This window comes from Ascidiella aspersa, chromosome 2, assembly GCF_963924565.1.
Source record: "Ascidiella aspersa chromosome 2, kaAscAspe10.2, whole genome shotgun sequence".
NCBI lineage: Eukaryota > Metazoa > Chordata > Ascidiacea > Phlebobranchia > Ascidiidae > Ascidiella > Ascidiella aspersa.
This window is the reverse complement of record NC_139448.1, coordinates 2,967,358-3,027,023: the sequence shown is the minus strand read 5'-3', so window position 1 is coordinate 3,027,023 and position 59,666 is coordinate 2,967,358. Positions and strand designations below refer to the sequence as shown.

General features: G+C 35.7%; 4 protein-coding genes and 1 long non-coding RNA gene across 6 annotated transcripts; 3 read left to right on the top strand and 2 right to left on the bottom strand.

The window, feature by feature from the left end:
• Positions 1-126: 126 nt before the first annotated feature.
• On the top strand, positions 127-10,036 carry LOC146163146 (inner nuclear membrane protein Man1-like). Of its 2 annotated transcripts, none has more exons than XM_083382163.1 (13): positions 127-285; positions 1,320-1,476; positions 1,963-2,765; positions 3,049-3,103; positions 3,352-3,422; positions 4,515-4,621; positions 4,847-4,956; positions 5,410-5,511; positions 5,758-5,860; positions 7,199-7,319; positions 7,868-8,007; positions 8,828-8,933; positions 9,483-10,036. In XM_083382163.1, exons 1-13 carry the CDS (start codon positions 157-159, stop codon positions 9,726-9,728), a joined length of 2,250 nt encoding a protein of 749 aa, XP_083238289.1. In that variant the 5' UTR covers positions 127-156; the 3' UTR covers positions 9,729-10,036. The 2 variants fall into 2 exon arrangements, with proteins under 2 accessions (XP_083238289.1, XP_083238290.1); XM_083382164.1 differs by having other exon boundaries at positions 1,963-2,774.
• A 2,771-nt stretch (positions 10,037-12,807) lies between these two features.
• Positions 12,808-16,908, top strand: LOC146163145 (inner nuclear membrane protein Man1-like). The gene is made up of 5 exons (XM_083382924.1): positions 12,808-12,811; positions 13,092-13,165; positions 13,649-13,788; positions 14,614-14,719; positions 15,269-16,908. Exons 1-5 carry the CDS (start codon positions 12,808-12,810, stop codon positions 15,512-15,514), a joined length of 570 nt encoding a protein of 189 aa, XP_083239050.1. The 3' UTR covers positions 15,515-16,908.
• Positions 16,909-19,879: 2,971 nt separating this feature from the next.
• Positions 19,880-24,438, bottom strand: LOC146163144 (caveolin-1-like). Its single transcript, XM_083382345.1, has 3 exons — positions 23,901-24,438; positions 20,564-20,788; positions 19,880-20,006 (listed from the first exon to the last, which is right to left on the bottom strand). Exons 1-3 carry the CDS (start codon positions 24,234-24,236, stop codon positions 19,890-19,892), a joined length of 678 nt encoding a protein of 225 aa, XP_083238471.1. The 5' UTR covers positions 24,237-24,438; the 3' UTR covers positions 19,880-19,889.
• An 8,929-nt stretch (positions 24,439-33,367) lies between these two features.
• Positions 33,368-41,428, bottom strand: LOC146163143 (uncharacterized). The gene is made up of 8 exons (XM_083382187.1): positions 41,064-41,428; positions 40,366-40,528; positions 39,894-39,913; positions 39,238-39,336; positions 36,960-37,180; positions 35,860-35,976; positions 35,331-35,549; positions 33,368-34,350 (listed from the first exon to the last, which is right to left on the bottom strand). Exons 1-8 carry the CDS (start codon positions 41,304-41,306, stop codon positions 33,558-33,560), a joined length of 1,875 nt encoding a protein of 624 aa, XP_083238313.1. The 5' UTR covers positions 41,307-41,428; the 3' UTR covers positions 33,368-33,557.
• Positions 41,429-51,337: 9,909 nt separating this feature from the next.
• Positions 51,338-53,041, top strand: LOC146163142 (uncharacterized). The gene is made up of 3 exons (XR_014494557.1): positions 51,338-51,926; positions 52,159-52,184; positions 52,959-53,041. It is a non-coding gene; the product is annotated as an uncharacterized LOC146163142 (long non-coding RNA).
• Positions 53,042-59,666: the final 6,625 nt, after the last annotated feature.

Here is a 59,666-nt window from a genome sequence, read left to right as displayed (position 1 = left end):
TCCAGGAAAAATGCCATGAATTGCATGCTGATCACAAGTTTTTAGCAATAGGAACTGTGTTTTAAATTGCTGTTTTACTTGTATGTAAATATATTTATTTTTTTACCAGATGTCAGATATGTTTCACTGAATTGGTGATAATTGAAATTGAATGCAATGTCGGGTGTGGAGTTATCTGATAAAGAACTGAGGCAAGAATTGCTTAAATATGGCGAAAAAGTTGGACCCATCACCCAAAGCACGAGGTCATTGTACATCAAGAAATTGAACAAAATCCGTTCTTCTGTGAGTGTTTTATTATTACAATTAACCCAGTTATTTTCAATGTCTAACATATCTCTAAAAATGCTGTGTTTTTATTTAACCCAAATAATTTGTAAACCATTTTCACACAAGTGGGTAAACCATTTTCACACTAATATTTCCATCTATATAAATTGAACGATTCTTGACGAGACATGCTTATTACAAAGCTTATTCAAAACACAGTTAGTTTTATAATAATAAAACTGCTGTATGAGCAACACTCGGTTATATATCAGACAAATATGTTTCACCACTTTGAATATGTGTCCTTCGGTTAAATTAATTTGTTCTGAAATGTTTAATCGTATTTCGGTGTTTCTAGACTCTTGTTTACAATCGAGAGGAACAAGTCGTCATTAAAAATCTCTATTAGACCAATGAAAAAATTAACGATTTTGTGGCTAGGCTTTAGCTTTGTAATACAATAACAAAACATTGTCTAAAATCTAAATAAAACACAGTTACTTACTTGAAGAAATACATTTTCACGCAATGAAAATATTTTGGTCTTATTTAAATGGTAATGGAAGTTTTTAAAAAAATTAAATGCTTGAAAAATTCCAGCTTAAAAATTTAAACATTTGATTATTTTAAATTAAATTGCAATTTCAGGGCAATGTCAATACTGGGCACCTCTCTATGCTATACTCAGCATGAGGGATTTTTTTATAATAAAAACATTTTTTATGTCTCTAGAAACAAAAAATTAATTTGGTGGTTGTGTTCTATTATATTATACCACTGTATAGAACAGTGTTTCACAACCTTTTTTGCTGCTACCCAAATACCAAGCGTAAATATGTAGAATCGTTAATATATTTTAGATATGTTAGGTAAGTAGTTGATTTTGTGTAGCAAGAAATAGTAAAAACTGGGCAGATAAAGAAAAGTGTATTTTGTGAAAAACTAGCAATACAAAATGTAAAGAAGCTATCGCATGTGCGTTTTAATTTATTTTACTTTTTTGGTTTACTTATCGTTTTTTTTAACTTTTTCGATTTATTTATTCACAGAATGAAAGTGTTTCTGTAACAAAGGACATATCTATCAATGGGAGCAAGCGGTATGCATCAGTGAAAGCACTTCGACAGACAAAAATCAAACCAACGCAACCTCAAAGAAAATCGTTTGGGTTCAGTTCTGATGAAAGTGATAACAACGATAGCAAAGGTAAGAATATTTAAATCCAGTAATGATAAAGTAGCTTTTTATCTTTGTAATTCTGTCTCAGTAAATATTAGAAATAGCACCGCAAGCAGACAATCAAAGATAAAACACAACCCAGTTTTTAATATATATATATATGTATAATAGAAGTGGGCATCGCATACTTTTTAACAAATTCAAGTTTAAAGAGCCACAAAAAATAGATCAAATTTGGTAAAATGGATTAAATTTCTATATATTTTTTCATATTACTCTGCAAACAGAAGAGCAATAAAAAAACATGCCAAAGAGCAGCAGTTTGCCCATGTAATTATATATTATCAAATTATTAAAACACAAACATCGTTTGGCAGCATTGGTCCTTATATTTTTTGAAAACATTATAATATATGATTTAACTTATATAGTATATTTTCATAACTACAACATTTTTCATAAACGAAAAAATAAACATAATTGTAGCTTTGCTAATTTTTTTGTTAATTGCAGAAAACTCCCGACTTTCCATGAAGCACATGTCGCTGCGGAGAAAACCACATCAGCGATCGTTCAAGCAGGAAGGAACAAAAAGCCTTCCACCAAGCCCCTTAAAGAAACCCCTGCACAAATCTGTGTCTGGATTAAAACATCCATCGAGGGTGAATCGTTCCCACAAATCCTCCCCAGTCGCTACAGTAACAAACGGTTACTCTGACGATTCAGATGACGATTGCACGGATGCATCGTGGGCCGAAATAATGGCCGCCGACGTCAGTACGTCTCCTATGGGATCGCCGTTGGACAGTCCGGTTCGTACGACCCCCCGTCGTCCCCTAAGATATAACACCTCACAGAGCTACACCCCAGCTAACGACAGCATAAACTTATGGAAAACTAACCATAAATCAAAGTCTGTTATCCCTGAAGTTAGCGCGAACGGTGGCGCTACAGTATCAGACGAAAGCTCAGTGCGAAAACGCACACTCCAAAAGCCCCATGTGCCCGAACAAGCTTCCGAAACGGAATCTAATCAAATGTCATGCGATAACGATGAAGATGTTAGTGAAAACACTGGTTTACTGGCCAGGTTGAGGTCACATTTTGTCAGAAAACCTCGGGCACCTGTGGAGATTTCAAAGTCCAGTAACTTTGGTGCAATCGAACAGACGCCCAGGCCCTGGCATTTGCACTGCTCTGCCTTGCTGCCAATTGGAACCATTGTGTTCTTTGTCGTTCTCGGACTTTTGTACGTTACCTTGAGATCGGACGAAGTTGTATCGACAAAAAGTGGTTTGCCCGATTATTCTCCAAAGGTACAGATGGTTTAATGTTTTTGTACTATATTTGGGAAATTATTTTGCTAAACAACCCGTATTAAACACCCTTTTTGTAAAGAGCAAACAACAATGTTGTCATTCTTATAAAAATTAATGACTTGTTTTTACATAACCGGCCATTTTTATTTTTTTATATACATAATGATATAAACAAGGTAAATGTTGGGTTTAAATAATGTAATGGTCCAAAATGTTTCTTGTTATAAATAAAATCATTTTTTCTTCGAAATATTTGTTATAATTGTTTATGTTTATTTAGGATGAAACGATGCACTTTGTTCATCAAATCCACGACCAGTTGTCAAAACTAGCAGGTAATTGCTTATCGGAATGCATAGAATTTAGTTATCAGTTTTGCTACTACCTTTGACAAACATAAAATATTATTAAGTATGCTTTGTATTTACGAATTATGAATTCAGTGTTTTGAAAGAAATGACAAGTACTATTTGCTGCAATTGTGATAATTATTACTTTTAAATTGAATTCTTTTGCATTTTTTAAGAAGTGCAATTTGCCATGGGTAGTAATTATCCAATTGAGTAGTTTTATGTATTTTCAGGCGAACGTTTATGCAACAGTCAAGTTACCTCCGACCTTATGACAGTTCTGGAACTAAAATCTAGAATTAAGGTATTTTAATGCCTTTTAATTGTTAATTTGCCTTATGATTGTTTTCTTTACAAACCTAAAATAATATAATACTTGAACTTCTTTGGTTTAGTAAGACATATTGTGATTCTGAAAAATGAATGTCAAAGCCTAAAGGTCGAGTAAAACTACATCATCTTAATTAAGATTTTCTGTACAAATTTGTATCATCATCAGTTAATGATACAATAAAGTGCATATTGAAACGTCTTTATCAAGATCATGTTAATTTACTCTACATTTTTGGCTGACATTTATTATTAGGCTACATTACAGATCTGTAAGTATTTCGGTTCACTTCAGTTAAAAACAAAAAAACAAAAAAGTTCTCCACTCTCTTGGAGACTTGGTTATATATGTAGCGCTCAGCATTTGTACATTTTTTGGGGTAAAATGATCACATTTTTTACTGATTTATGAGATACACATAAAACCTGAAAAATAAAAATAAAATCAAATTACACCAGAAGTCTCCAACAAATTAACCGAAGTATCAATTAAGAATATTCAATCATGCCAGGCTAAAAACACAACTAGTCTGTGGTGAGGTTCAAACTCATGACCTTGGTCATGCTGGGGCCGTCGCTCACCAACTGACCTAAACAAGGCTCAGAGGGGAGTAAGTCGAGAAACAACCATAGCAGCGCTGCTTACTGCATCCCGTTGGTAAAACTAGCCTGTGGTAAGGTTCGAACTCACGATCTCCGGCCACATCGGGACCGTCGCCCTACCAAATGAGCTACACAGGCTCAGAAGGGTGCAAGTCAAGAAACAACCATAGGAATGTTGCTTGCTGCATTCTGTTCGTAAAATTAGCCTGTGGTAAGGTTCGAACTTACGACCTCCGGCCATACCGGGACTGTGTATTGTATTGGTATAACTGTGTATGCATCTTTCATTAAATCTTTATACATGACGTAAGGCTCATAGAAGAACTTGGTAATGTTATATATTTGTATAAATATTGTATTATACTTCTAACCATGGTCGCAGAGCCATGGTCGCCCCTAAATAACGATAAATCTTCCTGTAAAATACTGTATGTTCGTTTGTGTAATCTTGTTTTTGTTTCAGGCGAAACAGATTGACTTCTTAAAAGCATTGCAGCTGATCAGGGAACACCCTCAGTGGGAAATTAACTTGTTTGTCGATGAAGAAGAAACTAAACTAGATGATGAAAGGTGAGGTTAAAATACTCGGCTTTACACTTATTCTTTGATTTAAGTTATAGATAACCATACAGGTTAAATAACCTTAAAAAATTGCCCATAAGCTTAATTTTTCTCTAAAATAATGTAATTTTTCGGAAAGTTGTGTATTACTTTACACAAACACAAATTAATTTTGTTTTAGATTATTGATTTGTTCAATCTCATAAATATATGAATAAATACATTTGTTTTCAGTCTCACGGATGTACTTTTCATGTCCTCGAACCTACCGATGTTATCGGCAGTTTGTCGGTTCCGTCGAGCAATTGAAAAAGTTCTTCTTAGGGTTGGCATTGTATTGGGAGGTGAGTTACTTTGAAATTGTAATATATCAGTGTTTTTTAAGAAAGCCTAAAGCTTAAAAAATTCTAGTCATGCTAAAAGAACCATTTTGTGTAATATTAACACATCTTTACTTTGTAACTTCCCCCAGTTTTAAACAAATTTTCATAATATTTAGTTTGTTTTTATAAACAGGTGTAAAAGTTAAAATCATTTCTTAGAAATTTACAGAAATACATATTTTACGATAGTTTTACATGGTTTTAGAGATTTCCTATTTAAATTTGTATTCTAATTCAAATTTTTGAGAATACTGTTTTGTTTTGAAACGTACCAAAAACAGTAATCAAATTTATTTTATGTCTTTAAAACCTATAAATTTTCTTTGAAGCGCTTTTAAAATTTATTTATTGCATAAACGGTCTGCAGTTCGTCGAATAAGTAGACTTTCCATAAAGAGTGTTTTGTTCTTCCAGTGGGTGTTGCTATTTGGTTGGTCATTCTTTATCGGCAATACAAGATACGAAAACAGACTGAAGAAAGGCAGGCGATGTTCGTTCTTGTAGAGAAAATATTGGGTAAGATATTTGAAAATACAACGTCCCTCAAATAAATTTATTAAATTATATGAAATACTTTTTTACATAAGCCGTATTACTGAGGAACCATTTTCAATAGTAACAATTTGTTTTTTTACCTGAACCTAAAGATTTATAAAGACTAAAATATGTCAATTTTTTTGTCCAAAGTATTAATTTCAGAATATAATGTCAAGTATTGCACATCTCTATTGAAGAACCTTAAATGTTTATGTCTTGTTAAAGATGTGATTAAGAGCCATCATGAAAGCAGTCAAAAAGATGAAACCATCCGGCCATTTATTCCCATCATTCATGCAAGAGACATTATCATCCCTCCACAGGAAAGGTATTGACCACTATTTACCGACTTGGTGTTAAGTATAATTTGCTTGATGGAAATACCAAACAAATTTATTTTTGTCTTCTATTGTAAATACTAACATTGCTGCGGGTGGCTGTATTGGATAGAATGCCTTTTTTAGTTTTATTTAGATTTAAACATTGCTAGATTTTCAATTTCTTCAAATCCATTGTTTAAATAGGAATCTTTCTCGTTTTCCAGAGATAACAATAGGACTTTTAAAATGGTTTCACATCTAATTTATCAAAAATATACAAAAATTCTGGTTATTTTCTAACCAAAAAATAGCATTTTTTTACTTTTTTCAAACGTATTTCACACAAAATATACAAAAAATCTGATTATTTTTTTAAAATGATAGTAGAATTTTAAATCTTTTTGTAAGTAATTCGCCAAATAAAGACAAAAATTTTCTTGGAAATGTAAGTAGGATTTTTTAACCTTTTCATAGTTATTTTGCAAAAATTATGGTTATTTTTTTGTTTGAAAAAAAGGAGCATTTTTAAACCTTTATAGGTTTAATCTTCTCAGAAACTATATAAAAAACTCAAACTATACACAAGTTCTGGTTGCAGGCCAAAGGGGAACTAGCCAACAAGGCCCCCTTAATTAATCATTTATAGTTTTGGAGAAAAGCCAAACCAAACACCACAGGGTAAACTGGATAACACTGATCTTACTGGAGATTATCGACAGAAGTTATAAATAATGCAGCCAGCCCACAATGCACATTGTCGGTTGATCTTAAAGTTTTAAATGCCTTTTTTTTTCATACAAATTGTGTTTACTGTAATGCGTTACACATCGTTTATCAACTGAACTCTGTCTTTCAGTGTCCTGAACTATAATAAAAAGGTTTGGTACTTTTAAGTTTTTTCAATCATTAGCGTAGTTTTTTGAACACAATGTATTGCAAAGCGGCACCAATTAAATGCCATTTTCAGTGTTTTTATCAACTTACTGAACCATACATATACACAATTCAACCACCTGCAAACCAAGCAATAGGTGCCTTTATTTTGTAAACTGAATGTTGTTTAGTTTCATAAGTTGTAAAAACTGGCTTTTTGCGCAAACTTTTTTTGAAAAAACATATTTCTTAGCATAATTTTTCCGATGGATAATCCTTTAACTCCAGTTAATAATCCTCCTCTTTATGTGTTCAAGAGATGGAGCAATATATGCCTTAATTTTGCGAACTGAATGTTGTTTAATTTCAATAGTTGTAAAAAAAATGGCGTTTTGGGCTCACTTTTTTTTAGTTATATCATTATCATTGACTTACTCCGACTCCAGTCATTAATTCTTCTTGTTTGTGTCCAGGAGGCGGATGCACGGAGCTTGGGACAAAGCTGTTCACTTCCTCTCCGCAAGTGAGTCCCGCATCCGGGTTGAGAATCAGCGCATCTCGGGGGAAGACTTTCTCGTCTGGAGGTGGATCCAGGTAAATATGAGGCTGAAAGTAGAATTACAATGGAAACACTTTATTTATCTTAAACACTAAAACTAGTTGAAAGCTCTATATTTTACGAATTTTATGCTTTACGAACCCACCTTTTTAGCTTAACATTCATTATAAAGCTACATTATAGAGCCGTGCATAGTGAAGCTAAATAACAGTTTGGTCTGAACAGTTCTAACGACTTTATAGTATAAGTATAATGTAAACTTATTTTTCAAGTAGACTTAACTTTTTCTTATTTCAATAAAATTTAAGTTGACTAAAGTCCAGTAAAACTTGAATTAGAACCCTCCACTAATTGACCTGCCCGTAGGGAAATTTTAAATTATTCTAAGAAAATTGTCGTTTTAAAACAAAATATATCTGGATTTCTGTATTATTAGATTTAGTTAAAGATTTTTTTATAAAACTGTTTCTTATTTCTATTATTAAAAGTTAAAAGCGCAAAAAATTCAGTCAAACTTGAATATAAACCATCCACCTTTTTCCCGCGCGCATCGATTTTCGATGACGTCACTGCTTGCACTTAGGTGACGTCACCGAGCAAGAAGCAGCAACCCCCCGGACGCGTGTGGCAGGGGGAGGCCTTCGACACCAACCGCTCCATCAACACTCCCTCGTTCAGCCCGACCCCTTGTCTCAAGATAAGGAACCTGTTCGATCCTGAAGTGTGAGTTGTATTGTTGGACTACAGCCATAAGACCGAAATAAGATCAACCTCAACGTTAGAATAAAGCACACTTTAGAATAAGGCCAAAATAGGACTAATACCTCGTGGTATTAGTACCGTCTAAATCGGAATAAGCCCTAAACCCGGCGGATTGAGACCCAAATCTGGCCTAAACAACATAAACCCCTAACATTACTAACTTCCCTATTAAGTTCAACCCTAACCCATTTTCTAACCCCACTTATTTACCACCGATAACCCCATGGCGTTTGGCACGAACCTTCAGTCCAACTCCTTGTCCCAAGCTAAGGAACCTATTCGGCCCTGAAGTGTGAGTTCGTCAAACAATCGCAAAATAGCTGCTTTTTGTTTTACAACTGTTTTAAGTTACCTTTTTTGTTTTTTTTATTGTTTTAGGTTATTTTCTTAATCGTTTTGAGTTATTCTTTGTTTTTAAACTATTTGAGGTTGTTTTCTGTTTTTAAATAATTTTAGTTGTTTTGTTTAATTCATTTTACGCCATTTTTATTTTGTTGTTTTTAAACCGTTTTTTGATTTAAATTAACTAAACATTAATAAGAGATCAAGCTTTTAAAGTGACCTAAAAATGAGCTTTAGAGCTGTATTTGTGATGTTTTTGTATCGTACGAAAAAAAACCCTTTAAAAACGCAATTTTTTTAGTGTCAATTAAATATCAAAACCCAAAACAAAACTCCTGAATCTCTTATACAGGAAAGTTTCGACTAAAGAGTCTAACTGGATTTAGTGGCTGCTGGAATCATTTTAAAGTGAATTTTTTACTCAATCTTGTATTTTTAGTGAAAAAGGCGACGGTTGGGAATTGCAGATTCGCGACTCTATCTTAGAAAAGTGCGCGGACAACAACGAAATACTCGACATACAGGTCGAAAAGAATTCAAACGAGGTAAAATGATTATTTTATTGCAATCTGTTTTTTCAGGAATTTATTTTCAAGTTTTTTAATTTTGTTTTTTTAATTTTTGAATTAATTTGTTACATTGTTAGAAATTATAGCGACGAGTTTGCGAAAACTAGAAATTACGTAATCTACGAACTAGAAGTAGTTAGTTATTAATTTACAATCAATTCAGATCAAATTGAAATTCGACAAGATATTTATAAGAATTTACTGAATGGAAATATTCATAAAAAGTAAATTCGGAGCCCCGTAATTAATCGACGTCATCATGCCATGACGTCACATCTCGCTTTTTGATTATTTTAAAAGCAAAAAAATCAAGTCTCATACCTACTTTTTTGTAAATTAAAAAAAAATTATTGAAAAAAGACAAAACATGGCCGTCATCAAGTTATGACGTCACACCTCGCATTTTAATCATAAGTTGGAAGGCAAAAAAAATCCAGTCCAACAAAATTTGTTTTAAATAAAAAAAGTGTTTTTCGAAAAACAAAATACTGATGTCAACTTTTTCCGGGGGCGTCCCCTTCGCAGGGCCTGGTGTACCTGAAGTGCGCCACGTGCGCCGGGGCCGGTCAGGCCTTTCGCTCCTTGCACGGATCCTGGTTCGACGGTCGCCTCGTCACTGTCAAGTTCATCAAGCTTACCCGCTACCACTCCCGCTACCCCCACACCGCCGCACAAAACACCCCTCTACGCCCCAACCCCGCACGCAGGGTGTCCACTTTCCTGCCCAGCACCCCCGCAGGTCCCCTCACATCCACCCCCATGAAATCCTAGTATTATGACGTCACTATTTTTGGAATTAAGCGTTTTTTTGTTTTTTACGGTAAGGAGAAATTGACTTTTTTTTGGATTTTTTCGGGGGTTTCCCAATACTGGGACTGGTGATGACGTTATAGAGGTAGCGTTGTTGTGACGTAACAACGGTTTCTCGCGCTCTGCCGAAGAATGGTCCAGTGTAAATAGGCTTGAAGCGCCCGATATCTTTCTTTCTATTCTCTTGTTGTTCTTGCCTTAGCTCTTTTTCGATCGAAGGTGTGATTTCTTGCGTTTATTCAAAATATCGAAGCATTAAAGCGGTTGATACTTTTGACCTTTGCTCGTTTAAGCAATTGTTTAGTAGATATCCAATATGTCGCTCTGCTAGCAAATAAAGCCAGGAAACCTGCTAGGGGTGTTCGATACTCCATATTTCAGTCTGATACCCGATATTTTTTTACTAAAAGCCAGGCCTCCTGGTCTGATACATATTATTCTAATGGACAACCTAAAGTAGATAAAATTAAGTCGTCTAAAGACTATTTTCCTTGTTAGTGGAAAATTTGGCTTCAGCTATGGAATTACTAGTTTCTAAATTAAAAACATTAAAACTTGGCCGAATTTGTACTATTGCCTTGAACAGTTATCGAAACGGCATCAAGACCAAAATATCGGACAAGTAGCTGAAAGCGTGACCCAGGTATCGTGTATCGGTCACGATCCATTTTATCGGACATCCCTAGTAGCGCCAGCTTTCAACTAGTTTGTCTAAATTCACTTTGTCGCGTTTTTCCACTGAGTTTGCAAAAACGTCTTTCGCGCCCTTTCTGTATTTGTTCGACATTTGTGACGTCATATCACACTCTGTGTGACGTAGATGACGTCACAGGCGTTCTCAAGTTGTAACTGGCTTTTGAGCGAGAAGCTTCTTTCGAAACTAAATTAAAGCTTTAAACAAGCGTTTAAATCAATTAGTGTTCTGCTCATTGTTTTTGCTTCTGGTTTAAGCTTTATAAAATAATACTTAGATCTGCCGAATTTGGCCTTGGAGTACTTTAGCTGGTGATTGCTTATACTTAACCCGTCAGGTTGGCATTTCAAAGCCCATACAGAAGTAGGTATTATTTTGTGAACGTTTCCAATAAATATCAAGATAATAACTTAAGGTCGTAGTTAAATATCACAAGTAGGTAGTATTTTTGAAACGTTTACCAAACCTCCATACTTCTTTATGGGCTTTGATATTAATTTTACAAGCAATGTTTCGGAACTATACATTGACTAATTTGTCTTTTCAAGTTTTTGTCAAGTTTTTTTTTTTTTTTTTTTCAAGTTTTTCGCTCTTGAGAAATTTCGACTTGCTTTTCCAAGCCCAACTTTTCTTTTCTTTTTTTCGCTTTTTTGCCGCGATACGAAAAGCGAAAAGTTCTAACTTTGCTCTTCAATTTAGGCAAAAAACTTGCGACGTGCGTCCTAGTTCTGACGTATATCTTAACGTAATCTTCCTAGTTTGACGTAATTTATGACGTCATTTAACCGCAACTTCCATCTGGTGGTTAAGAAAATTTACAAATTTTTAGGAATTTTGAGTCTTTTGAAAGTCATTAGAAAATGTTGTGTAAAAATTAAAAACGTATATCCCGTAAAATACTATTTAGGAAATCTATTTTTTGACAGAGAACATTTTACCATTGTTTAACAATTTCTCCCCAAATCAAAGTGTCGGATCTTTAATTTCAAAAACAGATTTGTGACACAAAATGGTGGCCGCGGGTTGCTTTCCCCTAACAACCAGTGAAACAGCGAAAGTCGTCCCCACATTTTATAAATGTTCGTAGTTAATTGTTACCTTTAGATCTCTTGCGTGTGTTCGTAGATCAATTTAGCGTTGCCCAAACTAACACCATCTGCTGGACTTAAAAGTAGATTTCTTGTTTAAAGCTGTTGATTTTGTCGCTTAAAAATGCCCGGTTTTCTATTTTCTTTTCAACCGTTTGTTTTCTCTTTTTTGCTGTACAGCGGTTTCTTAAAACATCAGCTAAAAATTGAACATAGGCTGAAATTTTTTTCACCTCATTTGAAGCAAGCTTACAACACTTTTTCACGACTGCTGGACGTTTTTGTTCCAGCTCTTTTTGTAGCCAGTATCTAGATCTTGAACCTATTTTAATACGGAACCCAAAAAATGCTCGTGATTTTTGTGAACCAGGGAAGGGGTATTATTAGAGATGACGTCATATAAAAATATATAATTACGTCATGAAGCAAGTTTAATTAAGAAACCTACTGTTTTCGGTCCAACAAATGGGAAACTGAAATTGAGAAATGGAGTTTTATTTTTCAAATTATTCATTAGGATTTCCATTAGGCCTTTCTGGATCCCCTAAAATAAGTCCACCAAAGGGGTTCACGGACCCCAGTTTAGAAAAACCCGTTCTAGGTTCTAGAGGAATCTGTCTTTAACAAATGTTATTTTTAAATGCATTTGCTGCAACCTATACTTAACTGTATGCGTATTTTTGGTACCAGAAACGTCTGTATTCGGTTTCACACCCCAGCAAAACAAACCAATTTACCTTTTTCAACGTTGCTTACTGTAGTGCTTATCTAAACCGTTCCAAAGCTTGTTTTTTGCCGTATTTGCTACTTTTTTGGTCGAAACTTCCTGTAACCTTTTGCATGGGAATGGTAGCATGTTTATCTCTGTCCCTTGTTTATTATATCTCTGTATCTTCGCCACTTTCGTTTAACCAACAAATACAATCAAACGTTTCCTTGTGTAAAAAGACTTTGGCAAAAAATCAGCGCAGAAGAAAAACTGACAAACGTTATTAAGTTAGTCTGCACGAATTCCTGTCAGTCTCTTGTGTACAAAGACTTGGTTTCTTAAAGTATAATGAAAGGCAAAATCAATCTAAAGTATAAACAAAGTTTTCGCCATTTTTTGTCCCGTTGCAATTTTTGCCCCGATCCGACTCATTCGAAACTGAATGTGGTAAATTCACCCTTAGTCAGTAAAAGCAAACCTATAAAAAACTTTGAGTTGCATACTTAGTATACAGTTGTCCTTGGGCAGATTTAGCAACTCTTGCTTGAAATGTGTAAGTTGTACTTGAATTAAAGTGTGCAGTTCGAAAGAAAGCTATGGCCAACTATCCCCTCTGAGTTCGTGGTTCCCAACCAGGGGTACCTTGGGTACAATTTCTAACATTATAGTTTGCCGAGAGATATTTGTTTGTTTTTAAAAGTTTTCCACTATTAATAATTAGCCCCTTGATACAGCTGTTTGTGTGCGACCCTGACAATCATTACCATACCTTTTGGTATTAGTTTAATTCCATTCTGTTTATTAACTATAATTCTGGCGTCATTTTGTATCAGATCACGTGGCACGCATCCGGGTTGAGAATCAGCGCATCTCGGGGGAAGACTTTCTCGTCTGGAGGTGGATCCAGGTAAATGTAATTCTAAAAGTAGAATTACAATGGAAACACTTTATTTATCTAGAACACTAGAACTGGGTAAAAGCTCTATATTTTACGAATTTTATGAGCTACATTACAGAGCCGTGCTTAGTGAAGCTAAATAACAGTTTTGTCTGAACAGTTCTAACGGCTTTATAGTGTAAGTATAAGATAAACTTATTTTTAAAGTAGTCTTTTTCTTATCAATAAATTTTAAGTTGACTAAAGTCCAGTACAACTTGAAAATGACTAACCTGCGCGCAGCGAAATTATAAATTTTAAAGAATTTCTTCGTTTCAAAACAAAATATATCTGGGCTTCTGTATTATTAGATTTAGCTAAACATTTATTCATAAAACTGTTTCTTATTTTTAATATTAGTGATTCGCCAAAAGTCCAGTCAAACTTGAATATAAACCACCCACCTTTTTCCCGCGCGCATCGATTTTCGATGACGTCACTGCTTGCATTTAGGTGACGTCACCGAGCAAGAAGCAGCAACCCCCCGGACGCGTGTGGCAGGGGGAGGCCTTCGACACCAACCGCTCCATTAACACTCCCTCGTTCAGCCCGACTCCTTGTCTCAAGATAAGGAACCTGTTCGATCCTGAAGTGTGAGTTGTATTGTTGGACTACAGCCATAAGACCGAAATAAGATCAACCTCAACGTTAGAATAAAGCACACTTCAGAATAAGACTAAATACCTTATGGTATTAGTACCGTCTAAATCGGAATAAGCCCTAAACCCGGCGGATTGAGACCCAAATCTGTCCTAAACAACATAAACCCCTAACATTACTAACTTCCCTATTAATTTCAACCCTAACCCATTTTCTGACCCCACTTATTTACCACCGATAACCCCATGGCGTTTGGCACGAACCTTCAGTCCAACTCCTTGTCCAAGCTAAGGAACCTATTCGGCCCTGAAGTGTGAGTTCGTCAAACAAGCGCAAAATAGCTGCTTTTTGTTTTACAACTGTTTTAGGTTACCTTTTTTGTTTTTTTTATTGTTTTAGGTTATTTTCTTAATCGTTTTGAGTTATTCTTTGTTTTTCAACTATTTGAGGTTGTTTTCTGTTTTTAAATAATTTTAGTTGTTTTGTTTAATTCATTTTACGCCATTTTTATATTTTCAACGGTTTCAGTTTTTAAACCGTTTTTTGATTTAAATTAACTAAACGTTAATAAGAGATCAAGCTTTTAAAGTGACCTAAAAATGAGCTTTAGAGCTGTATTTGTGATGTTTTTGTATCGTTTTAGTACAAAAAAAAACCTTTAAAAGCACAATTTTTTTAGTGTCAATTAAATATCAAAACCCAAAACAAAACTCTTGCATCTCTTATACAGGAAAGTTTCGACTAAAGAGTCTAACTGGATTTAGTGGTGGCTGGAATCATTTTAAAGTGAATTTTTTACTAAATTTTATATTTTTTAGTGAAAAGGGCGACGGTTGGGAATTGCAGATTCGCGACTCGATTTTAGAAAAGTGCGCGGAAAACAACGAAATACTCGACATACAGGTCGAAAAGAATTCAAACGAGGTAAAATGATTATTTTATTGCAATCTGTTTTTTCAGGAATTTATTTTCAAGTTTTTTAATTTTGTTTTTTTAATTTTTGAATTAATTTGTTACATTGTTAGAAATTATAGCGACGAGTTTGCGAAAACTAGAAATTACGTAATCTACGAACTAGAAGTAGTTAGTTATTAATTTACAATCAATTCAAATCAAATTGAAATTCGACAAGATATTTATAAGAATTTACTGAATGGAAATATTCATAAAAAGTAAATTCGGAGCCCCGTAATTAATCGACGTCATCATGCCATGACGTCACATCTCGCTTTTTGATTATTTTAAAAGCAAAAAAATCAAGTCTCATACCTACTTTTTTGTAAATTAAAAAAAAATTATTGAAAAAAGACAAAACATGGCCGTCATCAAGTTATGACGTCACACCTCGCATTTTAATCATAAGTTGGAAGGCAAAAAAAATCCAGTCCAACAAAATTTGTTTTAAATAAAAAAAGTGTTTTTCGAAAAACAAAATACTGATGTCAACTTTTTCCGGGGGCGTCCCCTTCGCAGGGCCTGGTGTACCTGAAGTGCGCCACGTGCGCCGGGGCCGGTCAGGCCTTTCGCTCCTTGCACGGATCCTGGTTCGACGGTCGCCTCGTCACTGTCAAGTTCATCAAGCTTACCCGCTACCACTCCCGCTATCCCCACACCGCCGCACAAAACACCCCTCTACGCCCCAATCCCGCACGCAGGGTGTCCACTTTCCTGCCTAGCACCCCCGCAGGTCCCCTCACATCCACCCCCATGAAATCCTAGTATTATGACGTCACTATTTTTGGAATTAAGCGTTTTTTTGTTTTTTACGGTAAGGAGAAATTGACTTTTTTTGGATTTTTGCGGGGGTTTCCCAATACTGGGACTGGTGATGACGTTATAGAGGTAGCGTTGTTGTGACGTAACAACGGTTTCTCGCGCTCTGCCGAAGAATGGTCCAGTGTAAATAGGCTTGAAGCGCCCGATATCTTTCTTTCTATTCTCTTGTTGTTCTTACCTTAGCTCTTTTTCGATCGAAGGTGTGATTTCTTGCGTTTATTCAAAATATCGAAGCATTAAAGCGGTTGATACTTTTGACCTTTGCTCGTTTAAGCAATTGTTTAGTAGAAAGTAATTGAAGAATGGCATGGTGTATCCAATATGTCGCTCTGCTAGCAAATAAGGCCAGGAAACCTACTAGGGGTGTTCGATACTCCATATTTCAGTCTGATACCCGATATTGCCTTCTGGTCTGATACATATTATTCTAATGGACAACCTAAAGTAGATAAAATTAAGTCGTCTAAAGACTATTTTCCTTGTTAGTGGAAAATTTGGCTTCAGCTATGGAATTACTATTTTCTAAATTAAAAACATTAAAACTTGGCCGAATTTATACTATTGCCTTGAACAGTTATCGAAACGGCATCAAGACCAAAATATCGGACAAGTAGCTGAAAGCGTGACCCAGGTATCGTGTATCGGTCACGATCCATTTTATCGGACATCCCTAGTAGCGCCAGCTTTCAACTAGTTTTGTCTAAATTCACTTTGTCGCGTTTTTCCACTGAGTTTGCAAAAACGTCTTTCGCGCCCTTTCTGTATTTGTTCGACATTTGTGACGTCATATCACACTCTGTGTGACGTAGAAGACGTCACAGGCGTTCTCAAGTTGTAACTGGCTTTTGAGCGAGAAGCTTCTTTCGAAACTAAATTAAAGCTTTAAACAAGCGTTTAAATCAATTAGTGTTCTGCTCATTGTTTTTGCTTCTGGTTTAAGCTTTATAAAATAATACTTAGATCTGCCGAATTTGGCCTTGGAGTACTTTAGCTGGTGATTGCTTATGTTTAACCCGTCAGGTTGGCATATCAAAGCCCATACAGAAGTAGGTATTATTTTGTGAACGTTTCCAATAAATATCAAGATAATAACTTAAGGTCGTAGTTGAAGAATAAATATCACAAGTAGGTAGTATTTTTGAAACGTTTACCAAACCTCCATACTTCTTTATGGGCTTTGATATTAATTTTACAAGCAATGTTTCGGAACTATACATTGACTAATTTGTCTTTTCAAGTTTTTGTCAAGTTTTTTTTTTTTTTTTAAGTTTTTCGCTCTGAGAAATTTCGACTTGCTTTTCCAAGCCCAACTTTTCTTTTCTTTTTTTCGCCTTTTTGCCGCGATATGAATAGTTCTAACTTTGCTCTTCAATTTAGGCAAAAAACTTGCGACGTGCGTCCTAGTTCTGACGTATATCTTAACGTAATCTTCCTAGTTTGACGTAATTTATGACGTCATTTAACCGCAACTTCCATCTGGTGGTTAAGAAAATTTACAAATTTTGAGGAATTTTGAGTCTTTTGAAAGTCATTAGAAAATGTTGTGTAAAAATTAAAAACGTATATCCCGTAAAATACTATTTAGGAAATCTATTTTTTGACAGAGAACATTTTACCATTGTTTAACAATTTCTCCCAAAATCAAAGTGTCGGATCTTTAATTTCAAAAACAGATTTGTGACACAAAATGGTGGCCGCGGGTTGCTTTCCCCTAACAACCAGTGAAACAGCGAAAGTCGTCCCCACATTTTATAAATGTTCGTAGTTAATTGTTACCTTTAGATCTCTTGCGTGTGTTCGTAGATCAATTTAGCGTTGCCCAAACTAACAACATCTGCATCTGCTGGACTTAAAAGTAGATTTCTTGTTTAAAGCTGTTGATTTTGTCGCTTAAAAATTCCCGGTTTTCTATTTTCTTTTCAACCGTTTGTTTTCTCTTTTTTGCTGTACAGCGGTTTCTTAAAACATTAGCTAAGAATTGAACATAGGCTGACATTTTTTTCACCTCATTTGAAGCAAGCTTACAACGCTTTTTCACGACTGCTGGACGTTTTTGTTCCAGCTCTTTTTGTAGCCAGTATCTAGATCTTAAACCTTTTTTAATACGGAACCCAAAAAATGCTCGTGATTTTTGTGAACCAGGGAAGGGGTATTATTAGAGATGACGTCATATAAAAATGTATAATTACGTCATGAAGCAAGTTTACTTAAGAAACCTACTGTTTTCGGTCCAACAAATGGGAAACTGAAATTGAGAAATGGGAGTTTTATTTTTCAAATTATTCATTTAAGATTTTCAATTAGGCCTTCCTGGATCCCCTAAAATAAGTCCACCAAAGGGGTTCACGGACCCCCAGTTTAACCCGTTCTAGATTCTAGAGGAATCTGTCTTTAACAAATGTTATTTTTAAATGCATTTGCTGCAACCTATACTTAACTGTATGCGTATGTTTGGTACCAGAAACGTCTGTATTCGGTTTCACACCCCAGCAAAACAAACCAATTTACCTTTTTCAACGTTGCTTACTGTAGTGCTTGTCTAAACCGTTCCAAAGCTTGTTTTTTTGCCGTATTTGCTACTTTTTTGGTTGAAAGTCCCTGTAACCTTTTGCATGGGAATGGTAGCATGTTTATCTCTGTCCCTTGTTTATTATATCTCTGTATGTTCGCCACTTTCGTTTAACCAACAAATACAATCAAACGTTTCCTTGTGTAAAAAGACTTTGGCAAAAAATCAGCGCAGAAGAAAAACTGACAAACGTTAAGTAAGTCTGCACGAATTCCTGTCAGTCTCTTGTGTACAAAGACTTGGTTTCTTAAAGTATAATGAAAGGCAAAATCAATCTAGAAGTATAAACAAAGTTTTCGCCATTTTTTGGCCCGTTGCAATTTTTGTCCCGATCTGACTCCTTCGAAACTGAATGTGGTAAATTCACCCTTTGTCAGTAAAAGCAAACCTATAAAAAACTTTGAGTTGCATACTTAGTATACAGTTGTCCTTGGGCAGATTTAGCAACTCTTGCTTGAAATGTGTAAGTTGTACTTGAATTAAAGTGTGCAGTTCGAAAAAAAGCTATGGCCAACTATCCCCTCTGAGTTCGTGGTTCCCAACCAGGTGTACCTTAGGTGCAATTTCTAACATTATAGGTTGCCGAGATATAATTGTTTGTTTTTAAAAGTTTTCCACTATTAATAATTAGCCCCTTGATACAGCTGTTTGTGTGCGACCCTGACAATCATTACCATACCTTTTGGTATTAGTTTAATTCCATCCTGTTTATTAACTATAATTCTGGCGTCATTTTGTATCAGATCACGTGACACTCTTTTCTATGAAATTATCGAAATTGAAATCACAGATATCGGACGCTCCTGAGGTTATAGTATGTTGTGTTCTCCGGGAGTCCAATTAGAATTAATAAAAAATCAAATGGATTAAAACGGATTTTAGGAAAATCTTTCGAATGGTTTGTTTGATTACAAAGAACTAGCTCCGCCAGGGTTTTCATTTCAACTTAATCCTGCCAAATTCTGAAGTCCCAATATTTATATGAAATGTATTTGGTTTGTTTGTTTACATTTCACAACATTTGATTAACAAAAACAATGTATATTAACAAACGCGTTCAAGATGGCAACAAGCTGCCCTTACCCACGACAAATACGCAAATAATACAAGAAACCTTCATAAATGTAGACATCAAACAGTATTTCAGACAAAAAACAAGTGTCGAAAAAACTTTTTGGGAGGCCGTTAAATAGACTACAAACGTATGTACACATTTATTAGGGCAATACACTTTGAAAAGTAAAAGCAATATACATTGGTGGTTCTCAACGAGCGTTAAACTAGTGACCACAAACCCCAATACTCCAGCACTGGAAAAATATAGTAGCCAAAGATCCACTTTGAAATTAGTCAGTTCAAAGCACGAGATTAGGTGCTGTAGCATATGGGGTCATTTCAGATGTTTAATTGAGTATTCCACGAGTGACATTGATTCATTGGGCAAAAGACAATTAATGAGACTTCATAATTAACCCGCTTGCTTCAGTGGTACCATGCTACAGAAATTAGCTTTGAACTGAATATAAATCGTTTGTAGAAGAGGGGGTATCATCGTTTTAGAAAAACATCAAGCGCTCAAAATAAAGCGAAACGCGAAAAGCAGTTTAATATATTTCAGTCTCAGTAAAATGCGATAACCTATTTATCGGAAGAAAGTTAAAAAAAAAGATTACAGGTAAACAAAAATGTATATCATTCAGATAAAGAAATTGGTTACGATTTTGTGCGCGACAAAGCGTAAACGCAACTTTAGTCTGCCCGAATCACTGTCAGTCTCACTCCGCTCAGGATTAATCCGATCGAAGAGAAGAGAGGGTCTAGGAAGGTCCGGACTACAACCGACCAGATTCCACCAACAGACCTCAGCTGAAAAAATTATATTATTAGCGTTGTTGTCATGATCTTAAAACTGTTTATAAACACAGGTATAAAACATAAAATCATTTCTTGGTATTTTACAGAAACATATTTTTCGCCTTATAAATCGGCGTCATAATTTTGTTATTCAAATAGAAAAATATGTTTTATACCTTTTTTTATAAATAGTCTTAAGATCATCTGATACGAAAGGAATGAATTAAATCTAGTTCAGTGCATTCACTGTTAAAATCGTTAATACGTGGTGCTAGAAAGCCAACAGTCAGTCTATTAGGAGTAATCCGGTATTGATGTTGGCGCTGTATCATTTGGTTGGGCAGACTACAGTAGTTGGGTGATAGATCTAACTTAAACTGATGCGTATACAATTGGTTTAATTTAAAGTAGGTAGGCTACCGGTACTGTTACTTATCTTTGCTAAAAATGTCAGGTATTTAAATCACAGTATATGAATTAGGCAGTAATGCTTCAATTTCTAAAGGGGATAATTTTTGGTCAGGATTTTATGCATTTACAAACATGTAGGCTACTGCGCATGCGCCTACCAATATTCCCACGCTTTTGACAGCCGGGCTGATGCACCAAATGCTGAAGAAAGCCAAAAAAGCAAAGTAGATTCCCCACAAGAGAGCGGCTGGAATCCCGAGCAGCAGGGTCATAACCCTGTAGACCCAGAACTTTGTGACCGAGAAAACCTTGTAACTTGTCCCCCAGACCGTGTTGAAGCTGTGCGACCCCTCAGGTTCTGCTATGACGTCAGAAAAATCAACCTGAGTGGAAAATGACGTCATATTAGTTTGAAGGTGTCCACAATGTTTTTATTTTAACTTATTTGAGACAAGTAAAAAAAATCAAAGTTTTTAAGCACCGTGGCATACCGTACTGCAATGGATCTTTTGGCTTACTAAATCGAGATAAAATGTTGCACCCTTTATTATTTTCACAGAAGCTGTTTGTCATGCCACAATAAATGTATTTGAAACAATTAACACGCGTCAGTTGGTCACAATTTAGTTAAGAACTATATATTGATTTATTGCACTATAAATAGTATTAAAACATTTATTTAAAAAAACATATAAATATAATAAAGTTTTGTTTTCTAAAACATTTATACAAAGATCAATAAGGTAAAATTAGAATCTAATTCTAATGGAAGCCAAACTTTCTTGTTAGCACCCATGAGCATTAGACACGGCACCTTAGGGTACCGCGGCACCCCGGTTGGGAATCACTGTTCCGATTTTTTTGTTCGTTTAAGGGATTAGCGCATTTAAGGGGATCTGCAAAAAAAAATATATTTGAAAGCCCAAATCTAGTATTTAAAGGCACATTAAGGTTGTGTATTACTTCAAGCGAGCCTTGGATGCGTTTAGCTGCAGCACATTATAAAAGTAAAGATTAAGGTTAGAACCGTTAAGAGTATTTCCAATTGAAATTGGTAAAAAGCTATCCCTTATCTAAAAGAGGTTAAATTTCCGTTTTGCTCACTAAAAATTTAGGACAATGTGCAAAGCGTATTAAAACTCAGGAAGCCAAATTTTTGCCGGACCCTCAGCTGACTTCATAGCGTTATTATGAAACACCTAAAAAACACTCTAATTGCTCTAGATACCAGCAGCAATTTAAACGCCCATGTTTTTTTTAGTGTCAATAAACTGGGTTGGCATTTTAAGTTCTCCTTTTTATTTAATGTTGCGCCCTAATGAAACCAGGGCTGCGTAAGGTTTCGAAATTACCCAGGCCTCTTTTCAAGGTAAAGAAAATTGCACCTAAAGGGAAAAAATGGGATTTGCTTGAGCGCGTTCTGCCAATCACATGCGTTGTAAGCCTCAGTAGCTCAGTTGGGCTTGTATTAGGCGATAGAAGCAACCTTGGTTACCTTAGAACTAAAATGCCATGTGTTGTTGGCTCACTAGGCGATTGAGAAACGCTCTCTTATACAAACTGTACACAGAAGCGTCTATCGCTCATACAAGGAATCCTTCCTCGATAAAAATTCACGGCGCCTGTTAATGTTTGACCAAATTTAATAAGTGCTGTTTTAAATTCGTTTTAATTGACCAAACGGCCTTTTAAATCTGTCCGACGGTATCTCAATATATATATATATAGCCTATATACTCTTGTGACCATAATTTGCCGTTTTTAGGATTTTTTGTGATTTTTACATGAATGCTAGTTTTGTTTTGTTTTTGAATAGGGAGAAAGTAACACACCTCTGCAAACGAAAACTGACAAAATAAACATCTGTGTGTGGTTCTTATGATTACTTAAATTCGTGACGTCAAGTTTTGACTTAACTTTGTGTCGACATGTTATGACGTAACTTGGTTACGTCACACATGCATAACGTCTTTAGTTAAGCGTTCGTCTGCCACATAGCGGAATGGTTATATAAACAGACAAATATTTGCCAACTTTTGGAAAAGCCTTGGTAGCTTTACTTAAGTAACAGTGTCATCGATAACACAGATTTAAATTCTTAAATTTTAACCAGACTATGCGGTATGCTTACATGGATTAATTCTTGGTTAGCTTATAAAACTTTGTGTCGTCACGTTATGACCTCATTTCTGAAACAAATCCATGGCATCCCTTAAACCGAAATCCTAGACCTACGCCTGATCATATCGCTATCGCCGTGCTCAACGTCGTGGTTATATTGCATTTGAAAGTATTACACCAACTTCAGCAAACAATTAATGTAACCGTGTTAAACTGAACACACCGCGCCTAATATATAGCAAATTGCCTTCAATCAAACTGCGGAAACCGTCATTAGTTGTTGTGGTTTTACAAACTACATACTACCAGTTCCTGATTTTGGAATCCATAAAAGCTATCGTTAACCTATACGCGAAATTCACCAAAACATGGTTTTACATGCGTTTTGCCATTTACATGGTTTTACATCGATGAGACTACAGCTTTATGTCGATTCGTCATAGTTTTATGCCCAACATTTAAAAGTCGTTATTCCGTAGAATGAATATTGATACAAAAGTAGATAGCATAAATGTTCCCTACAAAGGCATAGGGGGCTTTTGAGAATATTTCTGATAAATTTTTATTCCATGCAAACTGAATATGTGAAAAGAAGATATCTCCTCGCCCTAAAGCACGTTAATAACGACAATGACTTTAAATGGTAGAAATATACTTTCGACTCTTATTTAATTTCTACGACCTGGTTTACGTGTTTGCATTATTTTGTATTTGTTTTGTTCAGAGACTGATGATGCCGGATTGGCGAAATATATTTCTCTATTACAAACTAGAACTTATAAATGACTGATTTTGACTCAGACAACAAAGTCGAAAGTATATAATTTTTTTTTCATTTGCAGCATTTATTCGAAACGTTCACAAAATGCTACCTATACTTCTGTATGGCCTTTGATTACATTCTACGTCTATTTCGCGTGGTTTTGAAGCACAATGTTGGCTCCAATTCTGGCTTATCTGCTAAACTCATTTCGCCGCTATTAATCAAGGTGTTGAACTCTGCAATCAACATTCTTAATGTTCCTGAACGTGTTAAAAACCTGGCTCGTAGTTTAATTAGAACCCGTGGTGCTAATGGTTTGGGAAACAAATTAGATTAAAAGTTTACGATTTTTTTATTTCGAGTACTAAAGTTGCCTTAATACACAAAAAACGTGGGTCGCAAATAAGGATGTGTCAATTACAAAATATTGTACTTTCAAGCACTGAGTTGTTATACAAAACATTTAAAAGTTTAAGGAATCATTTAAACCGTGACGGTTTTACATTGCTTGTATTAGTTAGTTAAAGCTGAAGAACCGTTCAACAGAAGTGATTACCTAACACTACTTATATTTAATTAAAGCAAGAGGAATAGGAAAAATCACGACAAACCTTGATGTAATCTTGCACATGCTTTGGGTCTCTATCCTCGTAGTTGGTGCCGGAATGGCTTTTACTCCCTAAAAACTTTGCGCGCTCTTTCCTCGCTTCTTTCACCTCCCCCATGGGAAGCGTTTCCATTCCGCTGATGTCGACTTTGGTTTCCAAACGTTGCTTTTCCAAAGCGATGTCGTCCAACGAATCCGCCATCGAAATGTGGCTGCGGCTTTCGACTGCTTCCAAGTTATTCTGCTGGATTTCAGGCGTCGTTTTCTCGCAGGATTCGTCAAATCGGTCAAGGCCGCTGGCTCGTGACGAATGATGGCTGACACTGCGCGAATCCGACATTATTGCGTCACTATGGGCTTCTCGACCTTTGCGCGCGCTCTTCCTGTGCAGAACAAACGCGTTTGTGACACGACAATGCAAATGAGAACAGACTGGCAGCTACCCTACAGCTTAAGCGATAGAATTGGTTAAAGTTCAAGATGCTGCACAAACAGAACGCTAGACTTGACGTTGCTGTTGTATTGAGCTTGCTTAGGTTGCTTATCGCCTAATAACAACCTCAACTGAGCTACTGAGGCTTACAACGCATGTGATTGGCGGAATGCGCCCAAGCAAATCCCCTTTTTCCCTTTAGGCGAAATTCTCTTTACCTTGCAATGGGAGCCTGGGTAATTCCGAAACCGTAAGCAATCATAGTTTCACTAGGGCGCAATATTAAATAAAAAGGGGAACTTAAAAATGCCAACCCAGTTACCCAGAACCAAAAATATGAGCGGTTAACTAGAACCGAAAAAATATTTTTATGTGTTTGTTAATAAACTCTATTGAGCCGACTGGGACTTGGGAAACAGAACACTTGGCAAATATTCTGTTGACGTTCTGGCTTTTAGCATATACTGGGCAAAATTGTGACGATTTTCCGGTGTATTAATTCATACGTAACGTTCATACCTTTCATTTAGAAAGTAAAAGTAAAGTAGTTTCGTTGATAAAATGTAATTATTCACCCAATAAAAGTAGCCCATATACATCAACCACTAAATCTACTCATACTTAAAAGTTTTCTAATTTTAATTTGCTACAACAAAACGCATTCATACCTCGCTTGCAATAACACTCAACCTTAATGTGCCTGGGCTATTAAAAGCCCGATTCATTAATAAATCACGGGATCTAGAAGCGTTTAACACTTGGCATTATCCGATTATTGTGGCCCACAATAGCAAGTTAGTTTAAAAGTAAACAACACAACTATTGTTTTATGTGATAATGGAAATTACCCTGACCCCTGCGAGTTTAAATGTTAGTAACACCAGAATAGTCAAACAAAGCTAGCAATTCAGTTTAGATTTAGATACTATTAAAATAAATATATTTCGCCAACAAAGGCATCGTCAGAATATATTATTCAAATCGAAGCATTCTATTTGAATAAGTAATAATGACGATGCCTTTGCCGTATATATATCTTTTAGAATATTCTATAAACAAGTAAACTTAAAAAGTCTGCCGTTTTTCGGTCGAACTGCGCAAATATAAAGCTGAAATCCAGGCCAAACACATTAAAAAAGGCGCAAACGCATTAATCTATTTTCGTTTGTAGAGTTCATACCGTTTAAAAATCAAATATTAAACTCTCAAGTAATCTATAGAAATAGAATCGGGTTTTAAGAACCTTAGCACCCATACGGCTGATTTTTAAACAGATATCGCCCTAATGAAGTCGACTTTATTTCGAAAAGAAACTCGGAAGGAAAACACGGGTTGCTTTTTTTTTTTTCCAGTATTTGAACAGGCAGCTCTTATGCAGACCACTATATTTTTGGTTACATTCTTTTAACTTGAAAATGGGCAAACTTCTTCCACAACCGTAATATATGTACTTAAGAATTGCAGCTATAAGCAGTTGTTAACGAAAAATGCTGGATCCCTTCAATTGCAGAATGCACTAATCCCTTTAAAAAACAATTTCAAAATTTGCCAATAATATTGTCAGATACGATGATGGCTTCAACGTCAACGTCGTATGTTAGAAGCAATTGTGAAAGGAAAATGCTTGATATTTTGGAAAGTGTTAATCCTTCCATCATCATCGGCGTCTTGTCATCGACCCGCGAACACTTTTAACGCGCGAAGCGTCGCCGTAAACACATCAGCACCTCGTCGCGAACACGAGAAGTATGATGTAATAAAGGTTGTCGAACGCGCTGTAGTTGCCTTAAAAAATCTGTGCTTTAAGATTATGACAGCAAAAGTCACTTTCATTTTTATTGTTCCTCTGCATGGCCTTGTTGATTACTATTACAAGGTTATTTGCAACACAGCCTCGTGGCATTAACTTGCGCCCGTAGCTTTACACCTCTACATATACCTTGCACGGATCTATTAGTATTCGTTGTTGGTGTTTTAATTTACTTAATATCTGCCGCACTCTCTTGTAGGTTTACCTTGTCTTCGACTGTCATCGAAACCGTGATTCTGTGACTGAAAATCTATTACAAATAGATGAAAGACTATTACAAAGTCATCCAGTTTCGATATAAGAAAATTGTAGTCCAAATACATGCAGCTTTATTGCGCTTAAGCATAAACTGACGTCATATGGAACCACATTAAGGCCTAAGACTTAAAACGAGTCGCAAAGGGTGGACGTTCTTACTTTTTTGTAAACAAACAATGTGACGCAGCGATATATAAAAAATCGCCTAATGTATATCTGCCACAAAAAGTAAGAAATATCCTGTTTAAAAAGATGTTCACTCTATTAAAATATCTTTATTGTTTTCATTAATAAATGTTTAAAACACGTATGCTTTAATATGGTTGCAATACAAAAAATAAGCTCTTCCGGTACGCATAGCTATTACTGGCCCAAGCAAGCAAAATGATAGATAGAATTTAACGGTTAACGTTTTCAGGTATTAAGGCCAAAATTTTCTTTGACTAAATACGTGAACCCAAGGTACGCTATGCACGGATCTGTAATGTAGCTTTAAAATGAATGGCAAAGCCAAAAAGGTCGAATAAATTGACACCATCTTAATACAGACGTTTCGGTACCTACTGTACTTGTATCAGCATCAGTTAATGTGTCATTACTAGGGCGAATATTTTTTGACCAAAAAATAGGAAATTTTGACCTGAAAAATTAAAATTTTGACAAATTTTGACCTGAAAATATGTTATTTTGACAAAATTTTGACCTGTTAGAAATACATTGATTTAAATAACCTAGGCGTCGTTAATCACGCGTTTTTTATACTGTATATTGCTCTAATGAGATATAATACGCTTAAAATGACTTTGAACTTATATCAAAACTATTTTTTTTTTGATAAAATGAAAGATAAATTTCAAAATAACCGAACGACCATTTTCAAAAAGCTGACTTTATTATTATTTTTTTTTGGAAGCGATTTATGTACAATTTTATTCGATTTCGACTTAAAAAATTTGACAAATTTTGACCTAACGTGTAAATTTTGACAAAATTTTGACAAGTCAAAAAATATTCGCCCTAGTCATTACATTTAGTCAACTTAATTTCTTATAATAGTTTGTTATTGAAACTGCGCCGATACCACTCTAGTATCGGACAAGCAGCGATACTATTTCTTTTCATAGATGACAAGTTTTGATTAAAGATAAATGTAAATTTGTGTTATTTTGCTGAGGAATATATCAGGTACTTTTTTAAAAATTATTTCCCTACTTTTAACAATTTGAACCAGAAACTAGGAAAAGTGTGTTTTATGAGAATGATTATATACTTTAGGGTTGAAAAAATGTGGAAATAAAAATACATAAAATTAAAATCCTATATTGATTTCCAGGATAGCTCAATTTCATAACACTGAAAACTCCAAAATAGCCTTTTATTAGCTTTTTCATAAACACAAATGATCCCAAACGAAATACAATTTATTCGCAAAAATACAAAAACAAAACGAGTTGGTTATATCAAAGTTACTTTGAAGCGGATAACAACACAGCGAACAAGAGACTAATAAACATAGAAAAAATGACTGTAAAACACTACAGAAAAAAGGCAATTGTCAGAAAAAATAAAACAATTAAAAGCAAGTACACATCTGTTATTATAAGACCATGTTGAAAATGAATGAAGAGATGTCCATAACGTTCAAAATGCTACCCAGTTGGATTTGATATTCTTACTACATGTATTATTTATATTCTTGACACACCGACTAACAGATTTTTAAATCAGATTTTTCGCGCTTCAATTCATGTAAAACGAACAACAAAATTACTTCTGTAGAACGTTTAAAGGGATAAACGAAGTTAGAGGTAAAAAAATACATCGGCTATTTAATCACAAGTTTTTTGACTATTTTTTAGATTAGAAAAAAAGAAACGTTTTTGTTTTTGGTTGCAGGGGCAATTTGTCATTTTTTAGATCAATTATGCTGCGATTTAATTTTTCCAACGCGCCTGCAGAAATAATTCCTCACGCAATATGTTTTTGGCGTTTTTTTTTATTGCAAAGCGAAATTTATTCAGTCTTAAGTTATATAGGCGACAACCCTTTATCATTTTACTCCTACAAAAATTACCCCTTTTATCACTGAAATCCTCAAACAATCTGATTTTTAGATTAGGTATGCTTTAATTAAATTTTTACTCAGCGCCTACAGAAATAACCTCTCACACACATTAAAAGAACAATTAGGGTTTTTTTGTGTTTTTATATTCTTGGAAAGGAAAATTATTCAGTTTAAAGTTATATACGCGACAATTTTACCCTTTATCACTTACACCTACAAAAACTACCCCTCCTTCACAAAAATGCTCAAACAATCTGCTTCCCGGCTCCCCGATCCTCACGGACTCTATCGAACATCTTCGAGCAACTTCTGAAGAGCGGGTCCAGAATGGCGGACACCAGGTCGCGCCACAGAGCTCCCAAGTATCGCATCTGGATCACGTGACTCCGGCGCAGCGGCTCGAGCAGCCACACGTTGGCGCACGTAAGCAGCGCGAACCAGACTCCCCACAAGAGGGCAGCAGGTATCGCGAATATGAAACTTGAGATTGTGTAGCAACATCCGCGACCGAAGGTGAAGATTTCGCGGCTCAAGTTCCAAGAGACTTTTGGAGTTGAGAATCCGTCCGGTTCGGCTATTACGTCACCAAAATCGACCTGGGAAAAATACATGTGTTGTAAAATATTTGATGTGAATTATAATGTTTGTACTGACAGCAAGTGAACTGATCAGCAAATACGTCACCAAAAGTCGACCTGGGAAAAATAAATACATGAGTTGTTGCAATATTTGATGTGACTTGAACTATGATGTTCGTCCTGACAACAAGTCAAGTCGTTTTTAACAAAGAGCAAGTCAAGTCATTAGCAATTACGTCACCAAAGTCGACCTGGGAATATAAATCGTAGATAAATATAGTGATAGTGATGAGTTTACTTAAGTTAAGCCATTTATACAGGTGCACAACACCGGAAATTTCACATTCGAAGTAGCAATAAGTCAAACACATTGTTTCACACCAGGGGTGACCAACCAGTAAGAGACAAAGAACCGTATATCTTACTAGGTTTACTGTAAAGGATAATACCTTATGTAGATAAAAATGAACACCATCGTGTTCTAACACACTTGCCTTTATAGATGCCATATACACTAAGAGTATTACGTAGGCTACATTGTGGGAATATTTATTCGCACAGCAGAGTTTTTTTTCGAAAAAAATTCAAATGGCATTTAAACAGGGGTGTATCGTTTAATTTTGTTTGAGGGGACAGGGGTAGAAACATGACGCCATAAAATAAGAATCGTGCACAAATATCTAGTTAAAATCAAGCATCCAATTGTATGGCACCAAAAGCCTTCGCCCCTTAAAAATTAGCAAATTGCCGCCATACGAAAGGCGTAGTTTTGCAGATATTAAAACACATATTGGAGAACTAAACGAATTCGTTTTTTACCTTCAAGTAGTTAAAACAGGCAAAAAATTAAGGACACGAGAATTGACACTGGGCATCCTAAAAAACTTAAATAGAACTTGAACGTAATAGCCGCATAAAGCTGATTGACGAGCCGCGGTTTGGCCACCCCTGTTTTTAGGTTGATTGCTGTTAAATTAATTGTTTACACCAGTCAATATTCATAGAATAACTGGCAGTACTTTGCAATAAAACATCTCCAGTATTTTAAGTGTTTTGAAGTCCTGAAACGGTCACTTAAATTTCACCAACGCCCTCTAAAAATAAAGTCTGTTGCGGTAAACACAGTAGTGGATTTGTAGTTAGCAATTAAAAATTTACTTAAGCGGTTATCAAAACTAAACATTAAAACACCCAGCCATCTTTATATTAACTTGCAAACACTTAGTTTATAACTTAAGATTTACAAGCACCTTTAGATCTTCGTGTATATTCTCGGGATCTCGGTCCGCGTTAGATTTAAACATCTGTACCGGAACAGGAAGTCCTTTTGTCCTCTTTGGCTGCTCAACTTTGCAACAATCAAAGTCCTCTTCATCGCGTCTTTGATCTCGGATGAAAACCTCATCATCCCCGGGACTTAGGGGCTCAATTTCCTGCAGAGAAATCCTAGAACGGTTCATGTCTTCTTCCCTCCGCCTTTCGGAGTTAAAACTTGGCGGGCTGCTTTGCCTGGATGACCAAATTGAAGATGAATCTCCCAAACAGATGCCGCCTTTTCTTTTAAGCGTTTCCCCGGCGTACAAATCACTTTCCCTGCGTCTGAAATCGCCGTCAGAGTAACTCTGCACCATAAACGACCGAAATCCGGCGCCGCGCAGTGCGGATGACGTCACTGCCTTCTTCTCCGCGTCGCTCTCTCGCTCTTCTGTCGGATGAGCGGAAAGTCGACCGCTTGACATAGAAAGCGAAAACGCCCTTCGCGAGGTCAAGAGCTCGCGTACAAGGTCACCGCCCTCCGAACTGCTACTGACGTTATCGTCTACTGTGACGTCACTGTGTTGTGACGTGGCATCGGTGTCGCTGAGCAAGCTCAGGTTGTCCGGGTAAAGGTTACCTGAGTTCATTTCGCCTTTAAATGCGTTCATCAATGACAAGTTGATTTGCTGTTGGGAATTAGAAGCTTTATGTGTTTAAAAATACATGACTTCTGTGACATTAAGGTCTAGAAGTTGTTACAAAGTGTATAAAAGTACAAAGTGTATAAAATTCTTTTCAGAAGCAAATACTTTGGTATGCTGCAAAACGTAAAACAGGTAAATGATTAGCATGAAATCGATTTTGGATGTTCCAAAATACACGACTATCGCAGCAATAGAGTATAGAAGGTGTGAAAAATAGGTGGAATATCAAACGTTTTGCCTAAGAAAATGCTAGTATGTCCAAAAAAATAACGATTAACTATACATTCTACAGAGTACACATACTTTATATACTGAAGAACAGATTTGCGTTAAATTTTAATGTTTCAAACACTATATATGATTTTTTACGCGCATTTGAAAAGTAGGTCACAAATCTCTTTTGCGTATTCTACGCGTATTTGCAAGAATAAAATACAGTTATGGTATCAATCTGTGTGTTTATCAATTTTACAACCACTAATATTTGCGTGTTTACAAGTTCTGCCAAAAGGTTTAGAAAGTACTTTATTAATTCCATTTTATCGCTCTCCAGCGTGTTTAAGTATACATGTTAAGCTTATTGCTCATCGACCACCATTTAACCTCTATTTGTCACTACCCCAACACTTCGCCCTTACTTCCTAAAACAAACCTTTCAATACACGAACTTACGCGCTTAAGCAAACCCTGTAAACAACCACTGAACTATGCGATCCATTAGATGCTTGTGTCACTGTCGTGGTAAAAACCGGCGGCCCGTTTCGTTATTAGCACTTCGAACTTGGGCGCAGCTGCAAAATACAAAGCTTCCTTTTCAAAATTCTGGCACGCTGGTCACTAGTCTATTCACAGGGCTCAACAATTCGTTTTCGTCCGTGGACCACCATGTCTATTCTATGTGGTTCAGATAAATATTTAGACCTTAGAAGATAACAGATACCAATATGAGACATATCCTCAGAGTTATACATTTAAAATTTTAAAAGCGAGAGATAGATTGCTTTATATAAAACTAAAATATTAATTAGAGAGTTGACAAAAAATACCAAAACCTTGCACTTGCAAACACGTAGTTTGCCATTGACAAAAGTAAGCTGGGCCTATCTGATTTCCAATATTCTTGCACAGAGATGTTTCGCGTGGTGTGCTTTTATTTGTTCAGCTTTGCATAACTCAAGGCACTGCGGTCGAAAAAGCGTTACAATTTTGTCCCAGAAATGTCGTGGCGTCAAAGTGCGAGAAAGCGTGGATAAAAAGCAAGTACATATCTGTACGGACACATATAATATACATGGGTGTCCACAAAAAAGCACACTTGCGGAAAAATAAGGCTGAATGCTGATTAAAAACAATCTTTCCACAAAAAATGACAAATAACTACGAATAAAGGCATTTTATTTTCAAACTGTTCTCAAATTTATTTAATTTTAGTGACCTTTAAGGGATATTTAAAGAGCAACCTTTTTTCTTATAATAACATGCTAACTGTCTCGTAAATCTACTTGCTTTGATTAAGTTCCAAAATAGCCTAAACGTTCTTAACAACTATAATTTCAATACCATTGGAAAAATAGGTATGGTTGGTCTTTTAATTATCTTAAATAGGTATGGAAAACTTCCCCCTATGAAACCTCAAGCATTTATTCCGTCAACAAAAAGTAAGCGGCACTTTTTAATTGCGACACAAACTCCGCCACCAAAGCCTTACAATTGTGGTTGGAAACGAATAAATTTCGCGCTAAAAACGTATGGTAAAGTGAAACGGAGAGGAGAATAGCGTTTTTTATATTTAAACTTATTCCATACTGCGATGCAAAGTAATATATGCAAAGTCACAAAAAAACAATTTCTATCAGCTGTAGAAGATCAATTTGTTGTCTAAATATTGAGAGGGTACGGCAATACCGCGACCAACCAGATATGACTTAGTTGTAGTGTTCAAATACTCGACTACTAGAGTTGTAGTGGTTAGAGTTTCACTACAAGAAAAAAACTAGCGAACACTCCTAATCCCTATTTAAGCAAACACACTTGGGGTGCTCAAACAAAAGCGAAGAAAAATTTACGAAAATACAGAACTGCAGAACCCTTTGGGAAACTGATGACCTGGACTGGGTTTTGACTTGTTGTTACAGCAAATGCCTAGTGTTGGATTTCAAAATACCAAGTATACAACATTGGTAAAGACTAACAGTTTACCCTTTATATTAAACCAGTAGATAGAGATAAGATAGGCAAAGAAATGTTAACGAGCAAACAGAACTTGACGAGCAACTGATAACTTGGACTGAGATTCGAGTTGTTATTAAAAATGACTAGAGTTGGACTTCAATACTGAAAAATTTAGGAAACCTGCTTTATATATTAATCCAGCAGCATAAGATAAAACAAGCAAAGGAAGTTTAACGAACAAACAGAGCTGCAGACCCCGACGATCCAATGTGGACATCCCAGTTTAATCCAGGTTGAATATTCTCCAGCACTCGAATCTTACAACTCTCATGCCGGGGAGCGGAGCATCTTCGGAGGTTGCGGAACAAAGGACGAAAGAAGACCTCAGGCTCTCATCTCCTGAGCATCTGCAAAGTACTTGGCCATCAGAGGATTTTCGCCTCCGCCTGCGTCATCATCCCAACGCGATTGTTCCGGAAAATGGATGGAGATCGGTTGTTCCGGGATCACTCTCCTCTTGCCGGTCTCAATCGGTCGCGCCTCCATAGGCTGGAATCCCTGAATTCCTTGATCTTTCCTCTGCATCACTAGCTCATCATTCTCAACCATCCTCCTCAAATAATCCTCGTGGGCATCATTAACCGGTCTTCTTCCTCCAGCAGCTTGGTGGTGGTGTCCTCCTCTTCGATGCTGGCTCCTTCTTCCGTGGTGGTGATGTCTGTGGTGGTGCCTCCTGCTCCCGAACCTCCGTCTTCCGTGTCCTCCCTGGTGGTGATGATGCTGGTGGTTGCTATGATGCGGGTGGTGGTGCTTCCCGCGATGTCCCCCGCTCCTCCTGCGCTGCTGTTGATGTGGAAGCGTTTGGGAGAACCCTCTCACTCCAGGAGCCATCCCATTCTGAGACACAGACGGGTAATTAACCGACTCCTCATCTGATGTATTGAGAAGAGGAAACTCGTTGCTCTTTTGTGGTGGAAGTGTCCTCCTCCTGTCCACGTGGTGGTCCGGCTCGCTCTCATCATCGATCATGTTATCCTGCCTCACATCTTCTCCAAGAGCAGCTCTCAGCCACTCCGGCATCGACTTCCTCCGGGAGCTATGACGATGGAGGTCATCCGCCTCGAATCCCAAGTTGTTGAACGAGTTGGCTTGGATCTCTTGAGGGTATCCCATTGATCTGAGAAATTAGAACATGATTTAGCTAAGTTTTAACTAAAAAAACCTTCTGCTTAAGTTTAAAAATTGCCTAGGTCATTTGCGAGTATCTCATCGTTCTGAATGGTCTAAGAAGATTTTAAAGCTTTTAAAATAACTTTACTATTCGAAACGCTTAAAATGCCACCTACTTCTTTATGGACTTTGATATTCGTACTACACAATGTCATTAATACTCAAGTTACCACGAAAAACTGTAAGGTTTAAAGCTTTAACCGATTGTCTCAAATGCCTTGTCTAACAAAAACACAAAAAATCATTCCGACGACTATATTTAATATGGAATAATCGTTTTCTGAGGCATTTAACTAATATATCCTACAGTTCTTTTCTATTGGTTAAAGTAACAAACTTATAACTTGAACATTTTATTTTACATTGAATTGCGAAACCTTTATTTTCATCTCAATTTTATGTTCAGTAGAAAGAGAGTGGCCCAAATAATAGATAAAAGATTCATTATTTTATTAGCAAACGTTTCGGCAATTTCTTTTGCCATCATCAGTGCTGTAAGTGAGACTAAGATAAAAACGAGTCACTATATAGACGCTCGGACGTTTTAGAACGTTATATAAACAGAAAAAGGAAGTCGCAAAGTAACGGAGATAAGAACTGCAACGAAAAATTACATCCGTAAGGCGAAAGTAGGGCAAAGATAAGACAATGAGGTCAATGGGAAGCAACTTTTTTTTTTTTTTCATTTTAAAAGAATAAATCTTTTATCTATTATTTGGGCCACTCTCTTTCTACTGAAGATAATCAACAGATCCGTGTTTAGTGTTCCTAATTTTATGTTGATATAATCAAACCATTTTTCACCGGCCGTTAGCCGAAGAAGAGGCAAAGTTGATAAGATGATACCAAACATAAAAGCATATATAAATATATATATCTGACAACTTTGCCTACCAAAAAAATCAAAACTTAAAAAAAAAATCTTACCTGTTCTGTGGCATAGATCTTCCCCGAAACGAGCCCCCATGTCGGGTCCTGTGGGTCAGATGGGACAGGGGCTGTCTGTCCATGACGTGGTCGTAGTCACCCCTAGGTTGGTGATCCCCAAACCTGTACCCACTCCCTGTTCGTTGCATCTTGTTTGGCAAAGTTTTACCCCGAGGGGTTGAGGGACCTTCACTGTATGCTGAGTCCTTTTCTGAGTTGCTGGAAGTTAAAAGTGGAATGTTAGGGAAGGTTTGTGGTTGGAAATTAAATCAGTGGTTTTAATTAGGATTAAAAAAACAAAAAAAACACTTAATTTACTCCTAAGTTATTTGCCAAAATGACCTAAGTCCAAGTCAAGTCATTTGTCCAAAAGACTTAAGTCAAGTCAAATCTTTTGAAAACAGTAACTTAAGTGCACTTAAGTCAAAAAACCGGGCCAGTCCTTTATCTGACTTTTGGTTACAAATTCATGTGTTGAATTGTCAACTTGTCACATCAACAGCGCCGTCTAGCGGATCTATAAAATCACCTGTGTCGTCGTCTTTGGCTGTGGAATCTGTCGTTTACAAGTTTCCCATTCTCGTAAAGCTCGTCATTCAGGTCGGTTGGCACCGAATTTTGGCGTCTGAAGTCCATCCCTGGTTGCCTGAGGAGAAATACGTTGGTTAGAGATTGATTTGTGCACATATAGGATCGAATGTGTTTTTACGCAGGCCGTAACCAGGGGAAAACGAGGCCAAACTATATTTTTTGCTAACTTTAACTATGTTATAACAAACATTTTTCGCGCCTCGCGCTTTTTTTATTTTCTAGTATGTCATGCTTATTTAAAGGAAATATTTTCTGCTTAAAGGCGCCTTGTAAACCTTATTGTATGTTACTACCTTTTCTATGTTCATAAAAACTGAAACACGTAGTTTAACGGTTCCCTTTTTCATGTGTTCATTTTAAAGACGCCCCTTCTGTTCAAGTTAGATATTGTTTTCTTTGCAAAAAGTATTTTTGTCTGTAGTTTAATCCAGATACAAATCTGTTGAGATTAAGATATCAAGAAAGTTCAATTTAGCGCTTCGTGAAGTTACAAGTCGAAGTTTTAACACGTGATGCCTTTGCAAATATTGATAGGTGTGCCATTATCTTTATCGTGGCTGTACACATGTTTATGATTTGTTTGTTTTTAGGTTTTACTCTTCTAGCCTTCTTTTCTTGCACGAGATTTATAATTGGTAGATTGATTTTTCCAAACGGATATCACGTATATCAAAGGAAACGCGTTTGTTCAATTGCATTAAAATATTATTTACTAATGGCCAGCTTCAAATTAATTTTTAGGGGTCCTCACTTTATCTGATAATGCTGAGCAATTTATATAAATATATATATTTATATAAATCATACTTTATCCTTTTTAAAGGGGGGTAATTAAGTCTATGGCGTTCTTCCAAAGCAGTATTTCACAACCTTGTTTCGCTGCTGTTACGTAAACAGAACAACGCACCGGTATGACGTCATAACGTCAGTGCGTTGTTCATATAGGCGTGGTCTCAGAGCCGACGATTATAATTATCATTAAGAAACACTGTTCATAAAGGAGATAATATTAAAACAAACAACTATAAAAATATCTACTTCATCTGTTGTTCTGGCTCCAATTCTTCCAACATCTCGAGTCTGTAGTCGTCCACTCCTCCCTGTGAAGCCGGATAACCCGGAACAATCCCTCCCTCCGCGTCCTCTGGACTCTTTTCCTCATCTTCTTTTTCTTCTTCGTCTTCTGGCTTCTTCCCACGCAACTTCCACGTGATGTAGAAGTAGTAGACGAAAGTGGCGAAGCTGAAGAAACCGAATACCTGGGACAATAAAAATAAAAAGGTGTCAATGTTTAATTGTTTCTCTTTAGTTTACAGTTTGGAAACAAGTTATTTTGAAAAATAACTAAATTAAAGAAGCTTAATAATAAATTGCAAAGCCAGAAAGGTCGAGTAAATCGACATCATCTTGATTGAGACGTTTCGATAAACACTCGCATCATCTAAAGTCCATCTTCAGTTAATCATCTTCAGTTAATCTGGCAATAACTGAAGATGATACAAGTTTGTATCGAAACACCTTAATCGAGGTGGTGTCGATCTACTCGACCTTTTTGGCTTTGAGATTAATTCAAGCTACATTGCAGATCCGAGCATAATGTACTTAAGTCAACGTCTTTCCAAACCAAGTCAAATCCCAAACACTTAATTTCAACCCAAGTCATTTGATTTAAGTTAAGTCTCAGTCAAGTCATTTGTAAAACAAGTCAAGTTCCAATTCAATTTAAAAAAAACATAACAAGTCAAGTTCCAGTCAAATCACGAAGAGAGCAATAAAAAACTCAACATATAGCAAGCTAATTGTATACCTGGAACAATGAGGACAAACTGGCGTGAATACTTAGTGTTACTCTGTAGTTTCCAGCTTACAAACCAATCAATTTGAAATGACTTAAGTCCCAGTAAAGTCATTTGCAAAATAAGCTAAGTTTTCAAAAAATGACAGGTCAAGTCCAAGTCTAATCATTTTAAAGCAAGTCAAATCACAGGTAAAATAATAAAACGATACATTATTAAAATTAATAAACTCGTCTGATTCTTAGGAATAATTTAACTAATAAAATAACTACAAAATAACATGTAGGAATCTAATCATTTAAACTTAAGTTATTTCACAAATAACTGAACTGTGACTTAAGTCATTTCAAAAAGACTTTTTTGCAACACTACAAGCCTACAGTGCCCCTTGAATAAAACACTACGAAAATAATAGCACATCAACGTTATTCGTTGTACGAAGATATTTTTATGCTGTGCATATTTTGACGACTTTAGCGCGTTATTGCCCGAAGCTACTAAACATATTTTACAGACTTCACAGTAATACTGTGATTCACTGTTCGGTTAATACGAACGCCGAACGGTAATGCAGATTATGCGTAATATTCTACGTCTCACCTAGCGTAATCTAGCTGTTTAAGAGGGGAAGTTAATTATATAAATATAAACAACTCTTAAATTGTGTGAGAGTCAAACAAAATGCTTTCATACTTCTGTTAAATTGTTTTTAAAAGATATTGTATAGCAAATTTTTCACCCATTTTATGTCGTTTGATTATTATAATTAAACGATTGTAATTTACAACAGTTACTTTTTAAAAGGCTTTAGTTGTAATCTATGGTATTCTTAGTAGTTGTAGTCCTAAAAACCTTAGGTAACAGTTAATCTTGAGTAAAGGCCATCGTATCTAAACTGTTTCGACAAACAGCTCTGTTACGTAAACAGAACAACGCATCGGTATGACGTCACAATGTCAGTGCGTTGTTCAAATAGGCGCCGTTTCAGAGTCGAGCCGACAATTATAACTATTACCGAGTCAGTTTTACCGGTAACTAGTGGGGTATTACAACTTGTTGAGAGGCAAATTACAACTTTCCCGTATTGACACTCGACAATGGTGTTTACTTAGAATGCTGGGAAAACAAATTGAGTTGTGAGAAGTTGTTTTTGTTCCTGAGTGTCAAAACATCATAGGTTTAAATCTTGTTTTGCTTGTTTTTGTTTTGCATTGGTATTTGTAATATGCATATAAAAGATACGTTACCATTAAGAATGTGACCTGTTTTAGTCTGAAATATGAAATATGTAACTGTTGCAATTTTAAGTATTTTTTTTTTCTAACAGTGAGCGGTATATTAAAATTACCAAACAACCAAATTTTAAATTTCCCAACTTCAATAAATTGCAAGGAAAAAAATGTAATCTAGTTTGTCCATCATAATGCTTCTTTAAAAAACAGTTCTGAAATTTCTTCAGGATACGTGGTAATAAGCACATCTTTGTATAGTTTTTCGACAGTTTGTCGAGCTTCACTTACCGCAGCTGCATTAAGGGCTGCCTTTCCACCAGATCTATTCGCAGCAAGACAAGCTCCGATGAAAATAAGAAGTCCGAACACTGAGAAATAAACCAACTCCTGAAAATGTCAACAAATATACGTCAGTGATTCGTGCTTGTTTCAGAAATTTTAAAATGAATTTTAAATGCTACGAAACACAAAACTTAAGCATTAAAAAAAATAAACCATTTATATCGATTTCACATGTTACATAAGAAGAAGAATTTTATTATTCTATTTTTTAACTTTGGCCTGATGAAGGACAGTTGTATGAAGGTTTCAACTTTATAAATATTAATTTTTAATTTTCTCCCAAACATACAGCCTTAACATCGTTGTAAAGTTTAGAATTTAAGTTTAAAAATCTCATAGGATTGTAATCATGTCGTAAAAATTATTGGTGGGAAGGATAACATGCCAAAAATGCACAGCTTGCTATAGACATTTTACAGTTTTTACTATTTGTAGAAACAAATATAACAATTTTTGTTTTCGTGTCAAATTTTACTGATCTACGCATCAGAAATAGAGCCATGCCATTGCTGTAGTAACGCTGGAACAAATTCTACAGTGTTAAGAAGCATGACATAGCTTATCAAACTTTATTCACAACATGAAAAAGCTTTCTAACTCACCACCATGATCCAGGAAATTCCTAAAAGAAAAGAAAATTCGCAATTAGTCATCTTTTGTAATGCAACACAGAGAAACTAGTAAACGCTTGACGCAAGGTTTTGAATGAGTTTTGAAGTCAAATAGATCGAAACATTGTTTCAGTTTGAAACTATGAATTATAAGAATAACGTTCCACCCTTTATAAGTGTTTTTTGAATAGATTTCACTTACACCAACCGATGATGATAATACAAGTGCGTGACGTCTTTATTAAGATGATTTTGATTTACTTCACCTATTTGGTTTCGTATTCATTTTCAAGCTACAGTAGAGACCCGTGTACCTAATAGTGTTAATTTTTGTTTTGTAAAATCCTTTTCTACTTTTGGGAAATCAGAAGCTTTTATATCAAGATTTTATATATATTTTAAATCAAAAGCTATCAAATCTTTCTTGGACCAAGAGCTTTTCTAAAACCATCATGGTCCTTACCGCAAAAGTCCTTCCCTCTGTTCCCTGCCATCACAGTGAAGAGCAAGTATCCACTGATGAGCATCCCGAATACGAGGAAGATGCAGTAGAAGGTGTAGCTCCCTGTCTCCGCTGATGGCCACGATGTGAGGAGGAGACACACGAAAGATACAAGGAGAGTAAGCTGAAAAAAAGTTAAGGTTTAGTTCAAGGACTACTAGAATTAAGTGTTGAACTGAAAAGTTTGGTGACTTTTGCAGCGCATTCATCGCAATGCTAAAGATGTTTTGGAGTATGGCTTGGAGTTGTAGTTAGGCGTACAAACAATACTTACAGTTATTCACCCCTGAATATAGAAACTTTAAGAACCTCTTTCCTATACTCACTTGAAGGGGTACGAGCGCTAAAATGTTAAGAAACACTGCCTTATGCTATTGGTAAGTCCCGGTTTGGCCGGAGGTCGATGGTTCAAACCTCACCGCAGGCTAGTTGGTTTGTTTTCCACAGTTATTCACCCCTATTGATAAAAAAGTTTGAGAACCCTCTCCCTATACTCACAACTTGGAGGGTACAAGAGCTAAAAAAGTTAAGAAACACTGCCTTATGGTATTAGGAAGTCCCGGTTTGGCCGGAGGTCGATGGTTCAAACCTCACCGCAGGCTAGTTGGATATCAATACCCATTTAGTAAAAAGTTTCAGAACCCCTTTCCTATACTTACCACTTGAAAAATCCTTATAAAGCCCGGAATGGTTCTCGGGTAAGTTGTGTCGAACTCGAAAGGTCCCAGCTTCATTTTATCATTCTTCTTTATCTTCCCATCTCCTCCTGATCCAGCAACTGAGGACTCGGGCTTGGTGGACTTGTTTATCCCCATTTCCTCTTCTTCCCGGGCGATTTGAGCCGCCAAACGGGGTCCGTTTTCCATCCCGTGATTGTCCGGGTTCATTGACAATCCACCCATTCTGACGTCACTGTTGCGACTCTGTTCGTTGTTTTGATTTGAATTTTCGGGTCGTTTTTTGAAGCGTGTTTTTAAAACGCTCGTTTTAACGAAGGCAGCTGCTTGAACGCCAAGCTCTAGCCTTTTTTTTTTTACTCTTATATTTTAATCCTAAAATGAAAAAAGATATTTTATTTAAATTAGTATATTTCAAGACATAAACTTTTTAAAAGGTGCAACTGAAAAGTCGCGATCGAATAATAATTTTTGCATTAAATCATCATTCACGTCTCATTTGCTAAGTGTATGGAAATAATCAGAAAGGCACAGTGCCACCAATAGCAGTGAGAATGTGTTTTTATAAAATAATATTCGTGTTAAAACTCGAAAACAAACGCAGAACAACGTTGCAGTGTTGTAATGGCTTAAGTGCACTTAAGTCACTGTTTTTAAATGACTTGACTTGACTTAAGTCTTTCGGACAAATGACTTGATTTGACTTAAGTCTTTTGAACAAATGACTTGGGTTGAAATAAAGCATTTCTTTAAGTAGTTTTTTTTAAATTGAGCTATTTGTCATAATTTTTGCACAAAAACAAATTGCTTGCTATATGTTCCGTTTTCCTTATTTTTTAGTTCAGGTATTCTTTATTTTCATGCGAGTTTAAAAATTCTAATAGTTTAACGTTTTATTTTTATGACAAGGACATGACTTGAAGTTGACTTGCTCTAATTATGACTTGACTGGGACTTGACTTGCGCAACCGATGGCTTGACTGGGACTTGACTTGTTATTTATTCAAAAAGACTTGACTTGGACTTAAGTTATTTCACAAATAACTTGAATGGGACTTTCAAAATGAGTTGTTTACAACACTGCAACGTTGCAGTCGTCCCTAAGAAGAACGTATACATAAAAAAATGGTATTCGAGTGAATCCCTAGGCTGTGTCATCCAATATTAGGTATTGTACTCACCGATAAAAAAGTTACACCAGACGTTTTCTTTCAGTAAAAGGGGTAAAACTATATTTTTGACTTTGCCGTTTTTATTTGTCAACTCAATCTTGCGTAACTCTTTATTTAAATCTTGCGCAACTCTTTATACTTTTATTGAGTGCACAAAGATGCGAAATTCGTCAGCGATAGCATAATTTTTATTTTAAAGACAAAATTTTGAATACAAATCGACAAGAATCGCCTAATGGCGATATGATACCTTACCGACATACTCGTTTAATACAAACCGACACGTTTCTACATTTTCAGGCATTCAGTAAAAACTCCCGATCGCTAGTTAAATAAAAGATGCTAAAACGACATCTAGGTTATGACGCTAAATCGCGAAATAATAACTCTAAAATTTAGTCTTTGTAGCATAATGGCTGGAGGTTGTAGTAAGACGTAATAAGAATGTCAAAGCCCATACAGAAGTAGGTATAATTTTGGACGTTTCGAATAACTCTTTATTCATTTTCAACATCAAACAAAACGTTCAAGATGATACCTACTTCTGTATGGGTTTCAAAAATTTAGTCGTTTCATAAATGATAAACATATATTGGTTGTATTGCCGCTAGGCATTCTGTTGAAAAATACAACGTTCTGACTGTTCTAACCAGAATAGTTTAATAACTGACACAAATTATGAACAGAAATCTCATGATTGTTTTTGCTTCTAAATCGACATAAAATCTTTAGGACACATAATCGCGAAATGATAACTTATTATATTTTAATTTTTCTGACAAAACTACAATATTTATATGAGAGAAGCTAACGTTACATAAACGCAACAATAGCTAGGACACTGAAGATTTAATGATACGTAGTTAACACGCCTGTTCAGTAACATACAAATCAATACTAATCTCATCGTTTTATAGCTTTAATCTTTCTGCTGAAATTCACTAATTCTTATAGGTTATGTATGAAACACTTAATAGCGTGTCAAGAGTGTTCTGCCACTCAAAGGCAGCTTGTATCAAGTGTGTAATAAGATTAGAAAAGTATTATTTTTTAAGTAAAACATTGGTAGTATTGATTCTATGTCAGTGGTGCTCAATATTTTTCAACTGAAGAAAACCTAAGAAAATAAAGGAAAACTGGGGTTTTAAAACGCGTCATTACAAAACAACCCTATAACTTGATATAATAAAACATTTTATAGTAAAACATTTTCCAAGTAACGATAAGTCATATAATTCTACATTTATAATCGCCTAGAGTGTTACAGTGCTAACTTGTATAGTTTGTTGAATTTCTATAGCGCAACAAATCTTGTTTTCCAAAAACTTAAGGCAATTTGCTAAACCCAACGACGTATTTAAGGAGAGCAACATTATCACATAACCAGGACGCCTAACAACAAAACCAAAACTTGGTAATTTACCAATTTCATTAAACCTTTTTACCATTATTCAGGCGGCTTAAGCCATATGTATTACCAGGCGCTTAATCACGAAATATAAACTGATAACCTTGCTACTAAAACAAACTGTTTTTTTATAAGTTTTTACAATATTCTTCCAGTAGCTACACATAAAGTCAGCTAAAGCTACATAAAGGCCAGGCACTTAATCAAGAAATAATAACCCGAAACACCTGTCTATTCCATTAACGATACTTTTTTGTTTTACTGCTGTTAGATTTAACTGATGAAACCAACCATACTAAATCTCAACAAAGGCAAGCGCTTAATAACTGCGTTATCTGTTTGACTAGCAAGGCGATTTTGGCGTTGAACTTGTTCTACCAGTCATCATCACCGGCTCAGCAGAGCTCTGGCAAAAGTGCCCTGGCAAGTATCACTGTTTCCACTGCCCCGGGGCGCCTAACGCCGTCAGAAACACGTAAGTCAGTGGCGCATGCGTGGACTGGTGTGCGTCGAAAGGTGCTGGCATTTCGAGCGAGGTCATTTCTCGTAACAAATCACCTCGAAACTGTTTTACTCGCGATCGTATAACCTTAAAGCTGATGGTTCTTTTGAACTTTATCCCTATGAAGAAGTATTTCATTAAACCTATTTTTTCAGTGAAGTTTTAAGCTAAACCAGCACTTTCTGAACGTGTCTTTAATCCTGAATTAAGGAATTTCGGTAAATTACACCAGGACAACTTAAAAATCATTTAAACAATTTTTTTAATTCAATTACTATTGAAGCCGATGATTCTTTTGATGTTTACCTCTATGAAGAAGTATTTCAATAAACAGTGCTTCTAATACTCCTGACGAGTACGGAATTTCGGTAGCTCTTTTTGAATAATTAATTTTTGTTTATAAGTGTAATCGTCAGGATAAACTAAAAATTCTTTCAAACGATTTTTTAACGCAATGACTAGACTGTGCTGGCATTTTGAGCTAGGACACTTCTTGTAACAAATCACTCCCGAGCTGTTTTACTCGTGATCGTATAACCTTAAATCCGATGGTTCTTTTGGCACTTTCTGTTTTTCCTAAGCCAACCATTCTTAACCTTTTAAGTATCGAATAACTAAAATTCATTTCACAAGAAAGTTAAAAATAACTACTAATCTTTTGGGCTTTGCAATTCATTGTCAATTTAAATAAATTTCCAATTTACTGAAAAATTGATAACACTGCCTATAACTACCTAAGGAAGCGCGATTATAAAATGTCGCGATGTTGCGCGTAATTTCTTTGGGAAGTTTATTGTCAATTGGGGAAAGTTGTTGAAAAAATGACGTTGGCCCAACCATTAGTGACGCTAAATTACAGCTGCCGTGCTATTTAAAAGACCTATTTGTAATTTCTTTTCAAATAAATTAGCCTAACATTTTATAATTGTTTCCATACTTTACCGCCTACCTTATTATTTGTGGTTGGATTTCTGTTGTTTTACATAATCCATGATATCTCTCATTAAGAAACTGAAAGTCTTATGTATATTTCTTGTATAGACTTCCTTTTTTAGGAAGTGAAATTGACAATGCATATTCAGGGTTAATATAAAACCTAATGTACATATATAGCTTGAACACCGTTACCGATGGTTTAGAAAATTTAATTTTTTTGGTTACAAATGTTGTAGGCTAGACCAGTGGTTCCCAACGAATGGGTCGCGACCCAAAGTTGGGTCGCCTGATTATTTTTGAGGGTCGCTTGTTTTTCAGGCATATTGTATCTTTTCACAAAACTGGAAATCATAATCACAAAATATGAAAACTAAACAGCGAAACCGGGTGGAAGTTAAAGCTGACATGCGTGACTCTATATGCTCAAGCAAAATAACGCCTCGATTTCAAAAAACTCACTGAGAGCAAGCGAGCACAACTATCTCATTAGTGATTTGATAAACATAATATTTTCGGAAAAAGTAACTGCTTTTGTTGTGCAGTTTGTTTGCAACGCAATCTTTATACCAAATTAATCTTTTTTTTAAAATGGGTCGCCTTAAAAACGTGTTGGGAACCACTGGGCTAGACGTTAGATTTATTTCATAAATCAACGTTGTTAGCCAGGTACGGCAACATATATATACTATTTGTAATGAAATGAGTGTTTTAACTCTTTTTGCTAAAAGTCTAAATGTTTCTAGGACACTCAGAACAGTAAGAATGTCGAAGACAATGCAGAAGTAAGCATTTTGAACGTTTTGAATAAGTCTTAAGATAATGGCTGGAAGTTGTAGTTGGACGTAGAATGAATATCAAAGCCCATACATCAGTAAGTAATATTTTGTGAAAGCCATCGTAAACTGGCCATTAAAAACGTCACTTGGTCTACTTGATCATATGTGGAAATATCTCAGGCGAAATGTTTAATTTATCACAACTTACAAATTGTCGATCGCCCGCGGGCGCAAGTGCCTTGTATATAGCGAATCCACAAAGCATCGCTGTATTTTCGCACCAATGCGAACCTATATATGTAGGCATTTTGTGGATTGTACTACAGCAGCTGTTCCCAAACTGGGGTCCGTACAGCAGTTTCAGTGCGTCCACAAACATCAAATGTTTCAAACATTTATCTGTCATAATTTTTGTCTTTAGCTATGCTATATCATTCGATCATATAGCGTATTTTATGATGTCTCTTGTGAATCGTTTGCATTAGTTAGAAAGTTGTTACATTTTGTACTTTGGTCAACTGACCCTTGAATTTTTATAGGGTCGCGAAATATCAAAATAATTGCGACGGGTCCACCAGGCCAAATTTTTAGAAAAGTTTGGGAACCGCTGTACTATAGGTTTTTTTTAGCGGGTCTTACTTCTCCAAGCGTTTTGCGATGACTAAAGTAGGCTAAAATGATCTGCTATTTTTTATCTTTTCGATAATTTACACCAATCATTGCAAAATAACACAAGAGAAAGGACAGATACCACAAGATTTAGAAAAAACGCATTTCTTCAGCAAATACAACCACGGATTGAAATGGTTGCTTAATGGCTTAAGCAAAATTATAAAAAAATAGCACAATTGACCTGATTCCCCCTGGTTTAATCATTTTTTATGGTTAGCCGAAAAGTAACAAAAAGGAAACTGTGAAACCTATATGAGTTGCTGAATTGTTGAACAGTCGCCATAGAGTGTTGTTTCTCATAAAATACAAAAATCGCAATAAAACAAAACTGGCTTAATGGTTGGATAAATGAAGTTTAAGGAAAATTCACATTCATTTATTCAACTTGCAAGATTACCTGAATAGGTTATAAAAACGTCGATATATTTAATAAAAAAAAATATTCTAGCAGCAACAGTATAATTCAAATACAAACATATTTATAATATCATATTTTACAAGGCATGGTTCGCTTTGAAAGTCATAATTATCCATACGTCCTATTTTGTATGTTAGAACGATTGAAACCGTGATCACAAAACATTGACGCAGTTAGAAATGTTGGAAAATAAAAGAATCGACAAAATACAGGTTTCAACATTGGGCTCGTGGTTTGTTGGTGAAACATTCAGCGCCTGATTAATCCTTGTATAGTGTACCTTATTTATTTGGATTTGTAACAAGGCAACGAGTATAAATGCAGCCATTTATAATATCCTAAATTTCATGGAATTGCTCGCTACAAAAATTATTTTTATAGCATCTTTATTTAGAACTAGTATATATCCTATGTACTACACTAACTACATCCTAAAACTTTTCACCCTGGGAATTTTTGTAAACAGAAAGATTGCTGAAGTTTGTATTGGTTTTCAAGCTGTATGCTCGTTGGAAAGTTTAGTTACAGCGGACACCTTAGCTGCTCATTAATTCCGCCGTCCTTGTAAACAATTTACGTTGACCTGATCACTTCGCACTCAAGGGCATGTTGCAAGATGGGCGTTACTTTCAGCAATTCAAGCAGCACATTATAGCTATAAGAACACCAAAATTTTCGCCCTTTTACCAAACAAATAATCAAGGTTATTGCGGACTGTTTTAACGCCATTAAAATATATTTGGTAATAAAAAGGCACAATTACATTATTTTAAAATGTTGTTTTGTCGTATGTCTTTGACTCTTTGTTAATTTGATCTTAATAGAGTTATTTTAAACCCTCTGGATTTGTTTTTTTGCATTTATGTTGTGTGCCTTTTTAACCGGTAAAGTAAAAACTGTGTCAAGTGATTTAAATATCAAGATTCGAAAGCAGGATCTAATGAAGAAGTTAAGGCCGGTTAATCAATGTATAACAAGTTAATCAACTGTATAATAACAACTGTTATTTAACATATAACATCAAAAGAAGTAATTTTATTGAACAATAATTATGAAGAGCAATATTTAGCCAAAAACTGCAGCAAAGCAGCCTTATTTAAAACTCGAAAACAAAGTTTCGTTATAAAAAGCACCATCTAGCGGTAAGATCTTTAGGTATGTTTGTCGCTAGAGGTGCCAAATAGCAACCTTTACTTTGGACTGAAAGGTGATATGCTGTCAGCTGCGAGGTTAAATAATCCAAAACAAGTCGCATCACACCTTTTTTTTTAATTTTTTAAATAGTGCAGAGTGACTTTGTTGGTGCGTCCGGAACAACTATAGGCCTATCTAACTGATTTTCGGTAAGCCTCTACGGAAGTATCTTATGTACTATACATGGGTGTCGTTATCGTTGGCCAATACGACTCCAGAAGGGCTTGATCAAAGAAAACACTTTGTGTATATGAACGTTTCAGTTAGCGAAATCTAATTGTATTTCCAGTCGGATGCGAAGGTAGGTTTTTGGGGTGCCTCTTTTCAGAATACCGAATGTCTAGACAGGAACAGCTTCTGCGGTTTTTAGATAGGAAACTGCTTCATGGGGAAACCCCGCGACACCCCTTGTGGGGCTTTAGAAGTGTTTCTCAACCAATTGGTCGCAAATCAAAATTAGGCCACCGTTTAATTTGTTGGGTCGCCGACTGTTTTCGTTCACATGGTTAGATTTATTGAGTTTGGTTCAGATCATGATTTTTCGTAATACTTAAAAGTTGCGAAGGCAATACATAGACATGACTCATATAGATTGAGATATACTTTATTTATAACCAATTTCTTGTGTTTTGTCCATTTAAGAAATATTTAGTGAAGATTATTAAGTCGCCAAAGCTTCAATGTTATACTCTTATGCTCAGTATTTGGGATGCCACGAAAAAAGGTTTGGAAACACTTTGCGAGACTTATCGCCTTGTGACTGGCAATTTGTACACGCAGCAGCATCACGTGCACAGGGTTAGTCGGACTGCTCGTGCTGGGAGGAGTGGGAGATCGGCGTCGCTCGTAGGAGAAAGTGAGAGGAAACTGCTCAAGAAGATCGCCAAGATAAAAGTTACAAGTTCGAAAGAAGCACTGCTGGTTAACTTAATATTGTTTTATGGTAATGGGCACCTTAATTATTACAACTACTTTTGGCTGTCGATTCATTAGATCAGTGGTTCTGAACCTTTGTTCTTTCGTGGCCCAATTACCTTGCAAAAAATTCTGTGGCCCAATAGAATTTTTATGAAAAAAAAAACTGTAAAATAGGTTTAGAACAAAACACAGCAGAACATATTTCAAAACAGATTATTTAACCAACCGTGCATTAGTGAGATACTTGCGGCTGAACAATAAATTTACATTACTTTTTAATTCCTTCCCAAGCCATGATTCCTGTAAAATTAAATATAATGACACTAATGAAACTAAATCCAGCTTCTTTAAATTGTTCTGTGGCCAACCTCAAAAGTTCTTATGCCCACTGGTTGAGAACCGCTGCTTTAGATCGAACGATTTAGAGCAGTGATTCATAAACGTTTTCAGCATACAAATACATTCGCGGCACTATTTCTACGAATCCATACAACAAAACTTTAGAACACAATACACGATTTGTTTAGTAATTTCAATAAAAATACTAAACCCATTGTATTCGATAAAATCGACATTTTTTTTACAAAAATTTTGGCAATATCCCATGACGTCATCAGTGTAAAGAAACAAGTGAAGATAAAAACGATAACACACAAAAATACAACTATAACTTAACACTTATCCCAATAAATAGGTAAACGCCTTATTTATTTTAGTTTTTCTACGAATAAAGTGCATTAAATTTGCGGCACAGGATCTCTCGATACACACAGTTTGAGATGAACTGGTTAGGGGAATTAAGTGATTAGGCTGCAAGAGATTAAGCTTAGTGCATTGCGAATGTTTCACGATTTTTGAGGCCATATAAAAAGCTATTGTAAACTGAACGAGTTTATAAAATGGTAGAAACAAGACACTGCAAATAATAGGAAACAAACGATAAAACAAACAGCCCTACAGATTGAGAAATGCAAGATATATGTTCTAGTTTTCTTTAGAAGGCAGCATATAGAAAATGCAGGTTGCTGCCCATTCGGTAAATCCCCGCTTTTTGCCAGAGGGAAAAAACCTGGTAAGTACAGCGATTGGGGTCTGTGCGCCCCCTTTATATATTCCCCTCATGTTGTGTTGTTTTGCACTGAACCAGACAGTTTTCTTTTTTATGTACCAAGCGCTGCCATTCTCGCCAAATGGCTGAAGGGAAAGCAGAGTAAACCAGACTTGTAGCTCATTCTAACGTAATTTAGAAATGCTTGAGTTTTCTAATTTTAGTTCTATTTTTAATTGGCAACTTAAATAAGAATACTACTTTTATCAAAATGTGTGGTTTTATTTGTTAGTAAGAACAAGTTTTAACGATGCAAGTAAATCATGCAGCCTAAAAAGCGCCAATATTTTTTGGCATTGCGTACGAACTTAAAACAATTACAATCTTACTGATAAAAAATAAGATTTAATCTAAATCCTGAAATAATTTTACAAATTTTTAGTTCAAATTTTATTAAACATTTACTATTTGCAAATTTAGTAACTCTAATTCTCATCTAGTTTGGGAACTTTCAAAAGGTCTACTATTAATTTTGTCTAAATTGGCAAACCTGAAAAATATCTACTTATCCAAGTCTGCAGTAAACATCTCCCTTTACGACAAAGTGTAGTCAAGCGTATAGAATGAGTTGTAGTAGAAATGGCTGTCCTAGAAGAAATGTTAGAACGGTTGAAATTGCAAGGCCGTAGTATGCAGCAAACGTTGGCTCATATTTCGCAAGAACCTTCTTTTTTATACCTGTAGTTCAGGGGTTCTTAAACTTTTTTTACCGCGGACCGTAAAAAACTTTTTTGCTTCACACGGACCAGCGAAGGCAAGAAATTTTTAGTGATGACGTCATAATGCAAACAGACTTCAGAAATTTGCTGTTTTCGTTCCAAAAAAAATGAAATGAAATAAATTCTATGTATGTTTAGTGCAAAAATGTTTTATTTTTGACTATAGCCTACTCTTTTCTTTGAAAAATAGATTGCATATACACTACTAGTTCAATTAGGCCTTGATGGACCCCCTAAAACTGGCTCACGTACCCCCAAGGGTCCATGGACCCCAGTTTAAGAACCCCTGCTGTAGTTGTTTATACCTACTCTGCATGGGATTTGAAATCCATTCCACACATAAATTACCAGTGTTGTAAACAAGTCATTTAAAATTGACTTAAGTCCCAGTCAAGTCATAATTAGAGCAAGTCAACTTCAAGTCATGTCCTTGTTAAAAAATAAAATTTTAAACTATTAAAATTTTTAAATTTGTATGATTATGAGCAATAACTGAACTAAAAAATAAGAAAAAATGCAACATATAGCAAGCAATTTGTTTTATGTGCTAAAATTTGAATAAATAGCTCAATTTTATAAAAACTACTTGAAAAAAACGCTTCATTTTAACCCAAGTCATTTGTCCAAATGACTTAAGTCAAGTCAAGTCATTTGTCCGAAAGACTTAAGTCAAGTCAAGTCATTTTTCCCAAATGACTTAAGTCAAGTCAAGTCGTTTGAAAACAGTGACTTAAGTGCACTTAAGTCAAGTCATTGACTTAAGTCATTACAACACTGTAAATTACTATAGATTTTAGGGTTGAATTATTAGGCTACTTTGCATAAAATCTCTTTAAATGACATTTGTTGGGCAACTTATAAAATGAAATAACAAAATCTACATCAAAACATGATTATATTGTTTTTTTTTAGTGTATAGGTATAAAAGCAAAAATGTCAGACTTCCTAATTGTTACGAGCGTGTGTCATTTTTTGTTCTGCCTTGGTCATTCGTTGTCAATTTATTTCGGATCGCCTATCACGTACGTATTTACCTATGTAGCTGGTTAAATTAAAAAAAACGAAAATAGTAAACGTTTAAAAAGTAAATACAAAAATTTAAAAATAATGGTTTTACATTTACTTTGTCATAGAGTTAAACACTGTGTTCAAAGCATAAAAAAAATTATTCAAAATAACTAAAAAGAATTTACTAATTTCATGATGTATTGCTCGTCTTATAACATCCCTAACCAGTTTTGTTTTTTTTTGCAGCTGCACGGCAGAGGGGAATTTCACAGGTAGGGGATCTACATACTGGACAATATTAGCTTTCATAACTTAATAAAAGTGCACTACTTCATAAATACACATAAAAGACATAAACGGTGTATCATATTTAGACAAGCTTATATTTCTTTTGCTCTGTAAATCTTTACTTGTTCGCACGAAATGTACACTTTTAATCCAAACTTTCTTTGTTGAAAACCTGAGTGGCGATATCAACATTTTTAAATAGTCCAGTCCATCAAAATATCTTCTTTAAACCTCCGATGATAAGCATAATTTATGTGATTCTGTACGAAGTGAGTAAAATGACAGATGACGTGCTTTAAAAGATTTTATGCGAAAGAAAAACACGGGACGATAAAAATAATTTCTGAGAAACGGGAGTGGAGCGTATGACACACTTCTACACTGACTAAACTAAAAATTAAATTGACCCTTGTAAAACTTAGATTTTCTAGCAAAATGTCTTGACTTGACATAACGATAAAGCGTCTGTTATGATTTAGTTGGACCCAAAATTTTGTAGGAAATTCAATAATTTATGTCACGCTTTTCATTTGGCCAGAATCTCTAAAAAATGACTTGAATTGATTTTACAGAACGCTAAGCTAGCCTATCTGAGTTATTTTGGTACAGAAATACATCTGATTTATGTGTTGTTTGACTTTAACGAAAGCTCGTCCGCGGTAAAATGACAGATCTGTTTTGCACTTTTGCTCCTGTGTGAACTTTCAAAGACCAGTCACTCGAGGGAATACTGTTTCAGTACTTTCTGCTGTTTTTAGTTTGTCAACTTGTTGCTGTTGCTCGTATCTATTTTTCTTTTGCCAAGTTGGCGGTGTGCCTGAAATGCATTGAAGACAACGCCGAAAGATCATCACAAGAAGAAAGACGCCGAGCTGCTTCCAGAATGCTTGACGTGCAAATTGTTGAACGTAAGAAGTTGTGTAGAAACTTATGATTTCAATTTATGTACAATTTTAACGCTCTGTTAAGGAATTGTTGCATACAATGTGAAACAATTTAATCCTTCTCTAATTATACGCAACATATGCTCCTTTTTTACCATTTGGACGAGAATTTTATCCATAGTAGGAAGGGGGGAACGTGTCCATGCCTCCCCCCAAAAACAGTTTTTTTGCTTATTTCATCTAAAATGTATTTTTACTTTCCTATTTAGCTTTGCTCATTGATTCCACAGTACTTTCAAGTATAAAACACAACAAGACCTACAAAGCAACAATACCTAACTTATATAGTATGGGATGTTTGGGGGACCCCTGTCTGGCATTGGCAGTTTGCTGTCAACATTTGTGCGCCGCTGTTTTGGCCCCGGATTTTTTGCCCCTCTTTGGGCTTATGGGCGGGTAGTTGGTGGAGTTAGAAATTGGGTTGAGGTTGAAAATATTAGCGGTTAAAAATATTAGCAGAAAATGATTTTCTGTTGTTTGAAATAGTGCAAACACGTGTTGGTGATGTTTCACTGAACTCCGGTCGAACACAAATCAGTTATTTTTTCGGGTTTATGCAAAACTTGAAAATGCTTTGTTGATATGTTTGTCGTTTCAAAACACAAACAAATATTAAAATGTAAAGGAAAAACAAGACGCGGGTTATTTTAGAAAAATGTTACGTGTAAGCAGTTAAAATACAAGCAAAAATAATTGCAGAAAATTAACAGAGACCCAGTATATTATCGAAAAGCAAAATACTGTTCTATACATTGGTCCAAATCTGAGATACACAACTGTTCAAAGCAAAAACGAAATTCGAGTTGAACCTAATGCGATAAACTAGGCCTGGTTAATTCTGCCGGCTCGCGTATGGGTCACCGTATATTACTCAAAATGCAGTTAAGTGTTGTTGAATATAATTTAAAACTACTGTTTTGCGATAAAATTTAACTGACAATTTCAAAAAGTTGCTATACTGTTTTTTAATTTTGTAAACGATTTATTGCATTTTTAATCGATTTTTATTTGAAATAATTTTAAAAAATTTTGACCTAACGTGCAAATTTTTTTACAAGTCGAAAAATAATTGCTATATAACTTATTTTTTATTTGCAGTTTGGCTTTCTTTCATCCTGCACGCTTCCACTAAGTATGCAGATGGGTCAACATGGAGCAGATACCCTGAAGCTCTGAAGTTTATATTTCCCGTAGTTCATTTTTTAATTTTTGTCACATTTTAACCTACAAAATTGAGCTCGAAAGTTTTTTAACTACCACTGATTTATTTAATAACATTAAAAAAGTTTTAAAGAATAAAAAATTTTACAAAATACACGTATGTTTCAATGGTACATTGGTGTAAACTGTCGTTACCAAATTTTTAATGGGCTTTTTTAGTTATATGTATTCATTTACAGTCAATGCCACGCAATTTTTTTGTCCCATTTTCAAATGTTCTGTAATATATTTTGAGTAGATTTATGTGCTTTGTATAAAGCTGGACCTATATTGCTGTAATAAACGCAAAGGCTGTAACATACAAATGTCTACAAGTTTACATTATAACCACATCGAGGGACTTTTGAAATTCTTGTCAATTAAAAAAAAATAACGAATAGTGTGCGCATTTTAAAAGCACTTTACTACTGCGGCAACTCAAAAAGGGCAGAGACATAAGAATTAAAATCATTATAGTGACACAGTGAGGTCCCGAATTTTCAAGGCTTAGTGGATAACTATTTCCACAGCACTTAGATCTGTGACGCATAATTAAGAATCTTCAATTCAAAGAGAAAAAACTCAGCCAAGCAAATTAAGGGAAATATGTCAGTTCAAATCAACTATTTCCAAGCTGCTTTGCGACATAAACACTCATGTTTGGGGGGAAATAGGTTTGCACTCTTTTATGGGTTAGAATAAATAGCACCCAAATATAAACAAAAAAGTACACAAATTGGAAGGGTGCTTATGATAGCAATCAATATATAAAAAACATTAATGTACCGTTGCTTCCAGGCATTGTTTTCAATTGCAAGAGTTTTTCGTAACGTTCAAAATGATACCTACTTCTGTATGGGCTTTGATATTCTTATTACTTCTTACGACAACCTCCAACCATTATGCTCCAAATTGTAAAATTGTTCTTCAGGCAAAATTTGTTAAAATTTTCCAAAATTTATAAAAAAAAAAATTCAAACGCTCACGGGTAAGGAGAAATTTACTCAAATATCCAAACAAGCACTATTACAGCACACGCTAAATGATTTTAAGTGAAAATGTTCTTTCCAATGAAACCTTACGTTAAATTGCGTCTTTATCATCATCTAGCGGGCGTTTTATTTTGCCCTTTAGCTCCTCTAGTAGCCGTATGACGTTGTACGAATATTCCTTAATTTTCTGTTGCTTGTATACCTTAAAGGTGTTCACTACTATACCAGTATTGTGATAACGATGGTAAATTACTTTATTTTATTCTTTATTAATGCGACATTTTGGTAAAATTAGTTTTTTGGAATTTTTCCACGTAAAACAATTTGCTTGCTATTGGTTTCACTTTAAGGGGTTTGATGGATTTGTTTGTATTGCATCGGCATTCGTCGGGAGGATACCGGCCGGTTCGGACGCATTTTGAGCACAGTTTGCAATCTCGTTGGTTAGAGGCATGCTGTAGCCTTATGCGAGCACTTGGTGTGCATGGGTTTGCCGTATACTGATTGTCGTTCTGTCCAATAAACGTCTTGCTCGAGAAAGTAAAGAGCGAATAAAGACTGGATATTAGAGTTTATAAATCTATCGGTGCCAGATTATGAAACAAAAAATTTTCGGGCGTCAGTTTGCAAAAATAGCAAATCAGCTTTAAGTACTGTATACGCAGTTGTCTAGCCTCAGATTCTCCCAGTATTAGGTTTTGGATCAAATATGTTTAATAGAAAAGAACTGACATCTGCATTAGAATAAATATATATCAGATCATGAATTGACGTTTATTTGAAAATAATTATGAATCTATACCGGTAAAAGATTACAAACAACATAATAATCGGGTTCAATTTTTCAAAAACAGCAAACACCCATCTCTAAATACTGTATATGTCAGTGATTTAATATGAGTATCGTGTGTAAACTTGCAAAATAACAAACACTGCTTTGATTACTGTATATGCCAGGGGTCCTGAACTTTTTACCGCGGATCACTAAATAACTATTTTCGCCTCCTTTTGAGTTCATGGACCCCCTAAAACTAGTTCACGTACCCAAAAGGGGCTCATGGACCCCCTAAAACTAGTTCACGTACCCAAAAGGGGCTCATGGACCCCCTAAAACTAGTTCACGTACCCAAAAGGGGCTCATGGACCCTCTAAAACTAGTTCGCGTACCCAAAGGGGGCTCATGGACCCCCTAAAACTAGTTCACGTACCCAAAAGGGGCTCATGGACCCCCTAAAACTAGTTCACGTACCCCCAAGAGTTCATGGACCCCCTAAAACTAGTTCACGTACCCAAAAGGGGCTCATGGACCCCCTAAAACTAGTTCACGTACCCAAAAGTGGCTCATGGACCCCCTAAAACTAGTTCACGTACCCAAAAGGGGCGCATGGACCCCCTAAAACTAGTTCACGTACCCCCAAGAGTTCATGGACCCCCTAAAACTAGTTCACGTACCCAAAAGGGGCTCATGGACCCCCTAAAACTAGTTCACGTTCCCAAAAGGGTCTCGTGGACCCCCCAAAACTAGTTCACGTACCCAAAGGGGGCTCATGGACCCCCTAAAACTAGTTCACGTACCCAAAAGGGGCTCATGGACCCCCTAAAACTAGTTCACGTACCCCCAAGGGGTTCATGGACCCCCTAAAACTAGTTCACGTACCCAAAAGGGGCTCATTGACCCCAGTTTCAAAACCCTGGTTCAAAACAATTAAACGTGAAAACTGGAAATCTAGTTTTAATTTATTTTCGGGGACTGAATTAAATACATTTTAACATAGGTTTTTACCCCAAAAAGGCTCACAGACCTCAGTTTGGTATACGCAATTGTTTAGTCAGATTCTACTAGTATTAAGTCTTGGATCAAATATGTTTGATAGAAAAGAACTGACATCTGACTGGAGTAAATATATATTAGTACAATTGAAACAATGCCTGGCAGCAACAGAATATTAATCACGAATAATGTTTAATCGAAAATGATTAAAAAGATAATCCAATAAAGAATGATGGGCATAATTTACAAAATAATATCGGTGCCAGATTACTAGCAAATACTTCCTTAAATATTCTACAAGCAATAGCTTAGTCAGATTCTTCCAGTGTTAAGTCTCGGAATGAACGCCCGGTTCGAGTCGCAAGCCGGCTCCTCCTTTTCTTTTCTGCATTTCTTCCAACACAAGGTGCAGACTCGGAAGAGCATTATGCAACATCCGATCACCAAGATGAGTAGAACATCGTGGATGGCGAGAGTAACGAGATCCGATAAAGTCCTCCACCAGACGAAGACCGGTTCCCCTTGTACTTCTTCCACTTCTTCTTCTTCTTCTTCTTCTTGTGGTGTCGTCATATATTGCGGAGTGCTCATTTCTGTATTAATATCAATGCAAATAGGGAAATTTATAACTCAAACACAATTTTTTATTACCAAAAATCTACTTCGTTGAAAGTGTTACCATAAAATGCATTATGTTAATTGACAATATTGCAAACCAGTCAATTCAAACAAATTTCGGTCCTAGCCAAAGCATTTGCAGAAAAAGTCTAAGTTCACTTGTTTTATAACTAAATGTCAATGACCAATCCACTAGCTACCAGGTCAACTCCAAGTCATGTCACTTGTGTGAAGATAAACAAATATTACACCCCTTTGAAATGAACAATGTCAGCTGCCAAACACGTGTACTACTACTTTAAAGCAGTGGTTCTTAAATTTTTTCTTCCTGCAACCCTTTTAAATCACTACCAATTCTCGAACCCCCTTCTAGAATTGCTCAAATAACAAAACCATTAAAATTTATTTTTATACAAGTAAGTGATAACTAGGGCGATTATTTTTTGACTTGTCAAAAAAAGTCAAAATTTTGTCAAAATTTACACGTTAGGTCAAAATTTGTCAAATTTTTGTTTGAGTCAAAATCGAATAAAAATGCACATAAATCGTTTACAAAATTAAAAAAACTATAATCAGCTTTTTGAAATCGGTCGTTCAGTTTTTTTTTAATTTATTGTTCAACTTTTTAAAAAATTTAGTTTTGATTTATATTCAAAGTCATTTTAACCGTCGTATTATATCTTCATTAGAGCAATATACGGTATAAAAAACGCGTGATTAACGACGCCTAGGTTATTTAAATCAATGTAGTTCAAACAGGCCAAAATTTTGTCAAAATAAATTATTTTTAGGTCAAAATTTGTCAAAATTTTAACTTTTCAAGTCAAAATTTCTCAATTTTTTGGTCAAAAAATAATCGCCCTAGTGATAACACAGTATCACACCAAAACGTGAGTTACTTTTAGATTTAATTGAGCAAAGAAATAAAAAAAAAAAAAAAAAAAAAAACCCTGTTAAACACTTTACCACAAGTAGGTCATTATGCATGTTGATCACTTACCTTCCGGTTCCATAGTTGGCGGTTCGGTTGGAACAATGACTCCATTATCATTACAAACCCCGACGCATGCACATCGGCTAATCAGGATGAAGCTCTAAGCATAACGACACTCACAAAATCCGATTGAATTGAGTTATTTTACACTTTTGTCCAGGACTCTGGACTCGGAACTCGGGACTCGAGTAAGACTTTGTAAACCTGCCCGAGTCCCGAGTCCGACATGCGCATGCGCAGTACCAAATTTAAAAACTAATATGGCCGCCAACTGAAAATTGTAAAGGCGAAATAGCATATGGTGGAATATTTTCCAACCATGTATTTTGAGTGAATGAATTATACGACACTCCTATGAGTGGAGTGCTGAATATCCACCGTATGGAGTTACGTAAATTGGCGGAATACAGGCTGTGGAGTCAGGGACGAACTCGTCGGACTCGGGTTTATTTTTTTGGCCGGAGTCGGACTCGGGTTATTTTTAACCGACTCCACAGCCCTGCTTTTGTTATGTGCTTTCAAAACTCTGAATTTTTGTTCAACAAAGTTCGGGATGAAATCGATCCTAACATTTAATCTAAAAAAAAGTTTCCAAATTTGGTCAAATACGACGAAACGTTAAAATGTCACTCAAATTATCCTGTAATTTAGCATAACAACAACAAAGCTTAAACTATTCAGCGCGCTTCTGGAAACTATACTCGTAAAATACTTAACAAGTAACAGCCATGAGTTAAAATAAATAGAAATGGCGTAAAACGACAAAATACAGATATGACAAACAGAAGTTTTACGAATAGTTCTCAAGACCAGGTTATTTTTAAGGTTTGGTTTGGGTGACCGCTAAGTAGTTTTAAGAGACCGCAAGTGTTTCATTTAAATACCAAAAAGTTGCAAGTCCAAAGTTTGGGAAACCGCTGGAGAAATTTGGAGGACTGTTTTGGGCC

Bases quoted from the DNA above. Each gene is read 5' to 3' on its own strand.
- LOC146163143 (XM_083382187.1), bottom strand. From the start codon at position 41,306: ATGGGTGGATTGTCAATGAACCCGGACAATCACGGGATGGAAAACGGA. The intron at 35,550-35,859 runs GTGATTTTATAG...TTTAACTTCCAG, and splicing joins AGCCAAAGACGACGACACAG to CAACTCAGAAAAGGACTCAG. The intron at 34,351-35,330 runs GTAAGATTTTTT...CTAATTTCTCAG, and splicing joins AGATCTATGCCACAGAACAG to ATCAATGGGATACCCTCAAG.
- LOC146163146 (XM_083382164.1), top strand. From the start codon at position 157: ATGTCGGGTGTGGAGTTATCTGATAAAGAACTGAGGCAAGAATTGCTT. The intron at 3,104-3,351 runs GTAATTGCTTAT...ATGTATTTTCAG, and splicing joins CCAGTTGTCAAAACTAGCAG to GCGAACGTTTATGCAACAGT. The intron at 8,008-8,827 runs GTGAGTTGTATT...TTGTATTTTTAG, and splicing joins AACCTGTTCGATCCTGAAGT to TGAAAAAGGCGACGGTTGGG.
- LOC146163145 (XM_083382924.1), top strand. The intron at 13,166-13,648 runs GTAAATGTAATT...GCTTGCATTTAG, and splicing joins TCGTCTGGAGGTGGATCCAG to GTGACGTCACCGAGCAAGAA. The intron at 14,720-15,268 runs GTAAAATGATTA...TCCCCTTCGCAG, and splicing joins TCGAAAAGAATTCAAACGAG to GGCCTGGTGTACCTGAAGTG.
- LOC146163144 (XM_083382345.1), bottom strand. From the start codon at position 24,236: ATGTCGGATTCGCGCAGTGTCAGCCATCATTCGTCACGAGCCAGCGGC. The intron at 20,789-23,900 runs GTTTGTCGTGAT...TTTTCCACTCAG, and splicing joins ATGTGCAAGATTACATCAAG to GTTGATTTTTCTGACGTCAT. The intron at 20,007-20,563 runs GTAGGCGCATGC...TAATTTTTTCAG, and splicing joins TCAAAAGCGTGGGAATATTG to CTGAGGTCTGTTGGTGGAAT.